The 72089-nt window shown below is 44.5% G+C and overlaps 1 long non-coding RNA gene across 1 annotated transcript; it reads right to left on the bottom strand.

Moving 5' to 3' along the window:
• Positions 1-33515: 33515 nt before the first annotated feature.
• LOC125540880 lies at positions 33516-34993 on the bottom strand. Its single transcript, XR_007297400.1, has 3 exons — positions 34807-34993; positions 34589-34731; positions 33516-34246 (listed from the first exon to the last, which is right to left on the bottom strand). It is a non-coding gene; the product is annotated as an uncharacterized LOC125540880 (long non-coding RNA).
• Positions 34994-72089: the final 37096 nt, after the last annotated feature.

Genomic DNA, 72089 nt, shown 5'->3' with positions numbered 1-72089 from the left:
ACTACATTTTTAAAAAAACACTTACCTTGAAGCCTGTTAGAAGGCTAGTACAGGCTTCAGTCAATCCGCTCTTGCCGGACTGAACCTTCCGGATCACCACACTCATGATAGTGCGGTGCTCCTCCTCGATGGAAGCGCTTCGAAGCGCTTCCAACATATTGTCCAGCGCCTCTGGATGGACAGAGGTCACCGGCACAGGCGTCTCACCCCTCTTAGAAGGAGACCGCCTGCCCGAGCCCGGAACCGTTGGAGGGTCCGGCACGGTGTTTGGCTGAGGGCCAAACTCAGAGCTTTCGGGGACCCCGTCCCCTCGGCTCCCGGAGTCCGTAAGGTCGCCTTGAGGCGCCTCCGGGACTGTCCCCCCTCGATCCGGTGCCTCTTGAGACAACACCTCGGCATCGTCGGCTGGATGAGGGGAGGTGGCGGTCGGGACTAGATCGCTATCCATGTCCGACGAGCCCAGGGAGCCATCCGAGGATACCTCGATATTGGCTCAGGGCGGCCTGCACAATTGAGTTTGGCGTTAGGGAAAGCAATGCGACAAAGGAATCCTATGGGTTACTTTGGTATCCGAATACTTACGATCTCCCCTGGGGCTTGGCCCGGGGCAACCACTCGTCTTCACTTTCGTCGGCGGCGGTAGAGCTGTCCGGAAGAAGCGTCCTTCCCTTCTTGGACCCTCCGGCCTCCCCAGTTGGGGCGGCCTTCCTTTTCTTGTCTCCCCCAGTCGGTGGGGGAGCCTCTTCTTCCTCTTCCTCGTCTTCGGGGGAAGAGTGCGCCGCAGAGTCATTGGACAGTGAGTCCGACGACGCCTGGCATCGGGAACTCTTTCGAGCTCCCTTGGCCTTCTCCGGTACCTTATAAGGGGACAGAGTTAGCATCTTCGTCAGAAGAGCGTCCGCAGGGCCTTCGGGCAAGGGAGCCGGATAGTCGATTTGTCCGGCCATCTTCTGCCAGTCCTGTTAATGGCACGGGAGTTTAGATCCCGCATAGAGTCAATCTATATAGAAAACAAGTATCCTGTAAAAGGTAAACAGCTTACCGCACTGGCTTGGCACTTCGCGCTGAATCCGCGATCCTCAGTAATGGGGGGAGGGACCGCGGCACCCATAAACAGCACCCTCCAGGCATCTTCATGAGTCGTGTCGAAGAGCCTGTTCAGAGTTTGATGCTGCGCCGGGTTGAACTCCCACAAAGTGAACTCCCGTTGTTGGCACGGGAGTATCCGGCAGACGAGCATAACCTGGACTATGTTGACAAGCTTGAGCTTCTTGTCCACCATATTTTGAATACATGACTGGAGTCCGATCAGCTCTTTTGAATTACCCCAGGACAAGCCCTTCTCTTTCCAGGAGGTGAGCCGCATGGGGATGCCAGATCGAAACTCAGGGGCCGCTACCCATGCAGGGTCGCGCGGCTCGGTGATATAGAACCACCCCGATTGCCACCCCTTTATGGTATCCATGAAGGTGCCCTCGAGCCATGTGATGTTGGGCATCTTGCCCACCATGGCACCTCCGCACTCCGCCTGGCGGACGCTCACTACCTTCGGCTTGACATTGAAGGTCTTCAGCCATAAGCCGAAGTGGGGCTTGACGCGGAGGAAGGCCTCGCACACGATGATAAACGCCGAGATGTTGAGGATGAAGTTCGGCGCTAGATCGTGGAAATCCAGGCCGTAATAAAACATGAGCCCCTGGATAAAGGGATGGAGAGGGAATCCCAGTCCATGGAGGAAATGGGTGAGGAATACCACCCTCTCATGGGGCTCGGGGGTGGGGATGAGCTGTCCCTCATCTGGGAGCTGGTGCGCGATGTCGTCGGGCAGGTATCCGGCTCTCCTCAGTTTCTTGACGTCTCCCTCCGTGACGGAGGAGACCATCCACTTGCCTCCCGCTCCGGACATGGTTGGAGAAGGTTGAGATGGAAGTGAGGACTTGGGCGCTAGAGCTCGAGTGTGCGGGAGCGGATGAGCAGAGGAGGAAGAAGGCGTGGATAGAAAAGTGAATCCTTATCCCTTTATATGGGCGGACAAAATTAAACGTCCCCACTTGCCTGGTAAAACTCGCTTATCCCCCAAGCGCCGCAATTGATGGCGCGGTTGGGTTACCCACGCCCGTATTGATGAGAATCACGTAATAAGGGGACACGATCTCTGCTTTGACAAGACGTGTCGAAAAACTGCCTCGCGTTATGTGCAGGGCTGGTTAAAAGAAACGGTTCGAATAATCACCGGGCCATGACGTAACGTCATGTTGCCAAAACAAGCTAGCAGATTAGATCTGCGAAAACATTATTCTCTCTACGGTGAAATGTGGGACTTATTTTGTAGGGTCGGACACTATCCTCGTATTCAAATTCTTCCGTGATGTATTCGGAGAAGGAACCCGCCTTGCAATGCCGAAGAAAAATGCGCGCCGGACTCGTTGTCATTGAAGCCTGGTTCAGGGGCTACTGTGGGAGTCCTGGATTAGGGGGTCTCCGGACAACCGGACTATCTCCATTGGCCAGACTGTTAGACTATGAAGATACAAGATTGAAGACTTCGTCTCATGTCCGGATGAGACTCTACTTGGCGTGGAAGGCAAGCTAGGCAATACGCATATGGATATATCCTCCTTTGTAACCGACCTTGTATAACCCTAACACTCTCCGGTGTCTATATAAACCGAAGGGTTTCAGTCCATATGACAACAATCACAACATACAATCATACCATAGGCTAGCTTCTAGGGTTTAGCCTCTCTGATCTCGTGGTAGATCTACTCTTGTAACACCCATATCATCGATATTAATCAAGCAGGACGTAGGGTTTTACCTCCATCAAGAGGGCCCGAACCTGGGTAAAACTTCGTGTCCCTTGTCTCCTGTTACCATCCGGCCTAGACGCACAGTTCGGGACCCCCTACCCGAGATCCGCCGGTTTTGACACCGACACAAACACACCCTATATGCCACGCATGTTCATACCATTTGTGCCTTTCTACTTCACTTACTGCGCTACATTACTCAGGTTCGTACGTCCACTCCTGGGTACATGTTCGTCTCGTAGTTCCAGTCCCACGTGTTCTTCATATAGATGGAACTATCCTTGCATAACACGTGCACCTTGATGCTAGATGTCTCGCGTGTTGGCAAAAGGATGAACAAAGCTCACGTAAAAAAATAGAGTGGAAGAACATAGATTCCGGACGACCGAGAAGGAGCAAGGAACCTCGTGGTGGAGCGTCTGCACTCATAATATTTAATATTATTCAGCGATATAAAATTAACCAATCATCTCCACAGTGGACTGGAAGAGTACGAACCAGTGTAGTATCATACTAGTACATGGTTAACCCACGCTATCACCATATTTCTTGGCTTCCGTGCGACACCTATCTCTAGTAATCCAGCAGCCTGTATCGCTTCTCCCTCCTCGTCTCTATCAAAGTGCGGCGGGCTGGCGTTTCTGCCGTCTATTGAGGTCGGTTAACTATCACATGTTAGCGACATACCAAGAGCATTCTAAAAAAATTCCTTTCATGTTCCGTTTTCAAAAAGAAAAAAAATCCTTTCACATACGAATTTGCCTGTATGCTTTGAGCAACTTGCATGTCCTATACTGCTCCTGTTTGATACTCTAACTTAGCTAGAGGTTAGACTAACTCATGACTAACCCTGAACTAACTGTAGCCAAAGACGTGTTTAGGTAACAGGGTTAGATTGACAATAAATGCACTTCATGGAGAGAGAAAAGTGATTTTTCAGTGGTCCCAATGAGAACTATCTCCAGTTAGCACCTCTTGGGTGGGATAGTTTTTTTGGTGCGTTCGATGCAACTTGCTCCAATTTAAACCCTCATGCTTGGATAGTTTAGGGCTATTTGAGCCCCAACTAGCTCAAACTAACTCTAACCCATGGATCCAAACAGGGCCTATGGCCAGTCTCGACACGGAGCAGTCACGTGCACCAGGAAGCGGCGCTCTCTCGGCCGTCGCGCCACTTCAAAGCCGGTGCCAGTGAGAGGTCGCCTCCGCTCTGGCCGGGCATTAATGTGGCACTGACGCTCCAGGGGGACGCTGACCGTTTCATGCGGGAAGCGCACGCTGGCAAGGGAGTATAGGTTTTGAACCATTTCAGGTGTAGTACTGGTAGTTTGCAAAACTACTCAATTATTGCACTCAGTTTCCTAAGAAATTGTGGTAAAAAAACGTTACTCCACAGCCCGCTTCCCTTCTCCTTCCTCTTCCACCGCCCGCGCACGTCCGCGGGAAGCGACCGCTAGCACAAAAAGATGCATGCATGACCACTAAAATTTCCATATTAAAGCGCCACTCCGGCGGGAGTATGGCGTATGTTGTTACCTTCGGCCGGCCCATGGCTACCGGGCGACGGCGACCAGAGAAGAGGCGGCGGGAGGGGAATGAATGCAGCTACTGTTTGGGTTCTCCTTCCGGCTTAAATAAATGCGCAGCATCACGTGTACCCGCGGGTGCACAAATTGTAACATACGTGTCTGTTTAAGTGGGCATCACGTAACTGGTGTGTGTGAGAGAGAGATTTTGAGAGGCAGAGTGCGTGTGTGCGACTCTACTCTTCGGACATGTACTCAACCTTTTGCATCGGGATATAAGTATAATGGTATTTACTTTAGCTAGTCATTTACGTGGCCATGTTAACGTGGTTGTGTCAAAAAAATGTCACTTCCTGCTCGTGATTTGCGTTATATAATTACAAGCAAGATTCTTGTGCATTGCATGGAACATCAATATGCATTTTTTTTAAAGAACACCTGTTGTGATTGACCCATGCAGGAGCAATCCCATGTGTAAAAACTAGTGATATCTCAAGAATTTTATAGGAAAACTGGTATCTCGAGAATGTCATTGAAAAATGAAAGATGAGAGATAAGGCGAGGAGGAGTGGAGCGTGGTGGTGACTGGTGGTCGGAATGGGTGGAGGCATGGGGATGGACGGCGCCGGCATGCGGCAGCGGCCACCATGCATGCTAGATTGTTCCAGAGACTTATTCCTTTTTTAATTGCTGAGCAATGAGGTTGCAAGAGATAATGATGTGGAGAGAGGTGCCGGTATATTTTGTAAAATTATCATAGTTTGCTTTCTATCCTCAGATATAGATCATACAGTCTGTATTACAAGATAGCAGGCACACCATCACCACCAACTCGTTTTTTTATAAGGGTACAGATGATAAGTTTGCTGACTACTAAAGTAAAGTGGAATTTGTCCATGTTATGCAAGTAAATAAAGGTGATTGTTTATCATACGGGTAAGGTTGGATGAAGGGTGGTAGGAACAAATGCTCCGCCTAGAGCATGTGTGTGTGAGATGGAGTCTTAGTGTGTGTGTGTGAGAGAGAGAGAGAGGAGAGAGATGGAGTCTTAGTTTGTGTGTGTGTGAGAGAGAGGGAGAGAGATGGAGTCTTAGTGTGTGTGGGGGGGTGCGTGCTTGCGTGTGTGTGTGTGTGTGTTTGTGTGTGTGTGAGAGAGAGAGATGGAGTCTTAGTGTGTGTGTGTTGGGGGGTGCGTGCGTGTGTGTGTGTGTCTCGCGGGGTCCTCTGTGGCGGATATAATTTAAGTGTGCATGGCTTTCATCATAGAGAGGTGATGTGTATGGCAGAGGCCACCAACAATGGGGTGCGAGAGAGAAAATGCCCGTAGAGAGGGGAGAGAAGGTGTGTGCGCGTGAGAGGAGTCGACTTCGAGAGAACGTGTTTGTTCGAGAGACACCGAGGAAGACTACTATATATCGATGGTGCATGTAGGCGGGAATTAAACTAAGGGATGGTCTTATTGGTTTCAGGGATATAGGGGAAGAGTGAGAGGCAGGGGGTAGGTAGAAGGAGATTGTTAAGTGTGAGTGTGTGTTTTACCCATCCAGGCGGAAGTTATGTGCACAAAAGAGGAGAACGATTCAATGTGGCGTTAGGATTGAGGGTAATTAACTACGTATGGAGACATAGAGACCTTGAACATGCATGTGTGAGAGGTATACATGTATACGTGGGATGTGTGTGTGCGCGCGCATGATCGAGATAAAAGAAAGAAGACATAAGTCATAAGATCAACGACATGGGAGAGACGGATCGGTATGACAATATGCATGCATGTGAGAATGCATGGAAGAAGTCCCGACAATTGAGCATGTGTTTTTTCTTTAAGAGATAGTGGCGTGAGCTGGAGCATGCATCTATGGCGAGTAGAGGGAGTGAGGCGCAACGATTGTGCAAAAGAGACCAACCTATAATGCATATGTATGGAGAGACATATATAGTGTGGGTGATAGGAAGCAAGACTCCGTGCGAGAAAGAAATGTTGACGGAGAAACTACAGATAGATACAGAGATGGAGATGCTAGCTAGAGGGACATCCGCTAGTTTGGATGTTGGAGATGACCGTCGGGTGGTTCAAAGGGTGAAGTTATATATGTGTGTGAGAGGGCACTTGACTGCATGTAGAGAGAAACATATGTAGTGTGCGTGATAGGAATCAAGAGTGAGGGCGAGAAAGAAGGTTGATGGAGAAACAGATAAACAGAAAGATAAAGATGCTAGCTGGTGTGCGTTAGAGATAGGAGTCGAGTGGATCAGAAGGCTGGGTTATGTGTGTGGGTGTGAGAGAGATAGAGAGAGGGTGCGTGTGAGTCACATACAAACAGATATCAAAGAGAAATGAGATCCAGAGAGACGGAGTTTTGTGTCTGCGAGAGAGAAAGATATTTCACAACGAGAGTGATAGCTAGAGAGACATACGAGGGAACGCAAGATATCTCTAGGGAGAGAGGGTGTGTGTGAGCGACATACAAGAGAACAATGGAGAAATATGAGACCCTGGGAGACAGAGTTTGTGTTTGTGTGTGAGAAAGAGATATTGATGAGGAAGAGTCGTAGGTTCTCATATCTAAGGAGCGAAAGACATCTCTGTATGAGGGGTGTGCGAGTGGCACACATGGGAATAGTAGAGAGAAATGAGACCCCGGAAGACAAAGTTTTGTGTTTGTGTGAGAGAAAGAGATTCCACATGGGGAATCATAGTTAGAGACACATAGCAGGGAGCGAGATATACTTAGAGAGAGATAGAGTGATGAAGGTCGAGGGAGAGAGTATCGTCAGTGTGTTACGAAGATAAAAGATCATTGTCGACATACATGTAGCACGAGAGATACCTGAGAGACGATGAACGCGTATAGGTCCAGAGAGATAGTCCTATATAAGCATGAGTGATAGCTATATGAGACGAGTATCTGGATTAAAGGGGATTCAAATATTTAAACTGGAGATCACGACATCGATAATATCATAACGCAAATTGGTGTATCAAACATGCATATTCATTTGAATTTGGGCACACGTGTAATGTCATATAGTTTATCAATATTGGTGATCCATAGATTCTTCAATTACAAACAATGCATGGTTCATATGCAATTAATGTCTAAACGGGATTACACTATATGTTGCATGTGTGGAACACATTATACATGTTTGAGAAGTAAAAAAACCCGCATGAAACACACATTAATTGGGGACAGTTAGCGAGGAATGCATACATTGGATTTCAACATAAAGTGGTTTCAAATATTTGAAAATCCAAATTGATGGATACAACCTTATGAATATGAGATCATGCCATTTGTAAACCATATTTATGTATAAATGGTGTTGTGCTTTTGAAAGTATATATATATAAATGATGTATATAGAATGTAATTCCAATTGAAAATGGATCCCGCCCGGAAAAAAATAGAATACAAACGGGATTCGAATTGAGTTGGCACGGTAAACGTGCACTCTGCAAAATTTGAACGAAGCGGGGAAAGTCGCAGTAACCGCTCGGAACCAAAATCTGCGAGATGGAAATCACTGCTGCCTATCCCTGTCACGCAAAGCCTATATGCTGAATTTCTATAGGTTTCGATAGGGGTAGGTTTGTAATTTCACCCAAACGTGACGTAACCGCCTCTCACTCGGATTCATACATGGCGGGCGCCAAAACATAGTGTGTCCTCGGCCGAAATCGACTCCCTCCCCGATTCATATTCATACACGGTGGGCGCCAAAAACAAACTCTCGTCGGCAAATATTCGGTGTATGCGAGATTACTGTCCTATCCCCGACCGACTAGTGTTGCTGTGATGTGGTAGAAATTTGAAACGGGGCCTAAGTTTGTAAATTTCCTCGCATTTGAGACAAGCGCGCCCTGAATACATGGTTCCCCCTTCCTCTCTACCTCCCTTTTCCCCATTCGTACTCTGTGGGAGCCAAAACACCCTCTCCACCCCACCCTCCTCCGTTCGCCGCCGTCCGCCACCCCATCCACCGCCGTCCTCCTCCACCATGCCGGAGCTGATACCCCGACGCCGCCGTCCATTACAAGAGATCGACCTCTCTCATCCACGGCTTCGGATCGGGATCCTTGCATCCCGTCCTCTCGCTTCATCCCCGCCGTCGTCCACCTTGCCGGCGCCGCTCCTACGACCGTCTCGTCCACCGCACCCCGCCGCCACCGTCTACCCTCCTAGATCTGCTTCCATGCCGCCGACAGCCATCGCTACCACAGCGCCGTCAAATTCTCAGCAGATGCCTAGATGGTGCCGCACCAGAGGCGGTACTCTTTCGTATCTGCTCAACTTATTTATCGCAGCAATAAAATAGATCGCCACTGCTTTACTCTGATTTCTTGTCTTGGTTGCGAAGTTGCCTTTGTCCGGTTTGCACCTTCAGATCCGCCATGGCACGCTCAACACCATACTCGCAATGCTTATCATTTCCCCTTTTATATTCCACACTAGTTAAATCACAGTAGACTAAATTTCAAAATTGGGTCAGTCGATTTTTCAGAGCTCGCCGGAGTTCGCCGATGCGATCGAAGGGGCTCGGGTGGTTGTGGGGCCTTGCCGAACGAAGAAAACTCGACGCGGGTGGGGGTTGGGGTGGGGGTGGCGGAGGAACACAGGCGGTGGGGGCCGGTGGTCCGGCCGGCGGAACGTGCGGTGTTCTGTATGGGAAGAATCAGAGACGAGGAAGAAGAAGGGTTAGGAGACATAGGATCTTCATCCAACCGCCTGAAATGGTCGAGATACAGCTAGGAGTTGCATTCTTAATGCGCTCTCGTTCATCATGTGTGGGCACTGTGCAACCAACATTTTATTATCCAAAATCTGCTTGCTCTTCTTTACCATGTTCCTCTTCCGTTCTTCTTTAATATGTACTCTCTCCGTTCCTAAATACAAGTCTTTGTATAGATTCCACCATGGACTACATATGGAGCAAAATGAGTGAATCTACACTCTAAAATGTACCTGGATACATCTGTATGTGATCCATAGTGGAAATCTCTACCAAGACTTATATTTTGGAACGGAGGGAGTATGATAGTAGTACAATATGTTCCTTGTACTGAAGATGAGCAGAGACATTTGCAGTGTAGAGGTCTATATGGTCGGTTGTGATGGACACTTTGAGCCTCTTTGATTCGTAAGATCTTTTAAACATAGGAATAGGATTTGTAGTGGCCTGCCCACTTGAATCCTATACGAATAGCAAGGAAATGCGGGGAGCTGTGTCGCCTTTGAGAGTTACATTGATATTAACAGTACCGCACCTTCACTTGAAGAGAGCTGGTATCTGAAGCCTTTCTAGCCGTACCGGCAATACTAGCACATATATTCCAGCAAGTTCCACTTCGCTGATTTTACTCTGATGCTTAAGGTTTTCCCGTTATATCTACACTATGATCTGTGTAGCTGCTTTGTGTCGCACTAGCAGCAGTCCACTCTTGAAGCTAAACACTGCAATGACTTACAAAATTGGCACCAAGGCATTGAGTGCCATTCTGGATGCAATGAAACTCATACGCTCCCCACCTGTTGATTCTTGTTCAAAATATCATCCTAATGACTATTCTAACCTCGAGGAGTCAAAGGCAGATGCCCTGTCCTGTTCACCCATCAAGGTGCCTGTTCTAATTTGACAATGTTTTATTGGTTGCAGGTATCTTGCATATGTTGTCTTGCATTTCTTCTACTTTGTTGCACCGCCATCTGCCTAGTTTACTCATCATATATGTCGAGATGCCATGCCCATCCATTATCAATACATATTCCATTTGTCATCATACCATGTTTTTCCACTCAAATGTTGTTCTTGTGCATCAGACATCAAAAAGGAAGAGGGTGATTGCCGAACCTGAAGGAGCACCAGCAAAGTCCTTGAAAAACGTGGTGGTGCTGGAGAAATCAGACAACACCCGACTTATATTGGCTGTACAACCAGTGACACAAAACGTAGGACCGACTCCAGCAGACTGTACACATACATCACTGGCCACACCACTAGCCCCACCACACAGGACCTGCACTCCAGCAAAAGGTATACTGATTTCATTTGCCATAGCACTAGCTGTACCACAGAAAAATCCCACTCCAGCAAAAAGTACAGCAAGTCCACCGGTCGAAGACCTATCCCAACTGCAGAGACGACCAATTCCTGCAGATTGGAACCCCATTCCAGTTATTCCCAGTTTAAAAGACAATGCTTTCAATGTTGTTAGGGACTACGTGCATATATTCCCATCATGGGAAGATTATTGTGAAGACAAACACCATTTTCACATCTTCATGTCCAACTTACGTGTAAGTGCTATTATTCATGGCTATTATTTTCCTGTTTTCTGCTAATTGAACACATCAATGATTTACATTACATTGTTGTAACTAGGCGAGGGTCAATCTGGATAGTCATGACGAGCAAAGCTTGCTTGTGCTATTCAAGGAAGCATTGCAGCAGTATCGGTGTTACCTGAGGAAATCACACTTTGATGGCAAGTCTATAAACGAATTTCTGGTGAAGTCTCCTGTGCTAAATTTAGAAGACATTGAATGGAAAAACCTTGTTATGCATTGGTCTCGTTCTCAGGATGAGGTACTGTCTATGAAATCACATGACAATTTGAACTTATACTTTTCCGCATGTGCCTTATGGATCTTTTTTGCAGGAAATCTGCTCAAAGAAGAATTCTGGTTTGACAAGAACGACAAGATATCTCAAATATGTTGCCCGCTGCTTTGCTGTTGTTAGTACATGTTGTCCTATATCACTGTACTTGCATACATACCTGGTTCATTATGTGACAGCAGTATGCATGATAGCTTGCTTATCAACTGTTCGCTCCAAATTATCTGATCTGTATGAATGGTTACATTAGTGTAGAATATGTCCAATGCCAATGTTTTTTTAGCTCTGCATTGTTCTTGTAAGTACATGTTGTCCTTTATCAGTGTACTTATAATGACAGGTAGTTGTTCATGTACCATCACTCTGCAGCTTATTTTCCTTTGCCCTCCATTTTCTACACATCAGATCTATATTTACTCTTACCATAAGGTTGGTACTGAAGAAGTTTAGTTGTGCATTGCTCTTGGCTGTACCTTTTGCCTGTATCACTGCACTTACATTTATAGCTACTTGGTTATGTAGCATCACTCTTCATCTTATCTTAAATATTCTCCATTTTTCGTATATTATCACATCTATATTTACTCTTAACAAAATGTAGAATAAAGGCAATGCTTTTGAAGAAGATTCTGTGGTAAACTTCTTGAATTGCCCCCCCCCCCATCAGCATGGACAAGGCCTTTATAGAGCATGTCTTCACCAATAATGTAAGTTTGTCCATCTCAAGCCTTCAAACTTTGTTGTATATATTTGGTTAGGCATGACTGCAACAGCTGTTTATTTTTGGCGTTTGCATCAAATTGCTTGTTTAAAGTTTATTATATGTAGTTCATAAACAAAAGTTCGTCCTTTCTCAATTTAAGTTGTCAGTTGTACAACCAAGTTCCTTCTTCATACCATGTAAATTAAACTATACAGAGCAAGTGATCTTCTTTTGCAATGCATGTATGCTTCTGTTCTTCATCTGTAATCCAGTGGTGTGGTGAACCTACCCACTACAGCACAATGTCATATTCTGCAACGTATTAACTATGAAAAATGTCATATCATTCTACTATTACTTAAACCGTCTCTTTATTTGCCAATCTGAAATGGTATAAATTGACAGCACACTAACCATTGATACTTATGAGTTCTTGATCTGTAATCCAGTGGTGTCGTGAAGCTGCCAACTCCTTCACAATGTCATTTCCTACCATGTCTTGACCTGAACAATACCATATTGTGTTAATGCAAATTTAGACTGTGTCACTTTATTCGTCAGTAAGAAATGTGATGAATTGTCAGCACTGGTACTTTTATGTGCAAAACCTGTCATCTGTCTGCTTGTTTATCTTTCAGAGTGAGGAAGATATAAGTGTTGAACAAGCGCAGTCTCATCATCTTGCTCAGCTGCTTGCGCTGCAGCTCCCCAGCAGGGCTAACCTTTCTTGAACTCTATTGAAGTGCAGTCGGTTTTGTATATTATTTTTTTGGCATGTTTATTTGCACTGGTGGCGATCTTTGATGCCCAGTGTATGTAATCTGCTGTCTTCTTGTGCTTTATTATCATAGTGGCGAACTTTGATGCCCGGTGGATGTAATATGCCGTAATTTCTTTATTGTATAGTATAGGTTTTTTCTTATTCATGATGCTGCAGTTATTTTACTTTATATATATCTTGTCTTTGCAGTAAACCGGCCAAACCGTAAAATTACGGTACATAATCGGGCCGTCATGCAATCACGATGTAGGTTGGGCCTGAAACATGCCGATCAGCTCACGGGCCGGCAGCAGCCCAAAATGAACCCTGGCCCATGATTGTGCGAATCAAATCACGGTCTTTTAACATGCCAAAATTGTCTGGGTCCTTGTTTGGCCCAATCAGATATCGGCTGTGAGCAGGCCGGATGCAAACCGGGCCGTAGTTAGGCCCAACTATATGACGGGCTTTTAATAGGACGAAATTAATATCGGGATGAAATGTTAAACGAGCCCTTAATAGGCCAAAACTAATATCGGGCCGAATTACTAAGTGGGCCTTTAGCAAGTGGGCCCAAAAGCATAGTGTCCAGTTGACGGGCCGAATCTGATATGGCCCATAATTGAGCCCAAAACCTCTTAAAGGGCCGGACCTGATCTGGGCCATAATTTGGCCCAGAACATGGTAGGCTTTTAACGGGCCGGATCTCATATGGGCCACTATTAGGCCCGGAGCGTGGCAGGCCATTAATGGACCGAATCAAATATGGGCCTGCATTTGGCCCAAAACATGGCAGCCAGTTAATGGGCCGGCCTACTAGGGTCCTCAAAATCTTGTGGGCCTACAGCTGGGCTGGCCCATTAATGTCGGCAAAATCTCGTGGGCCTTTAGCTGGGTCGGCCCATTATGACCCGCAAGAATCTTGTGGGCCTTTACCTGGGCCGGCCCATTATGGCACAAAAAAAATCTTGTGGGCCTTTACCTGGGCCGGCCCATTATGGCCCGCAAAATCTTGTGGGCCTTTAGCTGGGCCAGCCCATTATGGTCCGCAAAATTTCGTGAGCCTTTAGCTAGGCCGGCCCATTATGGTCCGCAAAATCTTGTGGGCCTCTAGTTGGGCTAGCCCATTTAAACTTTTTGGGTCGTGCCATGTGTCGATGTATCATAGGCGCCTTCTGTCCAGTGAGTGGATGACATCTGTCCCGGCGATGAGCCGACATGTGTTTCCTCTAGCCAATGATGATTTTACACGTGGAAAATCCCCATTGGTCGGGGCTGTTAACGGGTTATCGGATCCAAAACCTGACCCGATAGCTTAACGGTGTTCCGTTACGGTGGATGCCACGTGTCGGTCACCCTTGACGAAAGCACTTCTGTGATGCGCGATTTATCGTCATGGAAGTGGACACTTCCATGATGATAATTTTGGTAATGTCATGGAACACTTCTACGACAGCACAGGTATGACTATCTTGATTCTGTCATAAGTTTGTCATGGATGTACATGCATGACAAAAAAGCGACCTACTGTGACAAACACGTATCATCACGGAAGTGTATTTTTTTTGTAGTGATGCCTTCCTCTAGACCCAAATAATGGTGAAGTGTCATGTAGTCGACGTTCACATAAGACCAGTAGAGGAGAGACAACATACATCTCATCAAAATATCGAACGAATACCAAATTCACATGACTACTAATAGCAAGACTTCTCCCATGTCCTCAGGAACAAACGTAACTACTCACAAAGCATATTCATGTTCATAATCAGAGGGGTATTAATATCATATAGGATCTGAACATATGATCTTCCACCAAGTAAACCAACTAGCATCAACTACAAGGAGTAATCAACACTACTAGCAACCCACGGGTACCAATCCCGGACTTGGAGACAAGAATTGGATACAAGAGATGAACTGGGGTTTTGAGAGGAGATGGTGTTGGTGAAGATGTTGATGGAGATTGCCCTCTCCCGATGAGAGGATCATTGGTGATGATGATGGCGATGATTTACCCCTCCCGGAGGGAAGTTTCCCTGGCAGAACAGCTTCGCCGGAGCCCTAGATTGGTTCCGCCAAGGTTCCGCCTCGTGGCGGCGGAGTCTCATCCGGAAAGATGGATTATGATTTTTTTTTCCTCATCGAAAGACTCCATATAGCAGAAGATGGTCACCGGAGGGCCACCAGGGGGCCCACGAGGTAGCGAGGCGCCTAGGGGGTAGGGCGCGCCCCCCACCCTCGTGGGCAGGGTGTGGCCCCCCTGGTGAACTTCTTGCACTCAGTATTTATTATATATTCTGGAAATGACTTCGGTGAAGTTTTAGGACTTTTGGAGCTGTGAAGAATAGGTCTCTAACATTTGCTCCTTTTCCAGCCCATAATTCCAGCTGCCGACATTCTCCCTCTTTATGTAAACTTTATAAAATAAGAGAGAATAGGCATAAGTATTGTGACATAATGTGTAATAACAACCCATAATGCAATAAATATCGATATAAAAGCATGATGGAAAATGGACGTATCACAGGTTGGTGGCACAATACAGATTACAATTCCGGTGAGATTTGAGAATTCCAGTTGCAGGGAGAGACAATTGTCAGAAGCTTGTGTCGAGAATCATCGTAGCTTCCATCGAAGAGGAACTCCAAGTCCAGTTATATGGGAGGAACAGGTCTGCGGAGGAGATGATTGCATGGGCACGCTCACTGATGGAACCAGTAGACCTATTTCAGAGAGTGCGCTGGAAGGACTTCTGGGAAATCCAGTTTTGGGCTCCATAGCAATGAGATTCTTGCCTCCTGCACCTCAGGGATCTAGGTCATGCGTGACACTGCAGTTGATCATGGGCGATGATAGTGGTTTTAGTTTCGCTCAGAAGCTGCAAGGGTGCTAGAGTTCGAGCGTAAAAAATCCAGTTAACAGCGAGGCAGTCCAGGTGGACAATGAGATCACGATGCACTTCGCCCAACTTTGGAGCCCATCGGAGCGCTGCGTGGATAAAGCTAGGGTTGGGAGGCTGATACGTCTCCAATGTATCTATAATTTTTGATTGTTCCATGCTATTATATATTCTGTTTTGGATGTTTATGGGCTTTATTATGCACTTTTAAATTATTTTTGGGACTAACCTATTAACCCAGAGCCCAGTGCCAGTTTCTGTTTTTTCCTTGTTTTAGAGTATCGCAGAAAAGGAAAATCAAACGGAGTCCAATTGACCTGAAACTTCACGGAACTTATTTTTGGACCAGAAGAAGTCCACGGAGTATCGGAGATGGACCAGGAGAGTCCCGGGCTGCCCACGAGGGTGGGAGGCGCGCCCCCCTGCCTCGTGGACAGCCCGAAGATCCACCGACGTACTTCTTCCTCCTATATATACCCATATACCCTAAAAACTTCGGGGGCAGAACAGATCGGGAGTTCCGCCGCCAGAAGCCTCCGTAGCCACCGAAAACCAATCTAGATCCGTCCCGGCACCCTGCCGGAGGGGGCAATCCCTCTCCAGTGGCCATCTTCATCATCCCAGTGCTCTCCACGACGAGGAGGGAGTAGTTCTCCCTCGGGGCTGAGGGTATGTACCAGTAGCTATGTGTTTGATCTCTCTCTCTCTCGTGTTCTTGAGGTGGTACGATCTTTATGTATCGCGAGCTTTGCTATTATAGTTGGATCTTATGATGTTTCTCCCCCTCTACTCTCTTATAATGAATTGAGTTTTCCCTTTGAAGTAATCTTATCGGATTGAGTCTTTAAGGATTTGAGAACACTTGATGTATGTCTTGCGTGGGATACCCGTGGTGACAATGGGGTATTCTATTGATTCACTAGATGTATGTTTTGGTGATCAACTTGCGGGTTCTGCCCATGAACCTATGCATAGGATTTGGCACACGTTTTCGTCTTGACTCTCCGGTAGAAACTTTGGGCACTCTTTGAAGTACCTTTGTGTTGGTTTGAATAGATGAATCTAAGATTGTGTGATGCATATAGTATAATCATACCCCACAGATACTTGAGGTGACATTGGAGTATCTAGGTGACATTAGGGTTTTGGTTGATTTGTGTCTTAAGGTGTTATTCTAGTACGAACTCTATGATAGATTGAACGGAAAGAATAGCTTCATGTTATTTTACTACGGACTCTTGAATAGATTGATCAGAAAGAATAACTTTGAGGTGGTTTCGTACGGTACCATAATCTCTTCGTTTGTTCTCCGCTATTAGTGACTTTGGAGTGACTCTTTGTTGCATGTTGAGGGATAGTTATATGATACAATTATGTTATTATTGTTGAGAGAACTTGCACTAGTGAAAGTATGAACCCTAGGCCTTGTTTCCTAGCATTGCAATACCGTTTACGCTCACTTTTATCATTAGTTACCTTGCTCTTTTTATATTTTCAGATTACAAAAACCATTATCTACTATCCATATTGCACTTGTATCATCATCTCTTCGTCGAACTAGTGCACCTATACAATTTACCATTGTATTAGGTGTGTTGGGGACACAAGAGACTCTTTGTTATTTGGTTGCAGGGTTGTTTGAGAGAGACCATCTTCATACTACGCCTCCCACGGATTGATAAACCTTAGGTCATCCACTTGAGGGAAATTTGCTATTGTCCTACAAACCTCTACACTTGGAGGCCCAACAACGTCTACAAGAAGAAGGTTGTGTAGTAGACATCAAGCTCTTTTCTGGCGCCGTTGTCGGGGAGGTTAGCCCTTGAAGGTATATCTTTAGATCTTGCAATCGAATCTTTTTGTTTCTTGTTTTAGCACTAGTTTAGTTTATAAAAGAAAACTACAAAAAAATATGGAATTGAGTTTGCCTCATACGCTTCATATTTTTAATATCTTTCGTGAGTATGATGGAAAGGAAAATTGTGCCAAAGTGTTAGAAGAAGAATGCATTAAAATGTTTGGCACTAAATCTTTGGATGATGAGCATGATTCCAATGTTGTTAGTATGAATTCTTTGAATATCCATGATGCTAATGATATGCAAAGCCACAAGCTTGGGGATGCTATGTTTCATGAAGATGATATTTTTGTCCCCCAAGTTTTGATGAGCAAATTTACTATGATGATAGCATGCCTCCTATTTATGATGATTATATTGATGAAAGTGGGTTTGGAAGAGTGTCAACTTTAGGAAGTGATGATCCCATTATTTTGGAGGATGTTGAATCTTATTGTCATAATTATAAAAGTGGATTTGCAGAGGTCATGACTTTATTTAGTAATGATTCCACTATTTCGGTAGAGGTTCCAATTGATTATGAGAACAAAGTTGCTATCTATGATGATTATTGTGATGACATGTATGCTATAAAGAACAATGATAACCATGAAACTTGTCATCTTGATTTTAACTTTCAATTGGATTATGCCTCACATGATAGTTATTTTGTTGAGTGTGCTCCCACTACTATTCATGAGAAGAAATATGCTTATGTGGAGAGTAATAAAAATTCTATGCTTGTAGATCATGGAAAGAATGATTTATGTGATGATTATATTGTTGAATTCATTCATGATGCAACTGAAAACTATTATGAGGGAGGAATATATGCTTGTAGGAGTTGCAATAATATCAAGTTTCCTCTCTATGTGCTTAAAGTTTTGAAGTTTTGCTTGCTTTACCTTCCTATGCAAGTTGATTATTGTTCCCACAAGTTGTTTGCTCACAAAATACCTATGCATAGGAAGTGGGTTAGACTTAAATTTGCTATTCATATTCTTCATGATTCTCTCTTTATATTTCAATTCTTATCTTTTATGTAAGCATCATTGAAATCATCATGCCTAGCTAGGGGCGTTAAACGTAAGCGCTTGTTGGGAGGCAACCCAATTTTATTTTTGTTCCTTGATTTTTGTTCCTGTTTAGTAATAAATAATTCATCTAGCATCTGTTTAGATGTAGTTTTATGTTTTAATTAGTGTTTGTGCCAAGTAGAACCTTTGGGAAGACTTGGGGAAAGTCTTTGCGATCATGCTGTAAAAAACAGAAACTTTAGCGCTCACGAGATTTGCTGCCATTTTTTATTGGAGATAATATTTAGTTAATTATTTTTTTATATTATTAATGTATAAATTCCTCATGTCCATCAATTTATTTTAGAATTTTTGGGGTTCCCGAAGTATACGTTTGATCCAGATTACTACAGACTGGTCTGTTTTTGACAGATTCTGTTTTTCGTGTGTTGTTGGCTTATTTTGATGAATCTATGGCTAGTAAAATAGTTTATAAACCATAGATAAGTTGGAATACAGTAGTTTTAACACCAATATAAATAAAGAATGAGTTCATTACAGTACCTTTAAGTGGTTTTTTGTTTTCTTTCGCTAACGGAGCTCACGAGATTTTCTACTTTGAGTTTTGTGTTGTGAAGTTTTCAAGTTTTGGGTAAAGATTCGATGGACTATGGAATAAGGAGTGGCAAGAGCCTAAGCTTGGGGATGCCCAAGGCACCCCAAGGCAATATTCAAGGACAACCAAGAGCCTAAGCTTGGGGATGCCGCGGAAGGCATCCCCTCTTTCGTCTTCGTTCATCGGTAACTTTACTTGGAGCTATATTTTTATTTACCACATGATATGTGTTTTGCTTGGAGCGTCATTTTATTTTATTTTGTTTTGCTTTCTGTTTGAATAAAATACCAAGATCTGAAATTCTTAAATGTTAGAGAGTCTTCACATAGTTGCATAATTATTCGACTACTCATTGATCTTCACTTATATCTTTCGGAGTAGTTTGTCATTTGCTCTAGTGCTTCACTTATATCCTTTTAGAGCACGACAATGGCTTTATTTTGAAGAAATAGATGAACTCTCATGCTTCACTTATATTATTTTGAGAGTCTTTAGAACAGCATGGTAGTTTTCTTTGGTTATGAAATTAGTCCTAATATGATGGGCATCCAAGAGGAATATAATAAAAACTTTCATATAAAGTGCATTGAATACTATGAGAAGTTTTATACTTGATGATTGTTTTGAGATATGAGGATGGTAATATTAGCGTCATGCTAGTGAGTAGTTGTGAATTTGAGAGATACTTGTGTTAAAGTTTGTGATTCCCGTAGCATGCACATATGGTGAACCGTTATGTGATGAAGTCGGAGCATGATTTATTTATTGATTGTCTTCCTTATGAGTGGCGGTCGGGGACGAGCGATGGTCTTTTCCTACCAATCTATCCCCCTAGGAGCATGCGCGTAATACTTTGCTTTGATAACTAATAGATTTTTGCAATAAGTATGTGAGTTCTTTATGACTAATGTTGAGTCCATGGATTATACGCACTCTCACCCTTCCACCATTGCTAGCCTCTCTAGTACCGTGCAACTTTCGCCGGTACCATAAACCCACCATATATCTTCGTCAAAACAGCCACCATACCTACCTATTATGGCATTTCCATAGCCATTCCGAGATATATTGCCATGAAACTTACCACCGTTCCATTTATTATGACATGCTTCATCATTGTCATATTGCTTTGCATGATCATGTAGTTGACATCGTATTTGTGGCAAAGCCACCATTCATAATTCTTCCATACATGTCACTCTTGATTCATTGCACATCCCGGTACACCGCCGGAGGCATTCACATAGAGTCATATTTTGTTCTAAGTATTGAGTTGTAAACAATAATAGAGCATTGTCCCAAAAAAAGAGAAAGGCCAAAAAAAGGAAGGCCCAAAAAAGGAAAAAAAGAAAATAAAAAGGGGCAATGCTACTATCCTTTTACCACACTTGTGCTTCAAAGCAGCACCATGATCTTCATGATAGAGAGTCTCCTATGATATCACTTTCATATACTAGTGGGAATTTTTCATTATAGAACCTGGCTTGTATATTCCAATGACGGGCTTCCTCAAAATGACCTAGGTCTTCATGAGCAAGCAAGTTGGATGCATCTGTTGCATGGCAATCCCTACTCACTCACATTGATATCTATTGATGGGCATCTCCATAGCCCATTGATACGCCTAGTTGATGTGAGACTATCTTCTCCTTTTTGTCTTCTCCACAACCACCATTCTATTGCACCTATAGTGCTATATCCATGGCTCACGCTCATATATTGCGTGAAGATTGAAAAAGTTTGAGAACATCAAAAGTATGAAACAATTGCTTGGCTTGTCATTGGGGTTGTGCATGATTTAAATACGTTGTGTGGTGAAGATGGAGCATAGCCAGACTATATGATTTTGTAGGGATAGCTTTCTTTGGCCATGTTATTTTGAGAAGACATGATTACTTTGTTAGTATGCTTGAAGTATTATTATTTTTTATGTCAATATTAAACTTTTGTCTTGAATCTTATGGATCTGAATAATCTTGCCACAATAAAGAGAATTACATGGATAAATATGTTAGGTAGCATTCCACATCAAAAATTCTGTTTTTATCATTTAACTACTCGAGGACGAGCATGAATTAAGTTTGGGGATGTTGATACGTCTCCAACGTATCTATAATTTTTGATTGTTCCATGCTATTATATATTCTGTTTTGGATGTTTATGGGCTTTATTATGCACTTTTATATTATTTTTGGGACTAACCTATTAACCCAGAGCCCAGTGCCAGTTTTTGTTTTTTCCTTGTTTTAGAGTATCGCAGAAAAGGAAAATCAAACGGAGTCCAATTGACCTGAAACTTCACGGAACTTATTTTTGGACCAGAAGAAGCCCACGGAGTATCGGAGATGGACCAGGAGAGTCCCGGGCTGCCCACGAGGGTGGGGGGCGCGCCCCCCTGCCTCGTGGACAGCCCGGACATCCACCGACGTACTTTTTCCTCTCATATATACCCATATACCCTAAAAACTTCGGGGGCAGAATAGATCGGGAGTTCCGCCGCCAGAAGCCTCCGTAGCCACCGAAAACCAATCTAGACCTGTTCCGGCACCCTACCGGAGGGGGAAATCTCTCTCCGGTGGACATCTTCATCATCCCAGTGCTCTCCATGACGAGGAGGGAGTAGTTCTCCCTCGGGGCTGAGGGTATGTACCAGTAGCTATGTGTTTGATCTCTCTCTCTCTCGTGTTCTTGAGGTGGTATGATCTTGATGTATCGCGAGCTTTGCTATTATAGTTGGATCTTATGATGTTTCTCCCCCTCTACTCTTATAATGAATTGAGTTTTCCCTTTGAAGTTATCTTATCGGATTGAGTCTTTAAGGATTTGAGAACACTTGATGTATGTCTTGCGTGGGATACCCGTGGTGACAATGGGGTATTCTATTGATTCACTTGATGTATGTTTTGGTGATCAACTTGCAGGTTCTGCCCATGAACCTATGCATAGGGGTTGGCACACGTTTTCGTCTTGACTCTCTGGTAGAAACTTTGGGGCACTCTTTGAAGTACCTTTGTGTTGGTTGGAATAGATGAATCTGAGATTGTGTGATGCATATCGTATAATCATACCCACGGATACTTGAGGTGACATTGGAGTATCTAGGTGACATTTAGGGTTTTGGTTGATTTGTGTCTTAAGGTGTTATTCTAGTACGAACTCTATGATAGATTGAACGGAAAGAATAGCTTCATGTTATTTTACTACGGACTCTTGAATAGATTGATCGAAAAGAATAACTTTGAGGTGGTTTCGTACCCGACCATAATATCTTCGTTTGTTCTCCGCTATTAGTGACTTTGGAGTGATTCTTTGTTTCATGTTGAGGGATAGTTATATGATCCAATTATGTTATTATTGTTGAGAGAACTTGCACTAGTGAAAGTATGAACCCTAGGCATTGTTTCCTAGCATTGCAATACCGTTTACGCTCACTTTTATTATTAGTTACCTTGTTGTTTTTATATTTTCAGATTACAAAAACCATTATCTACTATCCATATTGCATTTGTATCACCATCTCTTCGCCGAACTAGTGCACCTATACAATTTACCATTGTATTGGGTGTGTTGGGGACACAAGAGACTCTTTGTTATTTGGTAGCAGGGTTGTTTGAGAGAGACCATCTTCATACTACGCCTCCCACGGATTGATAAACCTTAGGTCATCCACTTGAGGGAAATTTGCTACTGTCCTACAAACCTCTGCACTTGGAGGCCCAACAACGTCTACAAGAAGAAGGTTGTGTAGTAGACATCAGAGGCTACTTCAAGACCTCCCCTCCACACAACACCCCACTAGCCCCTCCCTCACCGTCACCGCCACTGTAGATTCAACAACCATGGATTCCAACCGTGGGAGAGGCCGAGGAAAGAACAGGCAGGGGCGGACAGATGGTGACCGACAAACTAGAAGCAACAATGGAAAGATCCACCCTCAAATGGCACAGGCGCCACCCCCCTTTGCTTTTGGGTTTGGGTTCCCGGGACATCCACCGTCGTGGGCATTCAATGGCTTGTTCCACGGGTGTTACGGCATATCTCTCTCAAGGTAGTTTTGGTGATTGATGACAACATGTTTGTGGACTAATCTTGTGCTTTGAATAGTTCACAGATTCTCCCCTGGCACGAGACATTTTCTTCCCCTCGGAGTGTCTTTCAAGACGGTGTAGCTCTTTTGTTTCTCTCTCGGTGGACTAGTTGCGTAGAGGGCACCGTACTATCAAGAGGGGGTCCGCTGGGGTATTGCATGGGTGGAATCAACACATACACGTCAGCTTCTCACCCTCCGAGCTTTTCCATTCCATTGAAGAGATCTCTCCTCTCTTCCTTGTCCTGTCTGGGTCCCTGCGGTAGTACCGCACCACCCAGTGGCACCACCGCCTCGTCCTCAGCCTCTTTGGAGAGATTCTCTCTCTCTTCTGTGTCCCAGCGGTAGTACCGCACTACAAGCGGTAGTACGGCCGAAGGGTCACAAGCGGCAGTACCGCTCCTCAGCGGTAGTACCGCCCGTGACCCCGCTGTCGTAGTACCGCTGGGCAGTCTGGCTCCTACCGCCTCGATTCGAGGGGTCTTTTTCTCGTGTCGGGTTTTGCGGCACTAGTTGCGGTTGTAGAGGCGGTAGTACCGTTCCAGGAGCGGTAGTACCGCCCCTACCTCCGCGGTAGTACCGCATTGGGTCCTTTTCCCTACTAGTCTCCTCTGCGCGGTAGTGCCGCTGGCTGGTGCGGCAGTACCGCTGACCTAGCGGTAGTACCGCCCCCTCTTAGCGGTAGTACCGCCCTGTGCGGGGGTGGTTGGTGAGGGGCAACGATTGGATTGTTGCCCCCACTATAAAAGGGGGTCCCCTTCTTCCCTTTGACCTATCTCTTCCCCCTCGAGCTCCATTTATTGCTCAAGCTCCATTAAATGCACCAAGCTCCATTTTCGCCCGATCTATCTCTCTAGCCAATAAAACTTGTTGATTTGCTCGGGAGTGGTTGAGAAGGCCCCGATCTACACTTCCACCAAGGGATTTTCGATTCCCCCACTCATCCCTAGCAGATCTTGTTACTCTTGGGTGTTTGAGCACCCTAGACGGTTGAGGTCACCACGGAGCCATAGTCCATTGTGGTGAAGCTTCGTGGTTTTGTTGGGAGCCTCCGATTAAGTTGTGGAGATTGCCCCAACCTTGTTTGTAAAGGTTCGGTCGCCGCCTTCAAGGGCACCAATAGTGGAATCACGGCATCTCGCATTGTGTGAGGGCGTGAGGAGAATACGGTGGCCCTAGTGTCTTCTTGGGGAGCATTGTGCCTCCACATCGCTCTAACGGAGACGTACTTCCCCTCAAAAGGAAGGAACTTCGATAACACATCCTCGTCTTCACCGGATCCACTCTTGGTTATCTCTTACCTTTACTTGTGCAAGCTCTTTAGTGTTACTTCTCTTGCTTTCTTGTATGCTTGTTGTTATTGCATCATATAGGTTGCTCACCTAGTTGCACATCTAGACAACCTACTTTGATGCAAAGTTTAATTTGGTAAATAAAAGTAAAATTGGTAGTTGCCTATTCACCCCCCCCCCTCTAGTCAACCATATCGATCCTTTCAATTGGTATTAGAGCCTCGTCTCTTTATTAAGGACTTTACCGTCCGAAGAGTATGGTTGATACCGTAGACGGTGTGGAGGAACACTCCGGTGTGAATCCGATCTCGTCTACGGGCGATGGGGGAACCTCGGTCTCTCGTGAGGAGTTCAATGTGGCCTTGGAGACATTGAAAACCTCCATGACGACCGAAGTTGAAAGCATGTTTACTAAATTTCTTGAGGGGCTTAAACTATCCACGGCACCGTTGAAAGTGGGTGACCCCGCCAACAAGGTGACAGATGCTATCCCCGACAAGGGGGAAGCTAGTAGTGAAAAGGCTCCTTCTTCTAGTGGTAAGAATGGAACCGACATCTTTGCCCATGTGGAACCACCATTTGTTTATGGTGGACCAGTTCCTTCCACTCATTTGAATCATGCCGGTCCTCCCCCTAAGATTGTGAAAAATGAGGACTTTGATTCTTGGGTTTACCGCTTTAAACGTCATTTAAATCATGTGAACACTAACCTTTGGAGAATCATTGAAGAAGGTTTCTATCCACATGATCCAAGCAACTTCACTCCTCGAGAAGCCACGGACAATCAATTCAACGAGAATGCTCTCTTCATCATTCAAGATGCAATTCCACCCGAAGACCTACCTCATCTTCGTCCCTTCGCCTTGGCCAAAGATGCATGGCATTGTGTTGTCTCTCTCTACCGGGGAAGTGCAAGCATTCAACGCTCCAACTATGAAGTGGTACAAGATGAGGCCGATGAGTTTGCAATGAAAGAAGATGAAGAACCTCGTGAGCTTTATCGGAGAGTAACCAAACTCGCGGTCTCACTACGAGATCACGGGAGCAAGGACACGGATGACAATTGGATCAAGCAAAAATTCCTCAAGGCAATGATGCCCTATCACAAGGCCATGTCCTCCGTCATTCGTCAAAGACCGGACTTTCACACTTTGACCTCAAGCGAAGTGTTGGATGAGTTTGTGGCCATGAACATTTTGGACAAGACCGCCGACAATGCGGTGCTTCGTTCCCAAAGGGCAAAGAGGCCTAACCTTGCATTGAAGGCCATGCTCATCGTTGAAGAAGAAGAAGAGGAAGAAGAGGAGAGCAACCCCGAAGATACGAAGTATGCATATCATGTACACATGGCGCTTGCTTCAAGGCAATTTTGGAGCAAGAAAAACTCAAGGCCAAACTTTAGAAAAAACAACTCAAGTGGCATGAAGAGCAAGCAACGTGTAAGGACTTGCTACAATTGCGACAACGTGAGTCATTTTGTTGCGGAATTCCCATATGAGAAGAGGGAAGACAATGGTGGCAAGCTCATCCGAAAGGACAAGGCCAAGTCATTCCCCAACAAGAGCAACTTCACCAAGAAGACTCCTCCCAAGGCATTGGTGGTACAAGAAGAGTACAATGAGGATGATGATGATGATGAAAGTGATGAAAGTGATGAGTCGGTTGCCATGGCCTCCGTTGCCATTGCGACGACTCCACGGGTATCTCTCTTCGACTCACCCAATGAGAGCATCACCGCCAAGTGCCTCATGGCTAAAGCCACCAACAAGGTAACCTCCAACATCAAAACTACCATCATTAATCATCCTTCTCCGGCGGATAGCATTAATGAACTTGATGGAGATAATGTGGAGGCTAATGAGTTTGAGGCCTTTATGGGCAAACTCAAGGGAAAATCCAAGAAGCACTTTGTTGCTCTCTTGGAACAACTTGGTGAAGCCAATGACATGATTGAGGCTCACGAAAACACCATCACTAAGATGGAAGGGCATAGTCGTGACTATGCCGATGAGATTTCGGATCTTTCCAATGCTCTTGAGGAAGAGCGTGGTCTTTGTTTGGCTCTTGAGGAGTCACACAACGTTGATCATGCTAAGTTAAAGAAAGATTATGATCATGTCCTCATTGTTTCTCGTGTGCTAAACTCCGAGAAGGCCAAACTCGGGGTTGATCTTGCTAGACTCAAAGAGGAGTTTGATATACTTGACAAGGCCCACAAGGCCTTGAAGGGTATTCATGATAGTCTCAAGGAGTCTCATGATCAACTCCAAGTGAAGCTAACTAAGGAGAAAGCAACATTTCCTCATATGGTTTTAATTGATAATGCAAATGCTACTAACCCGTGTTGTGAGCATATGCATCTTGTTGAGGAAAATGCTAAGTTGAAGGAGCAACTTGAGAGATGTCTTGCGTCTTGCATACAAGGCAAGAAGAACCTCAACGATCTCTTGATCAACCAAAAGGGAGTTGTGGCCAAGGAAGGGGTTGGGTACGTGCCCGACTCCAAGAACAAGAAGAAGAATGACAAGACCAAAAGACCTCCTCCTCTCATGCAAACCTTTGTGAAGGAAGGAGAGAGTGCCTCCGAGGAGAAAAAAAAGAACACTGCAAGGGGCGGCAATGTCAAGAAGGGCAATGTCACCCCTCCCAACAAAGCCGGCGATTTTAACCCTTCTTATGTGTTATGTCGTGCTAGTGACGGGCATGTTTGTGCCAAATTTGTTGGTTCTCTTCATGAGTACATTGAATGGTCTATTTGGGTTCCAAAGACCCTTGTTACTAACATCAAAGGACCCATTACAAAATGGGTACCTAAAACCAAGCATTGATCTCTTGTAGGTGTTTGCTTCCGGTGGGGGGTCATGGTTGCTCGATAGCGGAGCTACAAATCATATGACCGGAAGCAAGGACTTGGTGGTGGATGTGCACAAGGTTCCATCTATGCCCACCAATGTCGAGTGGGGTGACGCCTAATCTTCTAAGGTATTGGGACTTGGCAAGGTGGTCATCTCTCATGATCTCATGATCGAGAAGGTCATGCTTGTTGAGTCCCTTGCATACAATTTACTTTCGGTTCATCAACTTGCAATCATGGGCTTTGCCACTTTCTTTGATATCGATACCGTGGCCCTCTTGTGGAGCAAGACTCTTAAAGTAGCCTTTGTTGGGCATGTCAAGAACGGTCTATATGTGATTAACTTTTCGGAGCAACCCACTAAAACCGCGACATGCCTAATGGCTAAAGTTGATGTGGGATGGCTTTGGCATCGCCGTTTAGCCCATGTCAATATGAGATCTTTGCAAAGTCTCCTCAAGGGGGACCATGTCCGAGGACTAACAAATGTTAGTTTTGCTAAAGATCATGCTTGCAGTGCATGTATCGAAGGAAAGCAACATGAGAAGGCTCACCCTCCCACAACTATCATTTATTCGAAGAGGCCTTTGGAGCTCCTTCACATGGATCTCTTTGGGCCTCCATCTTTCGATAGTCTTGGAGGTAGGAAGTATTGCTTGGTGATTGTGGATGACTACTCAAGGTACACGTGGGTGTATTTCTTCAAGAGGAAGAGCGAGACCCAACAAACAGTCATTGACTTTGCAAATGAAGCACAACGTCAAAACAATGCAAAGATCTTGACAATAAGAAGTGACACGGCACCGAGTTCAAGAACTACACCTTGGATGAATTTCTTAGTGATGAGGGAATCAAGCATCAATATTCCGCACCCTAAACCCCTCAACAAAACGGTGTTGCGGAGAGAAAGAACCGGACGTTGATGGATGCGGCAAGGACCATGATGGCGGAGTTCAAGTCTCCGTACAACTTTTGGGCCGAAGCCATCAACACCGCGTGTCATGCATCCAATCGGCTCTACCTCCGCAAGGGCTTGAACAAGACTCCATATGAGATACTCACCGGTAACAAGCCCAATCTCAAGTACTTCCGGGTATTCGGGTGTAAGTGTTTCATTCTCAAGAAAGGTGTTCGGTTGTCTAAATTTGAGGCTAGAGCTTATGAGGGCATATTTGTTGGTTATGCTACAAACTCTCATGCTTACCGTGTCCTCAATAAATCCACGGGACTTATTGAGGATACGTGTAACGTGGAGTTTGATGAGAATAACGGCTCCCAAGTGGAGCAAAGTGGCACTTGTGATGTAGGTGATGAAATTCCTCCCCAAGCCATAAGAAGAATGGGTGTTGGCTTTATCCTACCCATTGAGGAACCCCTTGTGGCCGAAGGAGAAGGACAAAGCTCCACTCAAGTGGAGCCATCACCAACCCAAGGCCCACACGCTTCCGAAGAACAACATGAAGGCCCTCATCCTCAAGAACATGACCAAGGGCAAGATCACGCTCAAGACGGTGTTGACACATCAAGTGATGCCCAAGGTCAAGTTCTCTCCTCCGAGCAAGTTCAAGAACAAGAACAAGGCCAAGACGACGCTCAAGATGATCAAGTGACCACTCCTCCTCTCACCCCTGAGGAGGAATTAGAGCGTCGTGCCGCCAAGGTTGCTTCCAAGCTCTCCACCAAGGATCATCTCATGACGAATGTGCTTGGAAGCTTAAGAAAGGGGGTAAGCACTCGTAGACAATTAGCAAATTATTGTGAGCATCACGCATTTGTCTCTTGTGTGGAACCCCACAAGGTCTATGAAGCGCTAGAAGATCCGGATTGGCTCAATGCCATGCATGAAGAACTCCACAACTTCGAGCGCAACAAAGTGTGGAGATTGGTGCCAAGACCGACCGGGAATCACAATGTCATAGGAACCAAGTGGATATTTAAGAACAAGCAAGATGCCCATGGGATTATCATTCGCAACAAGGCTCGTTTGGTAGCACAAGGCTACTCCCAAGTCGAGGGTATCGACTACGGTGAAACCTTTGCTCCCGTTGCTCGTCTTGAATCCATTCGCATGTTGATTGCATATGCTTCTCATCATAACTTTAAGTTACAACAAATGGATGTGAAGAGTGCTTTTCTTAATGGTCCTATTAATGAGTTGGTTTACGTCAAGCAACCCCCCGGGTTCGAGGATCCCTACTTTCCCGATCATGTGTATCAACTTGATAAGGCACTCTATGGCCTTAAACAAGCCCCACGTGCGTGGTATGACCACCTTACCGAGTTGTTACAAGACCGTGGTTTTGAAGTTGGGCTAATCGACCCCACTCTTTTTACTAAGAAGGTCAAAGGGGAGTTGTTTGTGTGCCAATTATACGCTGATGATATTATCTTTGGTTCTCCTAACAAAGCTTTCAATGAGGAGTGGCATTGTGCTTCTTTGGCCACGAAGGAGAGCACCGTGTTTGAGCCCTAATTCCTTCAACAACCGATGGGAATCAGTCATGGAAGAGTCCCAGGTACAATCGGGCATGTTGCAAGGGTATGGTGTGGGCTCTAACGACTTTGTCATGTACGTTGAACTCAAAGCATGGTGGGGTACCCGGTGATGATGCCTTTAGGGTTAGGTATAATGTGCGGCGCTTAGGACAAAAGTCATTGCCTAAAAGTCGTTTTCCTTGTCGTTGTTGATGTGGCACGAATGTCCACTAATCTCAGATTATCTTGTAAGCTAAAAAGGCATTATTCCAGTTGCTCAATTATTGTTCTATGAAAAATATGATACATTGTTTATTGTAGAACAAAATACCTCCACTACTATTGGTTAATAGTGCTGCATATAGCTTTACTATTATACAGTCTGAAAAACATAGCCGTATCAATAAAAGCCATGCCATATAGCCACGTGGATATTATGTGGACACTTAGGGGGCAATAAAGGGGGCAATAAAGAGAATGAGGGTGAGGGGATCCACATAAGATGGAACTATACATAGGATCTTGTGTCTAGCACTATTTCTTCCTAGAGACACAAAACCATCTCTCCTCTCCTTAATTATCATGTCAAATCAGATTTTTTTTTGCCTATATGACATGGCTTATCACTAATACAAAGGTGGAACATGGGCATGAGCCTAAGACATCGGAATGCAAGCTACCAAACGCGACCTATATGGGCTGCTCCATTCCGGTTTTGGGAAGGTTCTGAACAATTTTTTTCTTTTTCCTTTGTTTATACTTTTGGATTTTTTATGTTTTTTTATTTTCCCATTTCTTTTTAAACTCCACAAACCTTTTTAACTCATGAACTATTCCGATTTCATGAATTATTTCCAATTATATGCATGTTCATTCAAATATGTGAACATTTTCAAAAATCATGCGAATTTTTCCAAATTCGCTAAGAATTTTATATTTATGAACATTTTTTGGAATACAAGAACAGTTTTTTGAATTAATGAACATTTTTGTAAATCAGTATTTGTTTTTGAAATCGCAAAATATTTTCAAAATCAGCACCATTTTTTAAATTGCAAAAAATTTATGAACGCTTCAAAATTTATCATTTTTTGAATTCATGAGTTTTTTTGAAATTGGAAAAAAAATTTGAATTCATGAACAATTTATGATTTCTAACAAATTGCGAAATCACAAACATTTTTGTATTGGCGAACTTCTTTGTACTCTTGAACATTTTTTGAATTCATGATTTTTTTAATTGAGGTACATTTTCAAATTGGCAAATATTTATTCAAAATATGAAGTGGTTTTGAATCTACGAACACTTTTTTGGTTCATGGACATTTCTTTATAAGCACGGATATTTTTAAATTAGTGAACAATTTTTAGTTAAAAAATAGAAAAAAAAGGAAAGAACAGGACCCACCTGTGCCCGTGAGGAAGCATCCATCCGTTCATGTGGTAATGGGTCAAAAACGTAATGGCTCCATGCATGCTACCTCTGCACAACGGGGGCCCAAAGCCACATGATGAGTGCGCGTTCTTTTAGGGGAGCTCCTAATTCGCGCTTCAGGCACCAGTTCGCCCACTGGTGCTCACGTGCGCTGCCAGCTGGACCGGGCCATTAAGCGCAAATCCCTGCTTGAACGCTCGGTCACAGCTTGACCGGAGCGCCCTTATATCTCGCCTTCAGCGAGTCTGGCTTCCGACTCGTTGAAGGGGCAAGCAAGCTGGGCCGGCCCGCGGGTAAGGGAGGCCACAACCTCTTTTTCCTGTATTTTTACGTTTTTTTGCTTTATGTTTGTACTTTTGTTTATACTATAAAACATTTTAAGTATATATATTACAAAAAACACTCTACACAAAATCTTTAAGAAATGTTGATTAAGTATTTCAAAAATATTGAACAAGTATTTGAAAAAAGTTGAACAATTATTTGAAAAAAAATGATCATCTATATAAAAATGTTAATCAACCACTTAAAAAAATGTTGAACAAGTATTTGAAAAATGTTAATCAAACGTTTGAGAAATGTTAAATGTGTATATAAATATGCTGACCACCTATTAAAGAATGATGATTTTTATCATGTATATAAAAATATTAGTTAAGCATTTGAAAAAAATGTTGAACAAGTGTTTGAAAAATGTTAGTGAAGCCTTTGGAAAACGTTAAATCTGTATAGAAAAACTGTTGACCATGTATTGAAAAAATGTTAATCTTTTATTTGAGAACTGGTAATCAAGCATTTTGAAAAATGTTGAAACTTTGTAGAAAAAAATGTTGATCATGCATTCAAAAAATGTTATTAAGTTGGAAAAATGTTAATCAAACATTTGAAAAATGTTAAATAATTGTGATAGAAAAATGTTCACCATATATGAAAAACTATTAAAGTTGTATTGGAAAAATGCTAAATGTGTATTATAAAAAATGCAGAATGAAACCCAAAAAGGAAGAAAGAAAACCAGAAAGAAAAAATGAACCAATGAAAAAAAACTGAAGAAACAAACGAAAAAACAGAGAAAAAAAGAAACAAAAGAAAAGAAAAAAATGGAGAAAACCGGCTTGACTCGCTTGAAGTAGGTCGCGACCCCTTTACTTAACACGAAGAGTAGCACAGCCCGGTCGCTATGAGCGGTCGTTTCTTCCTGGAGCTCCCGGGATTGATCCCTCGTTCACTCCTTTTCCCTTCCCTTTTTTTTTAAATGTGCGTCATGAAGTGGGTCAGCCCGATTACTATAGTGCATTTAGCGACATATCATATCATCTCGTAGAATGTGAGATATAGTCGCCACGGCCAGATCGCTCGTCTTAATTTCTTTCCTGCTCGGTCGGTTGTTCGTTCATCTGTTGACCGTTAGACTCATTGACCATTGACTATAAAAAAAACAAATTGGAGAATTTGAAAAAAAAAGTCAAGAATTTGAAAAATAAGTTCATGAATTTGGGAAAATAAAAAAAGTTCACAAATTTGAAAAACTTTCATTGATTTTAGGAAAAAAACACCAATTTTCAAAAACTACAACGACTTTGAAAAAAGTTTGTCAAATTTTAAAAAGTTCATCGAATTTGAAAAAAGTTCGTCACATTTGAAAAAAAAGTTCATCAATTTTGAAAAAAAGTTCACAAATGAAAGAAAAAAATAGTACATTTAAGAAAACAAGAAAGTAAAAGAACAAGAAAAAGGAAAGAAGAAAGAACAAACCGAACTAAAGAGCGAAATAAAAGGGAGAAACGAAGTAACTGTGCACAAGTGGGTAAAGAACGATGAGGTCCTGTGTTCGATCTTTTTTTTGCGGGTTAAAATTGGTAGAAAAGAATATAGATGAGCCAGCTGAGTTTGAAAGATTTGTGAGCGCCCGTTTGCAAAATGCACTATATCGGGTGCCCGAAGCGCCAAATAAGGTCTGCCTTGGGTCTGCCTTGTTTCAGCGTGTACTGCGAAAGAAACTAACTCGTTCCTGGAGGTCACCCACAAGGGGACCGACCCCTAAAAACCCCATAATGGGACCTTCAAAGGTCAACTTTGGTGACCACCGAAATGAGGTATTACAACATGAGGACAGTACTATGTACCACTTACTATAAATTGCATGCTGCATTCTGTAGGTACATATGCTACATTCTACGAAAGAGCATGCACTAACAAAAATTTAGTTAACTGACTTAGTTAATTGAATTAGCTAACTGCAAGTTCAGCAAAATTGAGTAAATCACTTAGTTAACTCAAATAGTTAACTAAAAGTTCAGCAACAGATTAATTGTATACAAATTCAGTTAACTGCATACAAATTCAGTTAACTGACTTACACTGACACAAAAGTTCAGTTAACTGCATACAAATTCAGTTAAGTAACACTACACTGACACAACAATTCAGTTAACTGCATACCAATTTAGTTAACTGACTTACACTGACACAAGATTCAGTTATCTGCATACAAATTCGCTTAACTGACTTACGCTGTCAACTTTAGTTAACTGTTAACAAATTCAGTTAACTGCATACAAATTTAGTTAAGTGAGAACAATGATAAAAAAATCAGTGCATCAAATAATTCAGTCATCTTCCATCAATGATACTAATCCATCAATGATCACTCAAATGTAGGCTACACCAAATTAAACAAGTCCGTTGATCCTAACTCACTAAATTAAACAAGTCCACTTATAAAATTCATTATAGAACTACACCAAACTAAGAGCTACAAATTTGGGCAGCATTACAACAACAATGGATCACTCAAATTCATCTAGCATCTCCCTAACCTTCCTTATCTTGCACTTGGTGTCTTCCTTATGCTTGAATAAGTCACCAATCATGTACTCTAGCTTCCTTTTCTCTTTCTTCATCTGATCTTTCTCTTCCATCAATTTGTCCCTCTCTTGCATCATCTCATTCCTCTCTTTCTCTGCCTTAACCCTCACCACTTGATGAATGCTAGTGGTAAATTTATCATACATCTTCTTCTTCTAAAGATCTTGCTTTAGGTCCGAAAAAGCAAGCTGTGTGCTGCCCAATTGGGCAATTGCCTGCTACTTGTCAGCCACAATCTTAGCAAAATCTAGTTTAAAAAACCTCAGATCTTTTTCCATATTTTCCTTCTCTCCCAATATCTTAAAGTTTTCTGCAGCATTAACAACATTTTGCCTGAGCTTGACCTCATCCCCATACATGTCCCAAAGCTTACCTAGACCCATCTTCAATTCGAGGAGGCCACTCTGGGTCAACCTAGTGCACATACCTACATTTAGGTCCTTCCTAGAAATCAAGATTTTTTTACAGTCAAATGCATAGTTTAGTTAACTAACACAAGATTCAGTTAACTGAACACAACCCAGTTAACTCACGCAATTATTCAAAGTACAACAAATCTTCTTATAGCACTATGGCACAGAACAACACTATCAATTATTCACTGTCAGTTTTTTAGATAATATCATCAACAATTAAATGGCACATATCAAGTTCATGCAAAGCACATATCCACTTAAATTTCAGAAGCACGTACACTTAATACGGCACTACCATCTACATCTACAGTAATTCATTGTTGTGGTAACTGAATCTTGCAGTTCACCACAGATCTGAAAATCTACTAACCTTTTTGCACAACCCAGGAATCTTCTTTCACTGTCCACGGACTCAAAGCCCACAAAGTTCTCACATATGGCTTGGTGTGCACATCTAGCAGGTAGATCTGTAGCAATGCCTCTTCATTCGGAGCAGACAATGGTGGGAGGAGCCTAAAAGAAAATCTGCTCAGAAATTCCCCATTTTGCCAAACCCTAAATGCTAGAGGTGCAGGGAGAGGAGCTCACCAGACTGCTGATGGAGTCGCCGTCCGACGAGGAGCTGGATCCTTCACTCCAGGAAATCATGCCGGCTAGCTAGACGGCGGCGGCGACAAGCACTGTGAGCAAAGAGCAGAGAAAGAGAGGGGGGCGACAAACAGGGTTGTCTGGACTGGAGGGGCAACGACCGGAGTCAACAACATAATGAGACATAATTAATTTAGGTGACTATCCTGCGGGTTGCTTTGGACGAAAGGCAGTTTTTTCGCAAATATACGTGCACAGACCGGCCCGGGCCAGCAGAGTCCAGTTGGCAGCTTGTGATTGGTCCAGGACCAAACTTGCACATCGCCTGCAAGTTGTAGGACTAGATAGTTGACTTTTGCAAGTTGTAGAACCAAATCGTCATCATGGACAAGTTCTCAGACTTGTGGTGCTTTTACCTCTTCGAATCCCCTCATTAGCGGTTTCTTTATTTTATTTCTCTTAGCTGACAGGTGGGCCCTTGCATGCAACATTTTTTTTTGGCAAAATATGATGCCACGCTATCCACAGTCATCGCCATGTGATGATTGACCGGTCAACATATGCCAGCTCGACGAAATACGTACACAAAACCATATTTTAGACCGTTTGTAAACCCCTAGAACAAGTTAGTTTATGATCGTATTTCGGGTATTTTAAATTATGGGAACTAAAGTGGCTACCGGGGCAAGTTTAGGGAACTGCAGTGATTTTTCCTCAAAAATACTGTCAGTTGAATGAGACTAAGTTATATCTCATTCAAATAAGTTTTAGACACTCCCACAATTAGTCTTGAGTGGAGAGTTGCGTGCATGCATGTCGTTAGGGCTCTTGATGTGTGTCGGCGTGTGTTTGCGATGAGTTCAAAAAGGTTTACTATAGCTCGTGTTTGTTGTTGCCACAAACACAGTTTTTTTTAACAGAGTACAGTAGTGATTGTATACACGCGCATACACTCATCCCTATGAATACACACACAAACTCTATCTCTATGAGCACCTTCAAAAATTCTAAAATAATCCAGAAATAAATGCGAGCATCAGGACTTAATTCCTGATGAGCTGATGATGCCATAGTCCGTCTAACCATCCAACTACAAATTGGTTCGCTGCCACACACACATTTATATACACTTACAATGCCGTTCAAATAATGAGAGCAAGAAATAGTAGTCCAATATAGTATTACCTCCGTCCCGAATTACTTCTCTTAACTTTGTGTAGGTACAGAGGGTGTACGAGGTAATTTGGCAACACATTTAGAGCAACTTCAATGGGGCGATTTATTTCGTCCGCGGCCGTCCGTTTTGGTTGGCGCGGATAGAAAAGTCGACCCAACGCGCCGATCCAAACGGACGCGTGTCCGTTTTTCGTCCGCAGGCGACCCATTCCCGGCACAATTTTGAATCGGATTTGCATCGGTGCGGACACGAGACGGATGCGCGCGCGCCTACTCCTTTTCCTGGGCCCGCTGGTCGGTGGGAGCCACCACCATTTCTCTTCATTTCCCCCTAAAAACACTCCCGCCCGCGCGCGCTCCCGCCCCCAACCAGCCATGGACGACGCTATCGACCTCGACGCCGCCGTCGGCCTCGCCTCCCTCGCCTCGTCCGGCGCCGCCGCCCCCTCCGGGAAAGGCAAGCCTCGTGCCCCGTGCAAGACCGCTGCCGCGACCAAGCCGAAGAAGGTGCTGACGCCCGAACAATGGGCAAAGGAGTCGGCCAAGAGGAGGGGCCGGAGGCACACCGCAAACGCGAGGGATGAGGCCGCCGCGCAGGCCGCCGTCGTCGCCGCTGCGCAGCAGGAGGTCACCAATGCCCGTGTCGCGGCGGCAACGAGGAAGGCGCTCTACATGCTAGGGTTAAACCCTAGCCAGCACGGCCTCGTCCAAGCCGCCGTCGCCGCGGCCAGCACCGGCTCGTCGGCGTTTCCTCGGATGGTGCTTCCCGACTCGCCCCGCGCGTCGGCTTGCAACCCGATCCCCGGCTTCCACGTCTACCCGCAGGCCTCCCGCCTCTCCGCGGAGTGCTCGCTCGACGTGAGCGTGGTCGCGCCTTCCACGCCCGCGCCCATCGACCTCAACGCGCCACCCCGGTGGTTGGTGGCTCGTCATCCGGCGGCACAAGGAAACGCGCGCGGCAGACGCCTGCAACCTGTTCGAGGAAATGCCGTCCGCCATCGACGAGGACTACATGCAGAACCTCATTTTCGAGGGCGGTGCGCCGGCCGCTGGCTACGATCCCGACGAGACACAAAGCCAAGACGGCAACGGGCTTTTTTTTTAAAAAAAAGAGTTAAATGCGAACATAAAATGGTCGGCACGTTGAGCGCATTACCGATGCAAATGCAAAACTGGGCGGACGCCGGACGGCCGACCGACCCAAACGAACAAAAAGCAGAAAAATGCATCGTCTGTTTGGGGCGGCCCGTTGAAGTTGCTCTTAAATCATGTATATAGTTCCGTGTACCCCGGATCGGCCGTGTCTCTTCTATGAGATCCCGGTCGCACATCGAATAAGCAGCATCGTCGGTGTGCAGCGCAGTTGTCCCGCGCTTGTTTGCCAGCTTAATTAGAGTCACACAAGCGGGGTGACCTGCTCTCCAAGGAATTATAAGCGAGGCTGAACGGAGTTTGCGTGCGTGACCGCTAATTACTAATCCAAGTCCAGGGCATGGAGCGGCATCTCGCGTGGTCAGCCGGAGGGGCCCACATGATTCTGTTGTGGATTGTCAGCGTGTGTCTCCTCAGGTGCACCGCAACGGACGCGCGCCCAGCCAAGTGAGTTGGTGGGACCCGACCTCCTTTTGATGCATGCCGGGTTAGCTTTTTTTTTTTTCATCGCATGCCGGGTTAGCTGATGAGATGATGCATGCACATGCCCACACGGACGCCCAAGAATACAAGATTAGCACTAGTACACGATAGTACTAGTACATCTTAAGTAGGAGACGTGAATTTACACGAGAGGTCCATGTGCCTAATGGGTTGGTTAATTTTGGAAACGGGTAGAAATTTTTGATGCATGTGAGATGAGGAACTCGCCCACGGTCATTTGCATACGGGATATTTGCCCTGGCACATCGCGGCAAAATTTCGTGTTTTCATCCTTTTTCAAAACCTATTTGAGATTTGATCCTAAGTTAAATTTTTTTCAAGGTCTGACCCTTTTGCTACTGCCAGAGTCCATGGCGGTAGGATCTAACAGCCTACCGCCAGGGGCTTTGGCGGTAGGAAACATCTCTCCCGCCAAACGGGCTGGCGGTACCCTGCACAACCCTACCGCTAAGGTGCTTGGCGGTAGGCACGAGCATGCACTGTGCTCAATACTTAGACGGGTTTTGGCGGTAGGGCATGCAACTCTACCGCCAGGGTCCTTGGCGATAGGCTGTTATACCTTATTGCCATGGTCCCTGACGGTAGCAAAAGGGTCAGATCTCGAAAAAATTTCAAAGTAAAATCAAATCTCAAATAGGCTTGAAAAAATGGTCAAAACACGAAATTTAGCCGCACATCACCCGTGCGCGCGTTTAGAGGCATGCATGTTTGAGATGACCATAGCGCATGTTTGGTACGTTGATCTTCTTCTACTCATTATGAACAAGCATGGAAAAAGCCGTAACGGTGGCCGGGGTCCCGAGGGCAGACAACTGCTGACACACACCCAGCCAGACCAGAAGATCAGATACAAGTCCGTTGGTAAGCCAGGCCGCTACAGGGTGGTTGGATCCTCTGTGCTGTGCACATTTCCACTCCGGGGCGTACGTATTGGAAAGAGTCAATTACACCGATGGTCCTAGAATTTGGCGTGAACGATTACTTTAGTGCTAGAATTTGCGGTATATATTTAACTAGTGTAAAAACTTGGCTCGGCCATGTAAATACAATGCAAATCGCGTTTGGATACAAAAATGATGTTGACTAGGCTCGCTTGCATGGAGTGGGTCCCGCTGTCAGCCATCGGATGACGTGTGACCTGTTATTTTGCAAAATAAAATAAAATCAAACCTTAGCTAGCTTCCGCGCAAGGTTAACCACCACACCGACCAAACTTTCTTGTATTGACAGGATACTTCCTGTATATATCCTTTACGTCTTATATGTCGGCTGCACTCAGTGGCGCTCATTTTTTATAGTTGATTTTCTATAAAATATATGTATATTATAATCATGTGTCACAAAAAATATACATATTTATAGAATAAATTAAGTTATAATACTGAACTTTTATATAATGCATGAATATTTTATTGAAACCATGAACATTTTTAAACATGTGTGACCATTTATTATATATAATATAAATTCCATTTAATGTTTTGTTAATTATGCAAATTATCACGTAAATAATTTTTTAATTCACATTCGAATATATCGATAAAATTTTAATTAATAAGCGAATAGTATTTATTTATCTATATATTATTGTACATGTTATAATTTATTATGTATGATTATAATTTAGATATATTACTACATGAATATTATTACGTGAACATATAATCATAATTTACATATATTATGTAAACTTGTAAAAAACAATAGTGGAAAATGGGCCGCACGGAGTGCATTCCGTTATAAGATTTAAACGGATATAAAGCAAGAAAGAAAATACTTAAAGCATGAACACTTTTATATACTGCATCAATCAATATTTTTTCAAAACTCTGAAGATTTTCAAACTTTTATAAGCATTTATTGAAATGTACGGAAAAATATAAAACTAATTTGATATATTTTATTCATTATGCATATTATTACATGAATATTTTTGTAATTTGTAATTTGATCATATGAATACTTTTGAAATTAATACTTGAATATTTTATAATACAATTTCATTTATTTATATGTATATTACTTATATTATAGGACTATATTTTACATATATATATATAATATATGGAAACACTATGAATATATATTATAAAAAAAGGGTGCAAAATGGGCTTTATTTGTAGGCAAACACTATAATCACCCGGCGGATCGCAGCCTCGCGTCCGTCCTCTTCTCTACACGCCACATTGCAGTGGTTGCTTACGTGGGTAGATCGAACGGCCAATAGCATGCCCATCTAATGGTCAACAAGACGGCGGATCTTTTATTATTTTCCGCCGGCCGAGCCGTAGCGTCGCCCTTATTTGTATTTTAAAAAGTATTAAAACATTTATATATTTCATAATCTTACTTTAAATATATGCATACTTTTAAAATAATACATGAACAATTTGGAAAATAATTTATTCCGTATTCTGTTAATATTCATACCGCAAGAATTATTACACTTTATTTTTATTAGTGAGTTCAGAATTTAAATACCTTTACAACTTTCCGAAAAAGAGAAACATGTGCAAATGGGCCGCACTGACTGCAGCTCATTTCAGCTCCAAGAGCGACCCTATATATTACTCCCTCCGTCCCATAATATAAGAGCGTTTTTGGCACTATACCCTAGTATAAAAAACGTTCTTATATTATGGGACAGAGGGAGTACATTACAAAAGGTTATGAACTCTGGGTGTGATGACATTGTTGGTGCAGTGGCTATGACCGGTTCTTTCCCATCCATAGTTGCAAGTTCGACAACCAGGGTTACGTTTGTCTTTCAATTTCCATATAGTGTACTAACAGACGGGGCCTACTGGTCATGTATGCCGGAAAAAATTTGCCAACTCTCCAACGTGAGCAGGAGCTTTTATGTGAGAAAAGATTGATGGTATTTTTGCAAAAAAGGACCACACGCTCTCCTCCCTGCCTTCTAGTCACTGACAGCAGGACCCGCGCCATGGAGGCGATCCTAGTCAACGCTACTTCGTATCCAAACATGATTTGTACCGTATTTGCACGGCCGAGTCAAGTTTTTACACCAATTCAAAATATGCCACAAGTTCTAGCACTAAAGTGACCATTCATGCCAAGTTCTAGCACCACCGGTGTAATGACTATACTGGGAATGCAAATTGGAACCACATGTTTTGGTCCGGTCGGGGTCAAATCAGTGCGTGGCACCTTGATGCATGCATGCCCTTGCGCCCGTCCTGCCTACGCCGAACTAGAACAAAGGGTAGGGCCGTTACTGTGTCAGAGGGTTGGGAAATACCTTTGCGAAGCAACTTTTTTTTTGAGCATGAAACAACTTTTTGTTCAAGAGAGAAAGAGAGAGAGAGAGTGTGTGTGTGTGGAGCTTTAGACGGGATATATAATCGAAAAAGATTTTGTGTTTATTCCACTCCCGGCAGCCGTTCGACAGGGTAACCAACCACTCTGACACATGGCCAGGCGGCGCGGCCAGCCAGCCAGCCAGCACGCATCAGGTGCGGCTTGATCCTTCTCGTCTCTCTCGCGCTATATAACACCCTACCTCTCCCCCGGTGCACCCGGCCGGCGCGCTCCATTTCCTCCATCACCGTAGGCGCGCAGATCTGCTAGCTGCTCCGGCCGGCCGGCCGCCGGGACGCCCTCCCCTCCCCTCTGGTACGTACGCCTGCCACATGATCCTCCTCCTTCCCTCTTTGAACCTCTTTTGCACGCCTCGTGTAGATCTCACTCCGTTGTAGGATGCGTTTGAGTTCCTCTTTTGCATCACCGGCCGTGTGTGTGTTTACGACGATGTAGTACGTACGTGCGTGGGGAAGATGGACTCGGCGCCTTGTGGTGGTTTGTTGTGGATCGACGAGTGGCATACGAAGATCTAGCTAGGTAAGGTAGCTAGCGACGCACGCTAGAGATTATATTATAGTGGATCTGCATATGGTTCATGGCGTGCGCCTGCGTTCCTTTGATCGACTCCATCGGATCAAGAGTAGTAGTAGATGATGCGGGTCGTTCTCTGATCGACTCCGTTTCAATTAAGCACCTAGCTTAAGCTAGCTAGGGATGACGGGGAATGGATGGCTGGATGGATCGATTCGGCGCAGCCGAGACGTATACGTCGTCATGCATGCATGCATATGCCTGCTTTAACCTTTTCTGTTACCTTTGCAGAGCGAAATCAAGCAGCTTGATCCCGTCCGGCCTCGCCATGACTCTGCCGCCGCGCACACTAGGCAGCTTTGCCGTCGCCGGTTCGTATAGCACAGTATGTACGTATATTCATCTGAAACGATTTCAGCAGTGACGTTCTGACCGATTTCATGCATGCGCTGTTTAGGTGACGTCTTCACGGTGCTGCTGCTTTTTGCACCGTGGGTGACGGCCGTCCCCGCCATCTACCAGTCCCGCGCGGTGGGGAGGAGGTCACCCCTGCCCAACATCGCCGCCGTGCTCAGCTGCTGCGTCGCGCTTCTCTATGGATGCGCGCGTGGCGACGGCCTCGTCATCGGCGTCAACGCCACCGGGGCTGTGCTGCAGGCAGGGTACGTGGCACTGTTCGCCTGCTTCAGCCCTGTGTAGCGTCTCGTCCTCGTACAGTGCGCGGTGGCCGCGGTCACCTACGTCGTGCTGCTGTGCTTCTACCTCTTTGGCCCGATGGACGGACGCCGATGCACTCACCTACCCCGCCGGAGCCTGCGCATTGCTCGTCCCCTGTATGATCTTCTACAACGTGGTCGGTAACTATAAACCCACTTGTGATCTCGTTAATGTCTGCTGGCTTCAGTGTGGTTTCTAACACACATTGGTGCAGTCTAAGGTGTGCAAGCAGATGTCCATGGAGTGTATGCCTCATGTGATTGTTCCCGCGTTGTCGCTCGTCTCCACACCACTCTGGATCGTCTACGCGTACGGCGGGGAGGAGTCCAAGAACTTCGTTGGGGTAAGCACGCCACACTATACACCAATACTACATTATACATCCATCCATGCGAGCCTTTGCATAGCTAGCTTGCTCTGATTAAGTCGGAGCCGCCACATGAACGAGTGAATGAATGAATCTTCGTGATCAATGTGCAGCTACCGAACTGCCTGGGTCTGGCGTCTGCACTTCTTCAGGTCGGCCTCCATGTCTACTTCTGGAAGCTTCCCCGGGAGCAGACCAACGTCGACGAGCGGGCTCCGCTGCTCGCGTAGGCCAGCGTGGATCAAGCAGCTCCAGATTGCTGATCCTCACTAGCCAGTACCTGCTATCGTTCGTCTGATGTTGAAACTGAGACATTGTTAAGTTAAGTTATGTTTAAGTAAAACATAAACACTACTTAAGTTAAGAGTTAAGACTTCAGGCTACCTGCCGGCCCGGATCTGTAGAGTGGACTGGTTACTGCTACTCTGTCGTTCGTTTGAGCTAATCTAGTACTGCCACCGGAGTGTGTTGTGATCTCCATAATTGGAACCTGGATTTTGCATGCATGTGGTGCATTAGTTAATGACACGTACATGGCTCCCTTGCTTTGGATTTGTGTTTCTTTTTAGGGGGGAAACTGTGCATTGCTCGCCTATTACACGTATCATGCCTGCGGTCAACTTTGGCCGAATCATTGGAACAAAGTTTAAGCGGCGCCAAGTGAGCGAGTGACCTATGAACGCACGCACTCGAGAGAGAGACCCTTGACCACCGACAGTGCAAGGCCCTGATTGAAATGTCGTTTCCCATGCAAAACCGCCTGTAAAACATACTCACTCCGTCCTAAAATAAGTGACTCAACTTTGTACTAATTTTGTACCGGAAGTGCGACCGTAAAATAAAACAGGGTGATCTTGAATTACACACTACTGCAAAACATGCTACTGGTGATGGGTGCAAAATGCCTACCAATGGCGGGCGCGCTGCGTGGCCTGCCACTAGTAATCTAGGGTATCAATGGCTGGCGCGCTGCTCGTCCCGCCACTAGTAGTCTATGTATCAGTGGTGGTTTTATATTACTGCCCGCCACTGCTTACATTCCCCGTCAAAAAAATAATTTACTTCCGCGGCAACATATTTGAACCAAAGGGCTTATTTTGCTGCCATGGTTAACCTATTAGAGTACAAAATAGGTTTAACTATTCAGCATTGGCAGTACAGAAAATCGTCCGTAGTTCCAATAGGGTGGAGAGGATGACCGGAAGTTCCACAAGGTATCACTCATGGGGAATTTACCCAGGTTCGGGTCCTCATGGTTGAGGTAATGCCCTACTCCTGCCTTTGCTTTGATTGATTATGCGGAAACGCCTGGTGTGAGGGGTTAAAATGAGAGTGGATATGTTGCTACCGAGACAATAACTAGATGTCTGGTGATGTCGAACTACCCCCTAACCCCACCTTATAAAGCGGGATGAGGCCTAGGGTTACATGTTTCTCTAACCGACCTAGAGCCCCCATCAGACAAAGGGGCCATTTGCTTGCATGCCAAGATGGAGAACTTTCTTAAAGGAGGGCTTCTCATAGGGTGAAGGATCCTTGCCGCACCACAGAATTCTAGGCTCTAAGGCCGGCCCAATGACGGGTCTCTTGGCAGACGGTCCACCCTCGGTTCAGTACACCATCAAACATGGAGTAGATCATGTCTGGACAGTGCATACTAGGTTTGTCTAAAACATGTTGAATAATCAAACGGGACTGAGACTCGAAAGGTCATTAACAGCAACTACTTTTCCTTTTTTGTGATGGATGTGAAAAATAGGAAAAATCTTTGCATGCTCATGGTGGAGCACGAAGATCAATCTGTCTCCAGCCTATAGATTGTGCTCCCTTAGTATTCGCCTCCACCCATTAACAAGGACACATCTATCTGGTAGGGGTGCCATTTAGTATGTGTCTCTGAAATTGATCTTGTCATTGCATATAAGTGTCATCTCACTATACTCATCCATCACCTCAGGCATAACACATTTTGGGAGCTTCTGTTGCAAGAATACAATAGTAACGTTGTAAGCACTATATTCAATTTACCAAGAGTATATGATGAATATGAAACCGAATACAAGTCTTACCAGGAGTTTTTTTTTCTCAATGTTGATCTTGTTAATGTTCGAGGTGTGCACTATTGGCACACATGGTGCATTCTTTTTCCATCAGTGTAAGGTCCAAAATTCACTCAATATTGTCAACAAATGAGATGAGGTACTTCATCTTCTCCTAAGTAACCGTGGTGCCAGCAGGATAATAAATGTTGTCTACTATCCTACGAGTTTCTCTTGGCACTTGGAAATAGGTTGTCCAATTATAAAGAACCAAGGTTATTTAGTTATAATTAACAACTTTTTTGAGTAATATGAGGGTTACCAAGTGTGTATAATAGGAAAAATACATCCTACCACCCAAGGGTAGTTACCTCACATGTCCCATATACTACCATGTGGTGGTTTATATACTACTTTATCATTCTAAATATGTTCAAGTAGTACTATATCTAACATATTTCAAAGCAAGTTATACGAAAAAATTGCATGTGAGTACATAGCTTTTGTATATTTCAAAAATACCTTCATATTTGTGCGTATATAACAAGATACTGAAAATATAGTACATACTACCTAAAAAATATTGTATATACCAACCAAATATTCTTATATACTACATACGACACGTACATACTTTCGATTTTGAGAGATCCTACATAAAACATACAAAACTCACATGAGGGTAAGTACCGCTGGTGGTAGGAAAAAAATGCCCTATATCAGTTTCTTGTCCAAGATCTAGGAACAGTTCCATTCCAACCTAAAAGAGTAAGATTGGCAAATGCTCTCCAACTAGGACAACCAAAAAAGGTTTGATTTTCTTCATTTTTGATTGAAATCTTGAAGTAGAAGCCCTATTTCATCTCGAGGAAGGCGATGGTGGTGGTTTCCACATCCATGGCAAACCTTAGCTACTTTACAAGCTCAGGTGGGTATCTCGAGCAAAGCAGAGGATGCACGCTTGTCCTCTCGACGCACGGCTGGCTCCACCCTCCTCTGCGCCCAGAATTCACCCAGAATTCATTCTCGGCGGCGACATCCTGCGAGAAGCGCTCGCGCCACACCGCCATGGCGTGCTCATCTGCCTCGGCGATGAGGAGGCAGCGCTCCCGCCTCCGCTGGACGCGGCGATTCTCGTCGGTGATTAGTTGCGGGGGAGGCGCGAGTTCTTGCGCCTGCTCGCGCGTCCGCACGTAGGAGAAGTTCATCTGCGCCTGTGGCCGCCCAAGGCACCACGCCGCCGCGTCATACGCGCGGGCGGCCCCGTACGCGATCTCGGACATTCCGAGCCCAAGGCTTGTATCGCAGGAGCGGATCTCCGGGTAATACACACCAGAGGGGCGGAGGCAGACGCCGCAGAAGCCCGAGCTGCTCCGGGAGCACGCCAGCATGGCGGGGCGCTGGAAGAGGCAGGAGAGAAGGCGCAGCATCGGCGGGGCACTGAAAGAGGCAGGGAGAAGGCGCAGCGACGGCGAGGCATTGGAAGAGACGAGGAAGAAGGCACGGTGGGAGGGAAAGAGTGGTGGTTGGCGGGCGCCCACGCGCGGCTTTTAACCAGCTAGCGCACTGGGCGACGCATGCCAAAACTACCGCATGTGCTGCCGCTTTTTCCCCGTGCGCGCCCACTTTTTTCGCGCGCCTGCTGGAGCGTGCTGTGCAGCCTCTCGCACGTCAAATTAGCTGTTTATCCAACGTGCCTGGTGGAGATGCTCTTAGTGGCACAAAACCAGGGCAGGTTTGTTGCCCAGGCTGTGTGCATGCGTGAGGTCATTTAAAGAGTCTGCGTTGTGTGTTGAGAGAGCCATGGAGTAAGATATAGTCTTCATCGAGACCATGGTGTGTGGCCGGCCGGCAGGAGAGCTCCCCTTGGGTAGTGTAGCATGTGTGCGTGAGCATCTTTTTTGTGCGTTCCAGCCTTTGGGTGAAATTACAGATACAGGCCGTACGGCGGCCACGGCGTTCGTCGCGAAAATCACATCTACTGTTCATTTTCATCTCTTTCCTGTGTCGCCGGAGGGAGTGAAGTGCATCCTGTTGAAAATATGAGCAATTTACCAAATGATTTTATTAACAAAAATACTAGATAAAGCATGGATATATAATAGAGATAAAACAAGTCATGCGTTCTGACAGAGAGAAGGTAAATAGCTTCTGCATATATGAACCGTAGCCTATCATATTTAAAGCAGACAGTATAGCAAGTAGCATATATGAAGTAGAACCTATCATGTGTAGGACAAGGACTAGAACAAGGAACTGCGGCAGAACCTTTAACAGGAAAGACAAGAACACGTACGGGACAGCAGCAGCAGGAGCGCTGGACTTGGGGTCGGTGTCCTCGCCTGCCATGTCGTCGAGGAGGTCGTGGACGTCGGGGAAGTAGTCGTCGGCGACCGGATCGTCCGTGATGAAGCAGCCAGTAGTCGCACTGAGCGCTTCCCAAAAACCTTATCACCCTTCTCCCGTACATGACTCAAAAGGTGCGGTTTCGGAGGCCTACTGTCCCGACCTGCGGTGCACGCCGCAAGACGGGATGGGGAAGAATGTAGCAGCAGCGCAGTGGTCGGAACTTTGTGGCGAGAGGAAGAGGAGCTTCTGTTGTGTCTCTCTGAAGAGGAGCGACCTTTCTTATATAGGCACAGGAGAAGGACGCGAAAATTTAGATATCGGCTTGGCTCATTCCCGCAACCCGCGGCGCAGCGCGTCGTGACGAGGCGTGGCGAGGCGGGCGGCGGAGGAGGAGCGCGCGTGGATATCCCTCTTGTTCTCATGCTCGTACAAGTGGGGAAAGAACCTCCCTTATAAGGAGGTCCAACTCCCACTAAACTAGCAATGTGGGACTAAACTTTAATAGTATCCCTTGCCTTGCACAAATAGGCTAAATGGGCCTTTAGGATTTATTAGGAATTTCTGAAATAGTTATTGGGCTGCCCAAAATAGACTAAATTCCAGCAATCCCCCACCAGATCCCAGAGACATACAGAAATTTGCCTTTGGTTCCAAAACACTGTTTTATATACCGGTACTGCAGTGGAGACTGTTAAGTTGAACTTCCACCTAGAACTCTATGCTACACTAGTAAGCAACTTGAACAGTGGACTGGGCCTTGAACTGCAAGTTTTCTGCGAATCTAGCTTCACATAAAGCCTTGACCGATACGTGGCTACCGTGGATCTTCCCCGCGGGTGGAGCTTATGCGTCATACTCCGTGACCTTTCATGAGTTTACTAGAGAGAACCCTACTCTCATAGATTGCGACGTTTGACAATCAGACTCATATATGTGTGTTCTTCAAAAGATGTTCTGCAGGATAACATCTCTGCTTAAATAAGCCACTTAGAACACATTAAGATATACATCAACCTGCCATGCAGATTAGGAGAGTATTGCATCTTCATGGAGTGGTATTGTGAATAGTAAGGATACTCTCCTCTCAGTTGACCAACAGTTTGTCTTCCACATCTAATTCACGGGATCTCCGATCACAAAGAATAGGTTACCACTGTGAACAACTCATATTGTGGGTCTCATACCCATCTCCCTCGATGCATTATCTATCACATTACGTGATAGACCCTTGGTAAAAGGATCTGCCAGATTTTTAGACGTTTGGATATAATCCAACGCAATAACTCCGGAGTTTTTCATTTTCCTGACAGACTTTAACCTTCTCTGAACGTGTCTTGATGACTTCATGTTATCTTTTGAACTGCTTAGTTTTGTGATCACAGTTTGATTGTTGCAGTTCATAAGGACACCCGGTACAGGTTTCTCAACAACCGGCAAGTCATTCAAGAGCCGGCGAAGCCAATCTGCTTCAACCGTAGCTGTATCTAGTGCTGTGAGTTCTGCTTCCATTGTTGACTTCGTTAAGATGGTCTTCTTGCAAGACTTCCAAGAAACAGCGCCACCTCCATGAGTGAATACATAACCGCTCGTGGCCTTTATCTCATCAGCATCTGAGATCCAGTTTGAGTCACTATACCCTTCAAGCACCTTTGGATGCCCGGTGTAGTGAATTCCATAATTTGCAGTGCCTTTCAAATAACGCAAAACTCTTTCTAGAGCTTTCCAATGCACATCTCCTGGTTTTGAAACAAACCGACTTAGTTTGCTAACAGCAAAAGAGATGTCAGGTCTTGTAGCACTGGCTAAGTACATAAGCAAGCCAATAATCTGAAAATACTTCAATTGGTCTCTAGCAATTCTTCGATTCTTTCGAAGCAACACACTAGCATCATATGGTGTTGGAGAGGGCTTGCAGTCACTATAGCCAAAGCGACTCAAGATCTTTTCCACATAGTGAGATTGAAGCAATGTAATCCCATCATTATCGTCTCTCAACAACTTGATGTTCAGAATGACATCAGCCATTCCTAAATCCTTCATCTCAAAACAATGAGATAGGAAATCCTTGACCTCCTTAATAACATTCAGATTGGTTCCGAAAATCAGTATGTCATCAACATACAAGCACAGGATAACTCCCTCGCCCCCACCATGGTGATAGTACACACATTTGTCAGCTTCGTTCACAACAAAGCCTGCAGCTGTTAAAATTCTTTCAAACTTCTCATGCCACTGTTTGGGTGCTTGCTTAAGTCCGTACAAAGACTTCAGCAACTTGCACACTTTCCCTTCCTGACCATCTAGTACAAACCCATTTGGTTGTTCCATATAAATTTCCTCGTCCAACTCTCCATTTAAGAAAGTAGTTTTAACATCCATTTGATGAACGAGAAGACCATGCGAGGCAGCTAGTGAAAGTAGAACTCGAATAGTGGTCAGTCGAGCCACAAGTGAGTAAGTATCAAAGAAGTCTTCACCTTCCTTTTGAAGGAAATATGCCCTAGAGGCAATAATAAAGTTATTATTTATTTCCTTATATCATGATAAATGTTTATTATTCATGCTAGAATTGTATTAACCGGAAACATAATACATGTGTGAATACATAGACAAACAGAGTGTCACTAGTATGCCTCTACTTGACTAGCTCGTTAATCAAAGATGGTTATGTTTCCTAACCATGGACAAAGAGTTGTTATTTGATTAACAGGATCACATCATTAGTTGAATGATCTGATTGACATGACCCATTCCATTAGCTTAGCACCCGATCGTTTAGTATGTTGCTATTGCTTTCTTCATGACTTATACATGTTCCTATGACTATGAGATTATGCAACTCCCGTTTGTCGGAGGAACACTTTGTGTGCTACCAAACGTCACAACATAACTGGGTGATTATAAAGGAGCTCTACAGGTGTCTCCAAAGGTACATGTCGGGTTGGCATATTTCGAGATTAGGATTTGTCACTCCGAATGTCGGAGAGGTATCTCTGGGCCCTCTCGGTAATGCACATCACTTAAGCCTTGCAAGCATTGCAACTAATGAGTTAGTTGCGGGATGATGTATTACGGAACGAGTAAAGAGACTTGCCGGTAACGAGATTGAACTAGGTATTGGATACCGACGATCGAATCTCAGGCAAGTAACATACCGATGACAAAGGGAACAACGTATGTTGTTATGCGGTCTGACCAATAAAGATCTTCGTAGAATATGTAGGAGCCAATATGGGCATCCAGGTCCCGCTATTGGTTATTGACCGGAGATGTGTCTCGGTCATGTCTACATTGTTCTCGAACCGTAGGGTCCGCACGCTTAAGGTTTCGATGACAGTTATATTATGAGTTTATGAGTTTTGATGTACCGAGGAGTTCGGAGTCCCGGATGAGATCGGGACATGACGAGGAGTCTCGAAATGGTTGAGACGTAAAGATCGATATATTGGACGACTATATTCGGACATCGGAAAGGTTCCGAGTGATTCGGGTATTTTTCGGAGTATCGGGGAGTTACCGGAATACGGGGGAGAAGTATTGGGCCTTATTGGGCCATACGGGAAAGAGAGAGGGGCTGCCTAGGGCAGGCCGTGCGCCCCCCAAGGCCTAGTTCGAATTGGACTAGGGGGAGGGGCTGCGCCCCCTCCTTCCTTCCCTTCTCCCTTCCCCTTCCTTGTCTCCAACTCCTACTACATGGAAGGACTCCTAGTTGGACTAGGAAAGGGGGAATCCTACTCCCGGTGAGAGTAGGACTCCCCTAGGGCGCGCCATAGAGAGGGCCGGTCCTCCCCTCCTCCACTCCTTTATATACGGGGGCAGGGGGCACCCCATAGACACACAAGTTTATCTTCGTGATCGTTCCTTAGCCGTGTGCGGTGCCCCCCTTCCACCATATTCCACCTCGGTCATATTGTAGCAGTGCTTAGGCGAAGCCCTGCGACTGTTGAACATCAAGATCGTCACCATGCCGTCGTGCTGACGGAACTCCTCCCCGAAGCTTTGCTGGATCGGAGCCCGGGGAGCGTCATCGAGCTGAGCGTGTGCCAAGAACTCGGAGGTACCGGAGTAACGGTGCTTGGATCGGTTGGACCGGGAAGACGTACGACTACTTCCTCTACGTTGCATCAACGCTTCCGCTTCAGTCTACGAGGGTACGTAGACAACACTCTCCCATCTCATTGCTATGCATCACCATGATCTTGCGTGTGCGTAGGATTTTTTTTTTGAAATTACTACGTTTCCCAACAGTGGCATCCGAGCCTAGGTTTTATGTGTTGATGTTATATGCACGAGTAGAACACAAGTGAGTTGTGGGCGATATAAGTCATACCGCTTACCAGCATGTCATACTTTGGTTCGGCGGTATTGTTGGATGAAGCGGCCCGGACCGACATTACGCGTACGCTTACGCAAGACTGGTTCTACCGACGTGCTTTGCACACAGGTGGCTGGCGGGTGTCAGTTTCTCCAACTTTAGTTGAACCGAGTGTGGCTATGCCCGGTCCTTGCGAAGGTTAAAACATCACCAACTTGACAAACTATCGTTGTGGTTTTTGATGCGTAGGTAAGATTGGTTCTTGCTTAAGCCCGTAGCAGCCACGTAAAACTTGCAACAACAAAGTAGAGGACGTCTAACTTGTTTTTGCAGGGCATGTTGTGATGTGATATGGTCAAGACGTAATAAGTTGTTGTATGAGATGATCATGTTTTGTTGAAGTTATCGGCAACTGGCAAAAGCCTTATGGTTATCTCTCTATTACATAAGATGCAAGCGCCAAATAATTGATTTACTTTATCGCTATGCGATAGCAATAGTTGCAAGAGCAATAGTTGGCGAGACGACCGTGTGACGACACATTGATATAGATCAAGATGATGGAGATCATGGTGTCATGCCGGTGACGATAGAGATCATGACAGTACTTTGGAGATGGAGATCAAAGGCGCAAGATGATGATGGCCATATCATGTCACATATTTTGATTGCATATGATGTTTATCTTTTATACATCTTATTTTGCTTAGTTTGACGGTAGCATTTTAAGATGATCTCTCACTAATTATCAAGAAGTGTTCTCCCTGAGTATGCACCGTTGCGAAAGTTCTTCGTGCTAAAACACCACGTGATGATCGGGTGTGATAGGCTCTACGTTCAAATACAACGGGTGCAAAACTGTTGCACACGCAGAATACTCAGGTTATACTTGACGAGCCAAGCATATACAGATATGGCCTCGGAACACGGAGACCGAAAGGTCGAGCGTGAATCATATAGTAGATATGATCAACATAGTGATGTTCACTAATGAAACTACTCCATCTCACGTGATGATCGGACATGGTTTAGTTGATTTGGATCACGTAATCACTTAGAGGATTAGAAGGATGTCTATCTAAGTGGGAGTTCTTTAAGTAATATGATTAATTGAACTTTAATTTATCATGCACTTAGTCCTGGTAGTATTAGCATATCTATGTTGTAGATCAATAGCTCGCGTTGTTGCTTTCATATGTTTATTTTGATATGTTCCTAGAGAAAATTGTGTTGAAAAATGTTAGTAGCAAAGATGCGGATTGGATCCGTGATCTAAGGTTTATCCTCATTGCTGCACAGAAGAATTATGTCCTTGATGCACCGCGAGGTGACAGACCTATTGCAGGAGCAGATGCAGACGTTATGAACGTTTGGCTAGCTCAATATGATGACTACTTGATAGTTTAGTGCATCATGCTTAACGGCTTAGAATCGGGACTTCAAAGACGTTTTTGAACGTCATGGACCATATGAGATGTTCCAGGAGTTGAAGTTAATATTTCAAGCAAATACCCGAGTTGAGAGATATGAAGTCTCCAACAAGTTCTATAGCTAAAAGATGGAGGAGAATCGCTCAACTAGTGAGCATGTGCTCAAATTTTCTGGGTACTACAATCGCTTGAATCAAGTGGGAGTTAATCTTCCAGATAAAATATTGATTGACAGAATTCTCTAGTCACCATCACCAAGTTAGTAGAACTTCATGATGAACTATATTATGCAAGGGATGACGAAAACGACTCCCGAGCTTTTCATGATGATGAAATCAATGAAGGTAGAAATCAAAAAAGAGCATCAAGTGTTGATGGTTGACAAGACCACTAGTTTCAAGAAAAAGGGCAAAGGGAAGAAGGGGAACTTAAAGAAGAACAGCAAGCAAGCTGCTGCTCAAGTGAAGAAGCCCAAGGCTGGTCCTAAGTGTTGGAAATATGCCCTAGAGGCAATAATAAATTAGTTATTATTATTCCTTGTTCATGATAATCGTTTATTATCCATGCTATAATTGTATTGATAGGAAACTCAGATACATGTGTGGATACATAGACAACACCATGTCCCTAGTGAGCCTCTAGTTGACTAGCTCGTTGATCAATAGATGGTTACGGTTTCCTGACCATGGACATTGGATGTCGTTGATAACGGGATCACATCATTAGGAGAATGATGTGATGGACAAGACCTAATCCTAAGCATAGCACTAGATCGTGTGGTTCATATGCTATAGCTTTTCTAATGTCAAGTATCATTTCCTTAGACCATGAGATTATGCAACTCCCGGATACCGTAGGAATGCTTTGGGTGTATCAAACGTCACAACGTAACTGGGTGGCTATAAAGGTGCATTACAGGTATCTCTGAAAGTGTCTGTTGGGTTGGCACGAATCGAGACTGGGATTTGTCACTCCGTGTAAGCGGAGAAGGTATCTCTGGGCCCACTCGGTAGGACATCATCATATGCGCAATGTGACCAAGGAGTTGATCACGGGATGATGTGTTATGGAACGAGTAAAGAGACTTGCCGGTAACGAGATTGAACAAGGTATCGGTATACCGACGATCGAATCTCGGGCAAGTACAATACCGCTAGACAAAGGGAATTGTATACGGGATTGATTAAGTCCTTGACATCGTGGTTCATCCGATGAGATCATCGTGGAACATGTGGGAGCCATCATGGGTATCCAGATCCCGCTGTTGGTTATTGACCGGAGAGTCATCTCGGTCATGTCTGCATGTCTCCCGAACCCGTAGGGGTCTACACACTTAAGGTTCGGTTGACGCCTAGGGTTATAGAGATATTAGTATGCGGTAACCCGAAAGTTGTTCGGAGTCCCGTATGAGATCCGGAACGTTCACGAGGAGGTTCCGGAATGGTCGGAGGTAAAGAATTATATATAGAAGTGCTATTTCGGCCATCGGGACAGTTTCGGGGTCACCGGTATGTACCGGACCACCGGAAGGGTCCCGGGGTCCACCGGGTGGGGCCACCTGCCCCGGGGGGCCACATGGGCTATAGGGGGTGTGCCTTGGCCTATTATGGGCCAAGGGCACCAGCCCCAAGAGGCCCATGCGCCAAGAGAAGAGAAAAAGGGGAGAGTCTAAAGGGGGAAGGCACCCGAGGTGCCTTGGGGAGGAGGGACTCCTCCCCACCCTTGCCGCACCTTCCTTGGAGGAAGGGGCAAGGGCTGCCGCCTCCCCTCTCCCTTGGCCCTATATATAGTGGGGGAAAAAGGAGGAGCAAACCAATCTAAGGCCCGGGCGCCTCCCTCTCCCTCCCGTGACACTCTTCCTCCCGCAGCGCTTAGCGCGAAGCCCTGTTGGAATCCCGCTACTTCCACCACGCCGTCGTGCTGCTGGATCTCCATCAACCTCTCCCTCCTCCTTGCTGGATCAAGGCATGGGAGACGTCTCCGTTCCGTACGTGTGTTGAACGCGGAGGTGCCGTCCGTTCGGCACTTGATCATCGGTGATTTGAATCACGACGAGTACGACTCCATCAACCCCGTTCACTTGAACGCTTCCGCTTAGCGATCTACAAGGGTATGTAGATGCACTCTCCTTCCCCTCGTTGCTAGTCTCTCCATAGATAGATCTTGGTGATACGTAGGAAAATTTTGAATTTCTGCTACGTTCCCCCAACAGTGGCATCATGAGCTAGGTCTATGCGTAGATTCTATGCACGAGTAGAACACAAAGTAGTTGTGGGCATTGATTTTTGTTCAATATGCTTGCCGTTACTAGTCTATCTTGATTCGGCGGCATCGTGGGATGAAGCGGCCCGGACCAACCTTTACACGTACTCTTACGTGAGACCGGTTCCACCGACACATGCACTAGTTGCATAAGGTGGCTAGCGGGTGTCTGTCTCTCCTACTTTAGTCGGATCGGATTCGATGAAAAGGGTCCTTATGAAGGGTAAATAGCAATTGGCATATCACGTTGTGGTATTTGCGTAGGTAAGAAACGTTCTTGCTAGAAACCCATAGCAGCCACGTAAAACATGCAAACAACAATTAGAGGACGTCTAACTTGTTTTTGCAGGGTATGCTATGTGATGTGATATGGCCAAAAGGATGTGATGAATGATATATGTAATGTATGAGATTTATCATGTTCTTGTAATAGATGATCATGGAGCCCCAAGATGGAGATCAAAGGAGCTATGACATTGGCCATATCATGTCACTATTTGATTGCATGTGATGTTTATCATGTTTATACATCTTATTTGCTTAGAACGACGGTAGTAAATAAGATGATCCCTCATTACAAATTTCAAGAAGTGTTCTCCCCTAACTGTGCACCGTTGCTACAGTTCGTCGTTTCGAAGCACGCCATGATGATCGGGTGTGATAGATCCTTTACGTCACATACAACGGGTGTAGACAGTTTTACACATGCAAAAACACTTAGGGTTAACTTGACGAGCCTAGCATGTACAGACATGGCCTCGGAACACAGAAGACCGAAAGGTCGAGCATGAGTCGTATGGCAGATACGATCAACATGGTTCACCGACGTTGGACTAGTCCGTCTCACGTGATGATCGGACACGGCCTAGTTGACTCGGATCATGTAATCACTTAGATGACTAGAGGGATGTCTATCTAAGTGGGAGTTCATAAGATGAACTTAATTATCCTGAACATAGTCAAAAGATCTTTGCAAATTATGTCGTAGCTCGCGCTTTAGTTCTACTGTTTAGATATGTTCCTAGAGAAAATTTAGTTGAAAGTTGATAGTAGCAATTATGCGGACTAGGTCCGTAAACTGAGGATTGTCCTCATTGCTTTAGAAGGCTTATGTCCTTAATGCACCGCTCAGTGTGCTGAACCTCGAACGTTGTCTGTGGATGTTGCGAACATCTGACATACACATTTTGATAACTACGTGATAGTTCAGTTAAACGGTTTAGAGTTGAGGCACCAAAGACATTTTGAAACGTCGCGAAACATATGAGATGTTTTGAGGGCTGAAATTGGAATTTCAGGCTCGTGCCCACGTCAAGAGGTATAAGACCTCCGACAATTTTCTTAACCTGCAAACTAAGGAGAAAGGCTCAATTGTTGAGCTTGTGCTCGGATTGTCTGAGTACAACAATCATTTGAATCAAGTGGGAGTTGATCTTCCAGATAAGATAGTGATGTTTCTCCGAAGTCATTACCACCAAGCTGCTAGAGCTTCATGATGAACTATAATATATCGGGGACATGTATGATGATCCTTGAGATGTTCGTGATGTTTGACACCACAAAAGTAGAAATCAAGAAGGAGCATCAATTGTTGATGGTTGGTGAAACCACTAGTTTCAAGAAGGGCAAGGGCACGAAGGGATACTTCATAAAACGGCAATTCAGCTGCTGCTCTAGTGAAGAAACCCAAGGTTGAACCCAAACCCGAGACTAAGTGCTTCTGTAATAAAGGGAACAGCCACTGGAGCAGAATTACCCTAGATACTTGGTAGATTAGAAGGCTGGCAAGGTCGATAGAAGTATATTGGATATACATTATGTTAATGTGTACTTTACTAGTACTCCTAGTAGCACCAAGGTATTAGATACCGGTTCGGTTGCTAAGTGTTAGTAACTCGAAATAAAAGCTACGGAATAAACGGAGACTAGCTAAAGGTGAGCTGACGATATGTGTTGGAAGTGTTCTCAATGTTGATATGATCAAGCATCGCACACTCCCTCTACCATCGAGATTGGTGTTTGCGTTGAGCATAGACATGATTGGATTATGTCTATCGCGATACGGTTATTCATTTAAGGAGAATAATGGTTACTCTGTTTATTTGAATAATACCTTCAATGGTCTTACGCCTAAAATGAATGGTTTATTGAATCTCGATCGTAGTGATACACATGTTCATGCCAAAAGATAGTAATGATAGTACCACCTACTTGTGGCACTGCCACTTAAGTCATATCGGTATAAAATGCATGAAGAAGCTCCATGTTGATGGATCTTTGGGCTCACTCATTTTTGAAAAGTTTGAGACATGCGAACCATGTCTATTGGTAGATATGCATGAAGAAACTCTATACAGATGGATCGTTTGAACTCACTTGATTTTGAATCACTTGAGACATGCAAATCATACCACATGGGCAAGATGACTGAAAGCCTCGTTTTCAGTAAAATGGAACTAGAAAGCAACTTGCTGGAAGTAATACATTTTGATGTGTGCAGTCCAATGAGTGCTGAGGCATGTAGTGGATATCGTTATGTTCTTCACAGATGATTTGAGTAGATGTGAGTATATTTACTTGATGAATCACGAGTCTGAATTATTGAAAGGTTCAAGTAATTTCAGTGTGAAGTTGAAGATCGTCGTGATAAGAGGATAAAAATATCTATGATATGATCATAGAGATGAATATCTGAATTACGAGTTTGGCACAGAATTAAGACATTGTGGAAATTGTTTCAAAACTAATACCAGCCTGGAACACCATAGTGTGATGGTGTGTCCGAACATCATAACTGCACCCTATTGGATATGATGCATACCATGATGTCTCTTATCGAATTACCACGATAGTTTATGGGTTAGGCATTAGAGACAACCACGTTCACTTTAAATAGGCACCACGTAATTCCGATTGAGAACACCGTATGAACTATGGTTTAGAGAAACCTAAGCTGTCATTTCTTAAAAGTTTGGGGCTGCAACGCTTATGTGAAAAAGTTTCAGGCCATAAGCTCGAACCCAAAGCGGATAAATGCATCTTCATAGGACACCCAAAACAGTTGGGTATACCTCCTGTCTCAGATCCGAAGCAAAAGGATTGTTTCTAGAATCGGGTCCTTTCTCGAGGAAAAGTTTCTCTCGAAAGAATTGAGTGGGAGGATGGTGGAGACTTGATGAGGTTATTGAACAGTCACTTCAACTAGCGTATAGCAGGGCACAAAGAGTTGTTCCTGTGGCACCTACACCAATTGAAGTGGAAGCTTATGATATTGATCATGAGACTTCGGATCAAGTCACTCCCAAACCTCGTGGGATGACAAGGATGCATACTACTTCAGAGTGGTACGTAATCCTGTCTTGGAAGTCATGTTGCTAGACAACAATGAACCTACGAGCTATGGAGGAGCGATGGTGGGCCTGGATTCCGATAAATGGCTCGAGGCCATAAAATCCGAGAGAGGATCCATGTATGAAAACAAAGTGTAGACTTTGGCAGAACAGCTCGATGGTCGTAAGACTGTTGAGTGTAGATGGATTTTAAAAGGAAGACAGACAATGATGGCAAGTATCACCGTTAAGAAAGCTCGACTTGTCGTTAAGATGTTTTCCGACAAGTTCAAAGAGTTGACTACGGTGAGACTTTCTCACTCATAGCGATGCTAAGAGTCTATTGGAATTATATTAGCGATTACTGCATTATTTATGAAATCTTGCAGATAGGATGTCAAAACATTGTTTCTTCGACGATTTTCTTGAGGAAAGGTTGTATGTGATACAACCGGAAAGTTTTGTCAATCCTGAAAGATGCTAATAAGTATGCAAAGCTCCAGCAATCCTTCTGAGGACTGGAGTAAGCATCTCGGAGTTGGAATGTACGCTTTGATGAGATGATCAAAGGTTTTGGGTTTATATAAAGTTTATGAGAAACTTGTATTTCCAAAGAAGTGAGTGGGAGCACTATAGAATTTCTGATAAGTATATGTTGACATATTGTTGATCAGAAATGATGTAGAATTTCTAGAAAGCATGTAGGGTTATTTGGAAAGTGTTTTCAATGGAAAACCTGGATTAAGCTACTTGAACATTGAGCATCAAGATCTATAAGGATAGATCAAAACGCTTAATGGTACTTTCAAATGAGCACATAACTTGACATGATCTTGAAGGTGTTCAAGATGGATCAGTCAAAGAAGGAGTTCTTGCCTGAGTTGTAAGGTATGAAGTTAAGACTTAAAGCTCGACCACGGCAGAATAGAGAGAAAGGACGAAGGTCGTCCCCTATGCTTAAGACATAGGCTCTACAGTATGCTATGCTATGTACCGCACCTGAAGTGTGCCTTGCCATGAGTCAGTCAAGGGGTACAAGAGTGATCCAAGAATGGATCACAATACAACGGTCAAAGTTATCCTTAGTAACTAGTGGACTAAGGAATTTTTCTCGATTATGGAGGTGGAAAAGGAGTTCGTCGTAAAGGGTTACGTCGATGCAAGCTTAACACCTATCCGGATAGCTCTGAGTAGAGATACCGGATGCATATAATGGAGCAACAATTTAGAATAGCTCCAAGCAGAACAGTTATTTGGATTAGCTCCAAATGGAACGTGGTAGCTACATCTAGGAGATGACATAGAGATTTGTAAAGCACACACGGATCTGAAAGGTTCGGACCCGTTGACTAAAACCTCTCTCACAAGCAACATGATCAAACCTAAAACTCATTGAGTGTTAATCACATAGTGATGTGAACTAGACTACTGACTCTAGTAAACTCTTGGGTGTTAGTCACATGGCGATGTGACCTGTGAATGTTAATCACATTGCGATGTGAACTAGATTATTGACTCTAGTGCAAGTGGGAGACTGTTGGAAATATGCCCTAGAGGCAATAATAAATTAGTTATTATTATTCCTTGTTCATGATAATCGTTTATTATCCATGCTATAATTGTATTGATAGGAAACTCAGATACATGTGTGGATACATAGACAACAACACCATGTCCCTAGTGAGCCTCTAGTTGACTAGCTCGTTGATCAATAGCTGGTTACGGTTTCCTGACCATGGACATTGGATGTCGTTGATAACGGGATCACATCATTAGGAGAATGATGTGATGGACAAGACCTAATCCTAAGCATAGCACTAGATCGTGTGGTTCATATGCTATAGCTTTTCTAATGTCAAGTATCATTTCCTTAGACCATGAGATTGTGCAACTCCCGGATACCGTAGGAATGCTTTGGGTGTATCAAACGTCACAACATAACTGGGTGGCTATAAAGGTGCATTACAGGTATCTCTGAAAGTGTCTGTTGGGTTGGCACGAATCGAGACTGGGATTTGTCACTCCGTGTAAGCGGAGAGGTATCTCTGGGCCCACTCGGTAGGACATCATCATATGCGCAATGTGACCAAGGAGTTGATCACGGGATGATGTGTTATGGAACGAGTAAAGAGACTTGCCGGTAACGAGATTGAACAAGGTATCGGTATACCGACGATCGAATCTCGGGCAAGTACAATACCGCTAGACAAAGGGAATTGTATACGGGATTGATTAAGTCCTTGACATCGTGGTTCATCCGATGAGATCATCGTGGAACATGTGGGAGCCATCATGGGTATCCAGATCCCGCTGTTGGTTATTGACCGGAGAGTCATCTCGGTCATGTCTGCATGTCTCCCGAACCCGTAGGGTATACACACTTAAGGTTCGGTGACGCTAGGGTTATAGAGATATTAGTATGCGGTAACCCGAAAGTTGTTCGGAGTCCCGTATGAGATCTCGGACGTCACAAGGAGTTCCGGAATGGTCCGGAGGTAAAGAATTATATATAGGAAGTGCTATTTCGGCCATCGGGACAAGTTTCGGGGTCACCGGTATTGTACCGGGACCACCGGAAGGGTCCCGGGGGTCCACCGGGTGGGGCCACCTGCCCCGGGGGGCCACATGGGCTATAGGGGGTGTGCCTTGGCCTATATGGGCCAAGGGCACCAGCCCCAAGAGGCCCATGCGCCAAGAGAAGAGAAAAAGGGGAGAGTCCTAAAGGGGGAAGGCACCTCCGAGGTGCCTTGGGGAGGATGGACTCCTCCCCACCCTTGGCCGCACCCTTCCTTGGAGGAAGGGGCAAGGGCTGCGCCTCCCCCTCTCCCTTGGCCCTATATATAGTGGGGGAAAAGGAGGAGCAAACCAATCTAAGGCCTGGCGCCTCCCTCTCCCTCCCGTGACACATCTTCTTCCTCCCGCAGCGCTTAGCGAAGCCCTGTTGGAATCCCGCTACTTCCACCATGCCGTCGTGCTGCTGGATCTCCATCAACCTCTCCCTCCTCCTTGCTGGATCAAGGCATGGGAGACGTCTCCGTTCCGTACGTGTGTTGAACGCGGAGGTGCCGTCCGTTCTGCACTTGATCATCGGTGATTTGAATCACGACGAGTACGACTCCATCAACCCCGTTCACTTGAACGCTTCCGCTTAGCGATCTACAAGGGTATGTAGATGCACTCTCCTTCCCCTCGTTGCTAGTCTCTCCATAGATAGATCTTGGTGATACGTAGGAAATTTTTGAATTTCTGCTACGTTCCCCAACACTAAGCCTGAGACTAAGTGCTTCTACTGCAAAGGGATTGGTCACTGAAAGCGGAATTACCCCAAGTATTTGGCGGATAAGAAAGGATGGCAAAGTAAACAAAGGTATATTTGATATACATGTTATTTATGTGTACTTTACTAGTGTTCATAGCAACCCCTCAGTATTTGGTACTAGTTCAGTTGCTAAGATTAGCAACTTGAATCGGGGGTTGCAGAATGAACAGAGACTAGTTAAGGGTAAGGTGACGATGTGTGTTTGAAGTAGTTCCAAGATTGATATGATCATCATCGCACACTCCCTATACTTTCGGGATTAGTGTTGAACCTAAATAAGTGTTATTTGGTGTTTGCATTGAGCATAAATATGATTTGATCATGTTTATTGCAATACGGTTATTCATTTAAGTAAGAGAATAAATTGTTGTTCTGTTTACATGAATAAAACCTTATATGGTTACACACCCAATGAAAATGGTTCATTGGATCTCGATCGTAGTGATACACATATTCATAATATTGAAGACAAAAGATGCAAAGTTAATAATGATAGTGCAACTTATTTGTGGCACTGCCGTTTAGGTCATATTGGTGTAAAGCGCATGAAGAAACTCCATGCTGATGGGGTTTTGGAATCACTTGATTATGAATCACTTGATGCTTGCAACCATGCCTCATGGGCAAGATGACTAAGACTCCGTTCTCCGGAACAATGGAGCGAGCGACAGATTTGTTGGAAATCATACATACTGATGTATGTGGTCCGATGAATATTAAGGCTTGCAGCAGGTATCATTATTTTCTGACCTTCACAGATGATTTGAGCAGATATGGGGATATCTACTTGATGAAACATAAGTCTGAAACATTTGAACAGTTCAAAGAATTTTAGAGTGAAGCGGAAAGTCATCGTGACAAGAAAATAAAAGTTTTTACGATATGATCGCAGAGGTAAAATATTTGAGTTACGAGTTTGGCCTTCAATTAAAACAATGTGAAATAGTTTCACTACTCACGCCACCTGGAACACCATAGTGTAATGGTGTGTCCGAACGTCATAACCGTACTTTATTAGATATAGTGCGATCTATGATGTCTCTTACCGATCTACCACTATCGTTTTAGGGTTATGCATTAGAGACAGCTGCATTCACGTTAAATAGGGCACCATCTAAATCCGTTGAGATCGACACCGTGTGAACTATGGTTTGCAAGAAACCTAAGCTGTCGTTTCTTAAAATTGGAGTTGCGATGCTTATGTGCAAAAGTTTCATCTCGATAAGCTCAAACTCAAATCGCGAGAAATATGTCTTCATAGGATACCCAAAGGAGACAGTTGGGTACACCTTCTATCACAGATCCGAAGGCAAGACATCGTTGCTAAGAATGGATCCTTTCTAGACGAAGGAGTTTCTCTCGAAAGAAGTGAGTGGGAGGAAAGTAGAAAACTTGATAAGGTAATTGTACCTTCTCCCTTATTGGAAAATAGTTCATCACAGAAATCTGTTCCTGTGACTACTACACCAATTAGTGAGGAAGCTAATGATGATGATCATGTAACTTCAGATCAAGTTACTACGAATCTCGTAGGTAAACCAGGAGTGAGATCCGCACCAGAGTGGGTACGGTAATCCTATTCTGGAGGTCATGTTAATTGACCATGACGAACCTACGAACTATGAGGAAGCGATGATGAGCCCAGATTCCGATAATGGCTTGAGGCCATGAAATCTGAGATAAGGATCCATGTATGAGAACAAAGTGTGGACTTTGGTGGACTTGCCCGAGGATCGGCAAGCCATTGATAATAAATGGATCTTCAAGAGGAAGACGGACACGGATAGTAGTGTTACTATCTACAAAGCTAGAATTGTCGCAAAAAGGTTTTCGACAAGTTCAAGGTGTTGACTACGATGAGAGTTTCTCACTCGTATCTATGCTTAAATCTGTCCGAATCATGTTAGCAATTGCCGCATTTTATGAAATCTGGCAAATGGATAAACAAAACTGCATTCCTTAATGGATTTATTAAAGAAGAGTTGTATGTGATGCAACAAGATGGTTTTGTCAATCCTAAAGGTGCTAACAAAATATGCAAGCTCCAGCGATCCATTTATGGACTGGTGCAAGCATCTCGGAGTTGGAATATACGCTTTGATAAGTTGATCAAAGCATATAGTTTTATACAGACTTGCGGTGAAGCCTGTATTTACAAGAAAGTGAGTGGGAGCACTACAACATTTCTGATAAGTATATGTGAATGACATATTGTTGATCGGAAATAATGTAGAATTATTCTGCAAAGCATAAAGGAGTGTTTGAAAGGAGTTTTTCAAAAGACCTCGGTGAAGCTGCTTACATATTGAGTATCAAGATCTATAGAGATAGATCAAGACGCTTGATAAGTTTTTTCAATGAAGTACATACCTTGACAAGATTTTGAAGTAGTTCAAAATGGAACAGTCAAAGAAAAGTTCTTGTCTGTGTTACAAGGTGTGAAATTGAGTAAGACTCAAAGCCCGACCACGGCAGAAGATAGAAAGAGAATGAAAGTCATTCCCTATGCCTCAACCATAGGTTCTATAAAGTATGCCATGCTGTGTACCAGATCTATTGTATACCACTACACTGTGTTAAGAGAGGGAGTACAATAGTGATCTAGGAGTAGATCAATGGACAGCGGTCAAAATTATCCTTACTGGAATAAGGATATGTTTCTCGATTACGGAGGTGACAAAAGGTTCGTCGTAAAGGGTTACGTCGATGCAAGTTTTGACACTGATCCAGATGACTCTAAGTCTCAATCTGGATACATATTGAAAGTGGGAGCAATTAGCTAGAGTAGCTCCATGCAGAGCATTGTTGACATAGAAATTTGCAAAATACATGCGGATCTGAATGTGGCAGACCCGTTGACTAAACTTCTCTCACAAGCAAAACATGATCACTTTTTGGGTCTTAATCACATAGCGATGTGAACTAGATTATTGAATCTAGTAAACCCTTTGGGTGTTAGTCACATGGAGATGTGAACAATCACATAAAGATGTGAACTATTGGTGTTAAATCACATGGCGATGTGAACTAGATTATTGACTCTAGTGCAAGTGGGAGACTGAAGGAAATATGCCCTTAGAGGCAATAATAAAGTTATTATTTATTTCCTTATATCATGATAAATGTTTATTATTCATGCTAGAATTGTATTAACCGGAAACATAATACATGTGTGAATACATAGACAAACAGAGTGTCACTAGTATGCCTCTACTTGACTAGCTCGTTAATCAAAGATGGTTATTTTTCCAAACCATGGACAAAGAGTTGTTATTTGATTAACGGGATCACATCATTAGGTGAATGATCTGATTGACATGACCCATTCCATTAGCTTAGCACCCGATCGTTTAGTATGTTGCTATTGCTTTCTTCATGACTTATACATGTTCCTATGACTATGAGATTATGCAACTCCCGTTTGCCGGAGGAACACTTTGTGTGCTACCAAACGTCACAACATAACTGGGTGATTATAATGGAGCTCTACAGGTGTCTCCAAAGGTACATGTTGGGTTGGCGTATTTCGAGATTAGGATTTGTCACTCCGAATGTCGGAGAGGTATCTCTGGGCCCTCTCGGTAATGCACATCACTTAAGCCTTGCAAGCATTGCAACTAATGAGTTAGTTGCGGGATGATGTATTACGGAACGAGTAAAGAGACTTGCCGGTAACGAGATTGAACTAGGTATTGGATACCGACGATCGAATCTCAGGCAAGTAACATACCGATGACAAAGGGAACAACGTATGTTGTTATGCGGTCTGACCGATAAAGATCTTCGTAGAATATGTAGGAGCCAATATGGGCATCCAGGTCCCGCTATTGGTTATTGACCGGAGACGTGTCTCGGTCATGTCTACATTGTTCTCGAACCGTAGGGTCCGCACGCTTAAGGTTTCGATGAGAGTTATATTATGAGTTGATGAGTTTTGATGTACCGAAGGAGTTCGGAGTCCCGGATGAGATCGGGGACATGACGAGGAGTCTCGAAATGGTTGAGACATGAAGATCGATATATTGGACGACTATATTCGGACATCGGAAAGGTTCCGAGTGATTCGGGTATTTTTCGGAGTACCGGGGAGTTACCGGAATACGGGGGAGAAGTATTGGGCCTTATTGGGCCATACGGGAAAGAGAGAGGGGCTGCCTAGGGCAGGCCGCGCGCCCCCCAAGGCCTAGTTCGAATTGGACTAGGGGGAGGGGCTGCGCCCCCTCCTTCCTTCCCTTCTCCCTTCCCCTTCCTTGTCTCCTACTCCTACTACATGGAAGGACTCCTAGTTGGACTAGGAAAGGGGGAATCCTACTCCCGGTTGGAGTAGGACTCCCCTAGGGCGCGCCATAGAGAGGGCCGGTCCTCTCCTCCTCCACTCATTTATATACAGGGGCAGGGGGCACCCCATAGACACACAAGTTGATCTTCGTGATCGTTCCTTAGCCGTGTGCGGTGCCCCCCTTCCACCATATTCCACCTCGGTCATATTGTAACAGTGCTTAGGCGAAGCCCTGCGACGGTTGAACATCAAGATCGTCACCACGCCGTCGTGCTGACGAAACTCCTCCCCGAAGCTTTGCTGGATCGGAGCCCGGAGAGCGTCATCGAGCTGAACGTGTGCCAAGAACTCGGAGGTACCGGAGTAACGGTGCTTGGATCGGTTGGACCGGGAAGACGTACGACTACTTCCTCTACGTTGCATCAACGCTTCCGCTTCGGTCTATGAGGGTACGTAGACAACACTCTTCCATCTCGTTGCTATGCATCACCATGATCTTGCGTGTGCGTAGGAATTTTTTTGAAATTACTACGTTTCCCAACACCTTTTGGGTATAACCCTTAGCCACGAGCCGAGCATTATACTTTTCAATAGTACCATCAGGCCTAAGCTTCTTCTTGAATACCCATTTGCATCCTATAGGTTTGCACCCATAAGGACGATCAGTTATCTCCCAAGTTTCATTTGCCAAGATGGAATCCATCTCGCTACGAACCGCTTCCTTCCAGTAGTCAGCATCTTTAGATGCATAGGCCTCTGAAATAGAACTGGGAGTGTCATCTATGAGGTACACAAGAAAATCATCACCAAAGGACTTTGCAGTCCTCTGTCTCTTGCTCCTAATAGGAACTTCATTGTTCTCCTCCACAAGACTTTCAAAGTGTTCCATCGAAACTGTAGGTTCGGTAATTGTAACTGGTTCCTGATTCGATGAATTAGGCATCTTATGATTAGATGAGGTAGCCATATCCTTCATGGGAAAGATATCTTCAAAGAAAGTCGCATCATTCGACTCCATGATCGTACCGACATGCATGTCAGGTACCTCAGATTTTACAACCAAGAATCTATAGCCAATGCTATGAAAAGCATATCCAAGGAAAACACAATCCACAGTCTTTGGTCCAAGCTTCCGCTTCTTTGAAATTGGAGAATTGACTTTCGCCAAACAACCCCATGTTCGCAGATAAGAGTTTTAACCTTTTCTTCTCCCATTCCTCGAATGGAGTTATCTCTTTGTTCTTTGTGGGGACTCGGTTCAGGACATGACATGCTGTCAATATCGCCTCCCCCTACCATGCCTTAGAGAGACCCGATGTATCTAACTTGGCGTTAACCAAATCAGTTAGAGTACGGTTCTTTCTTTCGGCCACCCCATTTGACTGAGGTGAGTAGGAAGGAGTCCTCTCATGGATTATACCATGTTCCGCACAAAAAGCATCAAACTCATTGGAAAAATACTCTCCATCACGGTCGGACCTAAGCTTCTTGATTTTTCGATCAAGTTGGTTTTCCACTTCAGCTTTATAGATCTTGAAAAAGTTCAAAGCCTCATCCTTAGATTTCAGAAGATACACACGGCAGTATCTAGTGGAGTCATCAATTAACGTCATGAAATATTTCTTTCCACCTTTTGTCAACACACCATTTATTTCACATAGATCTGAATGTATGAGCTCTAGTGGTGCAATATTTCTTATTTCCACAGTCGTGTGAGACTTACGAGGTTGCTTAGCTTGCACACACACTTTACACTTAGATCCCTTGACGGTGGTGAAACTAGGGATTAAGTTCAACTTCGCTAGTCGCGACATGCAACCAAAGTTAACATGACAAAGACGTGAATGCCACACATTGGATTCACTATTGTTGCAAATATGATTAACAACTTTATTACAAATGTCTGATAAGGATAAACGAAACAAGCCTCCTGACTCGTAGCCTTTACCAACAAAGGTTCCATACTTGGATATTACAAATTTATTCGACTCAAAGACAAGCTTGTAGCCATCTCTACACAGAAGAGATCCGCTAACAAGATTTTTATTGACAGAGGGGCCATAATGCATGTTCTTCAGCCGCACGATCTTCCCCGAAGTAAACTTCATATCAACCATGCCAACACCACGAACAGAAGCACTTGAACCGTTGCCCATCAGCACGGTTGAAGTCCCTGCGGTCTGATAAGATGAAAACATGGAAATATCACCGCATACATGCACATTAGCACCCGTGTCAATCAACCAGTCAGGAGAATGACATACTGAAAGAATAGTGGGAAATATACCATACCCAGCATCCTTCATGTCAGTGTCTCCAATGACAACATTAGCGGTCTTGCCGCCTTTCCCAGGATGACGCTTGTCATAGCGATTAGGGCAACTATGAGCCCAATGATCAGGATCCCCACACACATGACAAGCACCTTTCTTCTTGCCATTCTTCTTCTTGAAGTTCGTGTGTTGCACAGCCTTGTTCTTCCCATCAAACTTAGTTTTTCCATCAAACTTGCCCTTGTTCTTGAACTTGTGGGGCTGGAAGTTCTGCTTCTGTACCACATTGGCACTAGATCCTCCCTCAATACCTCGAGCACGTGTGTCCTTTGCTCTCGCCTTTTCTTCCACATCAAGAGTGCCAATGAGATCCGGGACGGAAAACTCCTGCCTCTTATGCTTCAGCAAGGTAGCAAAGTTCCTCCATGAAGGAGGAAGCTTAGTGATGATACCTCCGGCAACAAACTTGTCCGGTAGCATACAACTGAAGTGCTCAAGTTCTCTAGCAAACGACTATATCTCATGAACTTGCTCAACCACGGAGCGCTCTTCAGTCATCCTGTAATCATAGAATTGCTCCATGATGTACAGCTCAGTGCCAGCATCCGAGACCCCAAACTTGGCCTCGAGTGTATCCCACATATCTTTTCCATTATCAATTGACGCATAAGCATCAACTATGTTCTCACCAAGAACACTCAAGAGAGCAGCCTTAAACAGAGTATCCATTTTCTGAAAAGCTTATGCCTGTTGAGCATCAAGCTCTCCTTCAGGTTTGCCGAGAGTGGCGTCATAGCAACTCATGGTTTGAAACCATAAGACTGCTCTCACGCGCCACCTCTTATAGTGGATACCCTCAAACATAGGAGGTCTCATGGAAGCAGCAAAACCACTTGGGGTAAATTGCCTATAATAAGGTTTTTGGATTGTTGGAAATATGAGCAATTTACCAAATGATTTTATTAACAGAAATACTAGATAAAGCATGACTAATATAGTAGAGATAAAACAAGTCATGCGCTCTGACAGAGAGAAGGTAAATAGCTTCTGCATATATGAACCGTAGCCTATCATATCTAAAGCAGACAGTATAGCAAGTAGCATATATGAAGTAGAACCTATCATGTGTAGGACAAGTAGTAGAACAAGGAACTGCGGCAGAACCTTTAACTGGAAAGACAAGAACACGTACGGGACAGCAGCAGCAGAAGCGCTGGACTTGGGGTCGGTGTCCTCGCCTGCCATGTCGTCGAGGAGGTCATGGACGTCGGGGAAGTAGTCATCGACGACCGGATCGTCCGTGATGAAGCAGCCAGTAGTCGCGCTGAGCGTTCCCCAAAAACCTTATCACCCTTCTCCCGTACAGGACTCAAAATGTGCGGTTTCGGAGGCCTACTGTCCCGACCTGCGGTGCACGCCGCAAGACGGGATGGGGAAGAACGTAGCAGCAGCGCAGTGGTCGGAACTTTGTGGCGAGAGGAAGAGGAGCTTCTGTTGTGTCTCTCTGGAGAGGAGCGACCTCTCTTATATAGGCACAGGAGAAGGACGCGAAGAGGCTGCGGCAGGAGGTGAAGCAACAAAGGGAGACGAAGCGAACAGGCAGCGGCCCACGTGACCTTTCGTATACCCGTCGTGCATGGTAAAAATTTAGATATCGGCTCGGCTCATTCCCGTCGTGACGTGGCGTGGCGTGGCGTGGCGTGGCGAGGCGGGTGGCGGAGAAGGAGCGCGCGTGGATATCCCTCTTGTTCTCATGCTCGTACAAGTGGGGAAAGAACCTTCCTTATAGGAAGGTCCAACTCCCACTAAACTAGCAATGTGGGACTAAACTTTAGTAGTATCCCTTGCCTTGCACAAATGGGCTAAGTGGGCCTCTAGGATTTATTAGGAATTTCTGAAATAGTTATTGGGCTGCCCAAAACAGACTAAATTCCAGCACATCCTAGGTCCTTGAACTATTTTGAAGGTGTCATGTAGGTTCTCAAACTATGAAAAATGTCATCTAGGTCCTCAGAAATTCTTGAAGTGTAATAGGTGTGTGTATATGTGACACCTTTGAAATAGTTCAAGCACCTACGTGACACATTTGAAATAGTTTGAGGACCAGAATAGCACACATATTGCACTTCGAGGACCTGGATGACGATTTTCATAGTTCGAGGACCTATGTGACATCTCTGAAATAGTTTGAGGACCAATGATGCACTTCACTCCGCCGGAGGGCTGGTTCGGCGTTTGTCCCAACACACACTACACCAGGAGAGATTTGGGGGTGCTGCAAGCCAAGGGAAGTGGGCGAGCTCTGATGAAGCTACAACCGACACCTGCAGTGATAGAACCGGGTGCTGGAACCAACCGATGACATGCTGCAGCCCCAGCGCCATAGTGTTGGAACCGCTTGACGGTAGTGCTCGAACCGCCTGACGATAGTGTTGGAACCGGCGATGCAGGAAGCTGTGACGGCGGCGCTGAAGATGCGATGGGGAGCGGCTCCGATGTTGCAACCAGCGTGTGCCGAGGAGCTGCAAACCTGTTTTTTTGGAAATGGAGGGCGTATCCTTGGCCTCTGCATCATAATGATGCATGCAGCCATATTATTAAAAAGTCGCAAAGTATTACAAAGTCGTCAAAGTATTACAGCTCGTAAGTGGAGCGAAAAATAAAAGTAAAGCAAAGTTCATGCTAACAATCACAATCGGAATGACAATAAGAAGGATAAGCTCCCTAGACTCATATCATGTTATGTGACCGCCATCCGAACCGGTTGAGTATAGCCCGTGCGACCATCTCCCACTGGTTGCATCCAGTAATCAAAGGCTCCCTGGATTTCATAGGAGTGAGTAAGGACCACGTACGGATCTAAGCGGTACCTCTGAAGATGACCTGCAAGAAAGTTAAATTGTGTTGTCTGTTAAATATCAAATCATTCCTGCAATTCCATATAGCCCACAATAGTGCATATATTTCAATCCGAATATGAGCCGCCGTAGTATGTTCGACCCCAGTTAACCACATTTCAAACAACGATGCAATATCAACTGAAAGAGTAATGTTGAAGGCTATACGAATCGTTCTCCAAAGTAATTTGACCAATGGGCATTTAAGAAATAAATATTATACTGTTTTATCATAATCACAAAAGCAACATCGTGGAGCTGCAAACCTGTCGTTGCCGGATGCGACCGTGGACAGGTTTCATGGCGTCGTTGGCACCGACGAGGAGTGGTGCTGCCATGACAAACGAGGTTGCTATGGCGGTGACGGCGCGGGGACCTCAGGGAGTTGTCGATGCGGAGGGGAGTGGTGGCTTTTGGCAACCGCGTAGGGCTCACGTGTTTTTAGTTTTAGGAAACGAAAGTTGTGTTTTGCATGCGGATAATATGACGGATGCTGATCCCACGGCTGACAACAATAACCTAATCCTACGGTGTCAAGGTGGACCGATGCAGCGCTAGGGCCTGTCAAGCGGCGCCTAGCAGTGCCCTCTATATGTGCACTAGTCTTGGCCGGGGGCTATCCTCCTTTTCAAAATGAAAAAAAAAACAAAAATGCACTATAGTCTAGTAGCAAAGAGTGGGTATACACTAATACACACGTTTATAACTTTTACTAGTACTCCCTCCGTTCCAGAATACTTGACTATCATTTTTCCAAAAATAGATGTATTTATATATCAAAATATGTCTAGATACATCTATATTTTGACAAATGAAAGGCATATATTGTGGAACGGAGAGAGTACATGATAAGAGTATCCAATCTAGGAGAAAAGGTAACAAGATACTTATGTTTTTCATGTACATATGAACTGATCGGTCAGTAAATTGGCCAGCGGATAAAAAATACATACTCTCTCCGTGTTAAAATAAATGTCTCATGCTTAATACTCCCTTCATTCCATAATATAAGAACGTTTT

Source organism: Triticum urartu, chromosome 2, assembly GCF_003073215.2.
Source record: "Triticum urartu cultivar G1812 chromosome 2, Tu2.1, whole genome shotgun sequence".
In the NCBI taxonomy this organism is placed as follows: Eukaryota; Viridiplantae; Streptophyta; class Magnoliopsida; order Poales; family Poaceae; genus Triticum; species Triticum urartu.
The sequence above is the reverse complement of the archived record's forward strand: the minus strand, read 5'-3'. Positions and strand labels throughout refer to the sequence as shown.